This window comes from Humulus lupulus, chromosome 2 (assembly GCF_963169125.1).
Source record: "Humulus lupulus chromosome 2, drHumLupu1.1, whole genome shotgun sequence".
NCBI lineage: Eukaryota > Viridiplantae > Streptophyta > Magnoliopsida > Rosales > Cannabaceae > Humulus > Humulus lupulus.
The window spans coordinates 5,017,960-5,090,048 of record NC_084794.1 but is presented as its reverse complement, the minus strand read 5'-3'; the positions used below and the strand labels follow the sequence as shown (position 1 = coordinate 5,090,048).

At 35.6% G+C, this 72,089-nt stretch overlaps 2 protein-coding genes and 1 pseudogene across 3 annotated transcripts in view; 1 reads left to right on the top strand and 2 right to left on the bottom strand.

Moving 5' to 3' along the window:
- Positions 1 to 47,180: 47,180 nt before the first annotated feature.
- Positions 47,181 to 50,072, bottom strand: LOC133817012 (disease resistance protein SUMM2-like; annotated as a pseudogene).
- A 1,621-nt stretch (positions 50,073 to 51,693) lies between these two features.
- LOC133817010 (probable disease resistance protein At5g63020) lies at positions 51,694 to 55,245 on the bottom strand. Of its 2 annotated transcripts, XR_009885486.1 has the most exons (3): positions 52,330 to 55,245; positions 52,068 to 52,218; positions 51,694 to 51,972 (listed from the first exon to the last, which is right to left on the bottom strand). XR_009885486.1 is itself a non-coding variant. In XM_062249390.1 (2 exons), exon 1 carries the CDS (start codon positions 55,067 to 55,069, stop codon positions 52,337 to 52,339), a length of 2,733 nt encoding a protein of 910 aa, XP_062105374.1. In that variant the 5' UTR covers positions 55,070 to 55,245; the 3' UTR covers positions 51,694 to 52,218; positions 52,330 to 52,336. The 2 variants fall into 2 exon arrangements, 1 of the variants encoding a protein (XP_062105374.1); XM_062249390.1 differs by having other exon boundaries at positions 51,694 to 52,218.
- Positions 55,246 to 70,208: 14,963 nt separating this feature from the next.
- Positions 70,209 to 72,089, top strand: part of LOC133820033 (uncharacterized) — a 2,022-nt gene continuing 141 nt past the window's right edge. The window contains exon 1 of the mRNA XM_062253431.1: positions 70,209 to 72,089. This exon is cut by the window's right edge and continues 141 nt beyond it. Within this exon, the coding sequence (XP_062109415.1) occupies positions 70,209 to 72,089 (1,881 nt within the window).

The following is a 72,089-nucleotide window of genomic DNA, read 5'->3' as shown; positions in this document are numbered from 1 at the left end:
AGAAAGCATAGGCATGTAGTTGATATTGGCCTTACTCTTCTAGCCAAGGCCAATATGCCTTTGAAATTCTGGTGGGAAGCCTTTCTTTCAGCCGCTTTTCTAATTAATAGACTCCCTACTCCCACACTCAAACTTATCTCACCATACCAGAAATTATTCAATCAACTTCCTGACTATAATCTTCTCAAGGTTTTTGGTTGTTCTTGCTTTCCCTTATTAAGACCTTATCATACTCACAAAGTTGCTTTCAGGTCTTCTAAGTGCATCTTCCTTGGCTACAGTCTTCATCATAAGGGTTACAAGTGCATGCATCCCAGTGGTCGCATATATGTTGCTAGGAGTGTAACTTTCAATATGAATGAGTTTCCTTATCCCAATCTCTTTTTAACCACTACTTCCACCTCTCACAACAATACATATATTTTAGACACTAGTGCCTATCGGGTTCCCAATACCAATCACTCTCCCATACCCAATCCATCACCATCCAACCCTCCCCACATCACGCCTATTCAGAATGCTTTACATACTCAAGGTCCAACAAGTAATCACTCTATATCTATGAGCTCACCATCAGACCCCATTTCACACACGTCCTCACTTGCTCATGACTCCAATGAGTCTCCTGAATATATTCCCATATCTGACCTTCCCATCAACTTACCTATTCCACCTACACCTCATAATACCCATGCAATGGTCACAAGATCTAAGGTTGGCATATTTAAACCCAAAGCATATTTTACCTCTCCATTAACTGAATTAGAATATATTTCTATCAAAAGTGCTCTTGCTAACCCATGTTGGAAACAAGCAATGCAGCAAGAATTTCAAGCTTTGCAAAATAATCGCACTTGGGCATTAGTTCCTGCCAAACCATAAATGACTATTGTTAGCAACAGATGGATTTTTCGAATTAAATATAATGTTGATGGCAGTGTGGAGAGATACAAGGCATGCCTTGTTGCAAAAGGCTTCCAACAAATAGCTGGTTTGGATTTCTTTGAGACTTATAGCCCAGTGATAAAGCCATGCACTATAAGAGTAATTTTCACTCTTGCTGTCACTTTTGGATGGGATGTTCAACAAATAGATGTCAACAATACTTTCTTGAATGGAGAGTTACAAGAAACATTGTATATGCACCAACCACAAGGATTTGTTAGTACTCAATACCCTACTCATGTTTACAAGCTCAACAAGTCGCTGTATGGCTTAAAGCAAGACCTTCGAGCTTGGTTTGATAAACTAAAATGCTCTTTGTTGAGGTACGGTTTCAGTAATTCCAAGTCTGATACCAGTTTGTTTTTTACTAGACAACGTGGCAAGCTAATTCTCATTTTAGTCTATGTTGATGATATCTTGATCACTGGTGAAGACCCTGCGATTATTCATAGGGTTATCTCAGACTTGAATTTGGAATTTGCTTTGAAAACTCTTGGATCTGTCAACTATTTCCTAGGATTTGAAGTGTTTCGAAACTCTACTGGACTGTATTTGAATCAAAGGAAATATATTCATGATCTCTTGCACAAGACTAATATGGTTGCTGCCAAACCTCAGTTGACACCTATGTGTCCTAGCACCAAACTCACTCTTCTCTCGGGCACACCTTTGGAGGAACCTAAGCTCTATCGAAGTGTTATTGGTGCTCTACAGTATCTCACTATGACTAGGCCAGATATTGCATTTGATGTGAATCGTCTCAGTCAGTTCTTGAAAGCTCCAACAACAACACATTGGGCAGCTTGCAAAAGAGTTCTTCGATATCTTGCTGGCACGCCAACTCTTGGTCTTTGTTTCACTCCATCTTCTCATTTAACTTTGCAAGGGTATACTGATGCTGACTGGGTAGGATGCATTGATGACCGCAAGTCCACATCTGGCTACTGTGTATTTCTTGGAGGTAACTTGATCAGTTGGTCTTCTAAAAAGCAAAATGTTGTTGCTAGATCTAGCACTGAGTCAGAATATAGGTCATTGGATTTAGCTACAACAGAGATTATTTTGTTACAATCTCTGCTAACTGAACTAGATATCTCATTTCCTCACTGTCCGATCTTGTGGTGTGATAATATGGGGGCTGGTTTCTTAGCTTCGAATCATGTTTTTCATGCCTGAACAAACATATCGAAATTGACATTCATTTTGTCAGAGATAAAGTTCTAGCTAAGCAACTTGATGTTCGTTATGTTGATTCCTCACACCAGATTGCAGACATTCTCACTAAGCCTCTGCCTATATCTCAGTTTGCTGCTCTTAGTAACAAGTTGACACTCAAGAACCCTCCGTGTCACTTGAGGGGGATATTAGACATCACCAAACTGATGATATTGAGCACAGTGACTAACTACTATTTCGGTTTTATTTGTAACAGATTTATGTTATTTTAGTTAATTATAATAAAAGTTGTGTAACCAATTCTGTTGTAACAGCTCATCGAGCTTGTACTCTCAGTTTCAATATATAATATTCTAGTCTCAACATTTCAGTGTTGAGCCATTCATTCTCTCAATTCAGTACTTCTTTCATCTATTTTTTATGTTTTGCAAAGCTCTTTGTTTAACTCTTGTATAAAGACATATATAATCATGGTGGCGAGAGAGAAAGATTGAGTCACTGATTGTTTTTTCAGTGTCTTAAACTTCTATTATTAAAAAGGCCAAAATGATTTTTGGTACGCAAAGTATAATAAATACAACACCAAATGGAGGCATCCAAAGAAAGCAGGAAAAGACAACTTTTTTTTAATTTTTTTTTTATTTTAGTTTACACATCTCATAATGCTATAAAGGAGCATTACTTTATTAATTTATCTAATTATTAAAATCTAATCATGTCTAATTGAAAAGAATAGAGAGATCTTTTGTAGGTGGGCACATGAAGTATTAGAATACAAAGATGCAAAGTGGGTTTTTTTTTTAAAAGATGGAACACCATGTGGGGTGACTGGCATATCAATACATGAACTTTAATATAAAATAAAATAAAATGAAATGAAATTTTTTATTCATTTCATTTCATTTTTACTATGTCGAATCTTGTAGACTTTATTGTGTTTCTTCCATTAAAAAAAATAACAAAGATTCTTCAGTCCTAGTTTCCAACTATACATATATATATATATATATATATATATATTGATAGGATTGTTGTGGTTATTTAATGCAATTCTCACGGTTTTACCTAAAGAATGGTGCTGGTTGTCTTAGGGAAAAGAACAAGGCACCACTAATGATAATAAATATAAGTTATTATATATATATATATTTAGGGAATTTTTTTGATGCAACTCATGCAACTTTTTTGTGTTTGCACCTTTTGGATAATTTTTGGAGTGATTTCTTTTTATGATTGATTATATTATAGTTATTTTGAGTATCTTGCAAATTTTCAAAAAATTCTGAATAACTTAGAGTACCGAAAACAATGTTCAAGCATATTGTTTTACACGCCTATAAAAAAGTAGTTATGCGTGCAATAATCTGTTTGAATCTTGTTTTCAGTATTTTAAATTATTCTAAATTTTTTTAAAAATTTTAGAATGCTCTAAATAACTAAAATATACACAATCATAAAAAAATTTAGTACCGAAAACTGTTCAAAGTGTAAACAAAAAAAGTGCACCATTACAATCTTTTTGGGAGTTGCACCATAGAAATACCTTATATATTTATTACATTTTCTAAGCACTTGGGTTGGCACTTGGCAGAGACTTCCATTACTCAAATCCCCTTCTCCTCCTCCTCATGGGGCCTTGGGAATAAGATTCTTCATGTCAACCAATGAAGAGACATGCATATGGTTTTTTATTTACTATTTTTCATACAAATTCGTGTATGACTATTTGACCTTAAATTTTTTTATTCTACCAAATGGGAAAAATCTACAAAAAGTTGTGTACGCATATTATTGAGCCAATAACTCCACAAGAGCCCAGAAGAATGATTATATACATGGAAATTTTAATGTAAATATAGGGAGATTTTAATGTAAAGGGGATAGGGGGTTCTTATTTTAGGGACATACAAAAATTATAACTTAAATTTTTTATATGATAATCTATATTGTAATTATAACAGATATACTACTAATTTTTGAGAAGATAATACAATTAAACTTTAAAATAATCTATTTTTCATTCATATAAAAAAAAAAAAAAAAGTACGTGTGTAATTAACTGTTTTAACGTTGATTTTTGTGCAGTAAATTATTCAATTTTTTTTTAAAAAAAATTAATTGGATACCTACTATAATTACAATGTACACCATCATATAAAAAAATTTGGTTTATAATTACTCTAGGCAATGAAAATAGGAATACCCTTTTCGATAGGAACAAAAGTAATATCTTGTATAAGAATTTTCTTAAAAATATATAATGTAGAAAAGAAAATAGAAAATAAACACACAAATTTTACTTAAAAATTATTTCAGAGAGAAAATTTAGTTTCTCAAAATCAACAATATACAAATGAGAGTATTACAACACCAATATTCATATAGCTGTACAACATACATAATAAAAGCCCAATTTATTTGCTACTTCCAAAGATTTCAATTTTATGGATCAAATAGAATTCGGATCACAAGCACAAAATTTAAAATATATATTTAAATATTTATAGAGGGAGAGACACTCACATATATAGAGAGAGAATATATGAATGAATGATTTTTCAATATTCAATATATACATATATCCGATTTGTTTTTCTTTCTCTCTTTTTGGCTTTTTTTGTTAGCCAGTTTTTGTTGGCCGGAACATATTCTCGGCATTGAATTAGACAATGCACCAAATTTTCTATATATACTATGATCTAATAAATGCTTACTTACTAAGGAAGAAAACCCATATTTAAGAATCATATGCTGATAAAACTAGTGAGAATAGAATTCATGTGTATTACTTAGTTACCTAATCTTTATTGAAAGTATCACTTAGGTTTGTAAACTTACTAAATGCATATTGTATATATTTTTTTTGTTTGAAAATAATTTCAGAATGCTTAACGAAAAGATATTTACGATAAAATAGAGAGCGATTTATGAACCAGTTAGTTAGTTTTTTTTGTTTGTAATTAACTGAGTTATAAATTATTTTCTGCTACGCATTCTATAAATCATTTTCCAAGAGAAATAACTTTTGTGATATAAAATAAAGTTTGGGGACCTAAGTGGTATCAAATAAAGTTGAGACCTAAATAATACATTTAAGAAAGATTAGGGATCCCTACTGATATAAACCCTTTATTAAAATACATGTTTGGTGTGGAATAAAATCTTATATAAATATTGATAGTACAATAATTCTTGAAATAGAAATATATACAACTCATGCATATCTATAGTAATAGAATTTGTAAAAAAAAATAAAAGACTATTTTTTGAGCAAAAAATAATCTTAAGGTAACTAGGAATAATTCACCACCATTATATATATTTATAGGGTTGGTAATTATTTGGTGCCCTGTATTTTTGCAAAATATTGTTTTGATATCTTGTTGTAACGTCCCAAATTACCCAATAAGACTTAGGACCTTGATTAGGGGGTCAGGATGACAAATTTTGGAAATTATGTGTTTATATGGTATATATATATGTATATATGTATATCATTATATGATTATGTGAGTTATATTATAATATGACTTGATATGCATGTTTAAGTGTATTAAATATGCATGTCGACACATTTCTGATTAAAATGACAATTTTCGTAATTTGGCATGTTATGGGTATATTTGACTTATATGTCATATATGTGTGAGATTACATCATTATGTGGATATATTTGGATTATTCGGCACGAAACGATCCTAGTGAGCAAACTAGTGGTTTAGTCATAACGGGGTCAAATACCGAGCTCGGGATGAGCCTATGGGTAATTTGGTAATTTACTACATTATCGGGATCGGGTAATGGAGAAATTATTTAGTAATTATTTGAAGATATTGGAAGTAACGAGAATTATAAGGCGTTGATTATGATTAACGGAGTATGTGGCAAATGACAAAATTGCCCTTGAATGCTTTTGAGTGAGTGATTTGGCATAGGGGCAATTAGGTCTTTTGGTACCAAAAGTAGTGACTTAGTCACTCTTTCCCTTGGCTGAAGGAAACCTCAAAACAAGGTTTATCAAACAGAGCAGCTTTCTCTTTCTCTCTCTCTCGATTATTCTCTTCATTTCTCTCTAAGATTGGTGTTTGATTTTTGAGAAAGAACTAAATGAATTCAAGGCTTGGGAATTGAAAGCTTGAGGTCTAGGACTGATTTTCTGCAGCTAGGGGATTAGATTCATAGCTAAGGTATGTTATAAACTCTGTTTTCATTTGAATTATGTTTTGGTTTTTGGTTGTTCTTGAGCTTCAAAGCTCAAGTATGGATTTTTGTGTTCTGATGGGTTATAGATCAAGTTTAAGGGAGGGTTTTGATGAGGTTGGTGTATTGATGAGGTTTTGAGGTTAAATTGTGAGTTTGGATGGTGTTTAGATGAGGTTTTGGTGACTTAAACTTGGGGGAAAACCAGAGAAAATATGGGTTGTAGGGATGGCGCCCTAGCGTTGTCCTTGGCGCCCCAGCGCTAGGAAAAGGAAGTCAAATGGTGGCTCTCTGACTTGGGTAGCGCCCCATCGCTATCCTTGGCGCCCCAACGCTATACCTATTTCAGCAAAGCCCATTTTTATGGCTTGGGAGGACTTTGGGGGCTCGGGGGATGGTTCCACCACCCCGTTGGGTGGGATTGGAAGTCCCGAGAGCTTGGGAGTGGTCCCAGAGTTTTTTTTTTTTTAAGGATTGAATCTTATGAGATTATTATTTATGGTTGTGACTAGGTTACCACTAGGGATCGGGACAGAATTGTGATCAATGGTCGTTTATATTTAACTTGTACTCGGACCAAAGGTAAGAAAATGCACCCAGTATGTGATACATGTGATTATGGCTTGGCCCGAATTATTGAATAGGAATATGAATAGGGCATGAATGTTTGAGAATGTTCATGATTATGATTATGCTTGTGATTCTCGAATTATTGAACATGAACGTCTGAAAATGTGCATGATTATGATTATGCTTATGATTATTGATTAAGAATGTTGAATGCTTTGTATTTGGATATTTGGTATATGATATATGTCTGCCTGCATTATCTGATTGAGAAAGGCTTGACTTATGAGTCAAGGATGAAAATAGCGCGCTGAGCGTTGGTCGAAAAGCATTGACTTATGAGTCAAGGGCGGCAATAGCGCGTTGAGTGCTTGTAATGACCCAACTACTCTAGACTTTTGGACCATTAATGAAACTATACATACAAATCCTTAATAAAGCTTACATTGCGAAAATACCATAATTTTATTAGGTAACTTGTAAAAATAAGAGTTACTTACAAAAATATCAAGAAGGATATGGGATCCCATTGTCTTAAAAACAAAACATAATTTAAAATAAAGGAGTTACATAGAAAGTGCGGAAAAATTACACATAAACCCATAAATAAAAGACTACATCCTCGAAATCGAACTCTCGACTCCTTGAATCCATTCACCATCGATACACAATCTCCAAGCATCCACAAACCTTACCGCCACTAATAGCTATTTTCCTGCACATTTAAACAAAAAGGAATGAGCCTAATGCCCAACAAGGAAAATCTAACACATACTTCATATACATAAATTTCATAATAAACATAAAGACATAACATAACACTTATTACATACACATACTATAATGGCCATTATTACTTGGGGTCCCATAAACTAAACAAGTCATATGCCCATCAAATTAGTGGGGTCCTGCTAGCTAAGCAAGTCATATGCCCATAATCTAGTTGGGGTCTTGCTAGCTAAGCAGGTCATATGCCCATAATCTATCCGGGGCTTGTTAGTTGTATGGGTCATATGCCCAAGTCTACAAACATACATAACATAGCACTTTTCATAACACATATTCATAACATAAAAATCATAAGATAACATATCAAACATATAGCACATAAATCCTATCCTATTTTCCTTACCAAAGTTACCGGGATAAGAGGACAGCGTTGGGACTTTTGGAACACTCCTAAAACCATTATGAAAGGGTGAGTTTAATGAAGAAAAGGAGATGAAAGAAATGGAAGGAATGGAAGGACTAAACCATTGAGAAACATACTTACCAAAAAACTTATGTGCAAGTTCTTAGATTTCCTAACCAAAATAAAGATTAAGGTTAGAGGCTGAGTAGAAGACTATGAGAACTTGAAAGAAAAGTACAGAATTGAACTAGAGTTTTGGGTTACCTTGAAGAATTGTAAGACCAATCTACACCACAAACCGAAATACTATAAAACCTTACTTCCCAAAGTGTTTGATAAGCTTATGGTGATCAAGCTTATGATTCCCCAACCCTGGTGTTTACACTCTCACACTCACTTAGCACTTGCAGCCTCTGCACTTAGAGCAAAAGATGAATAATGGCTGGGTACTAGGTCCTATTTATAGAGTTTAGGAATGAAAGGATCTAAATTTTACTTGAATAAAAATAATAGCTTTTTAGGTGAAAATAATTTGAATAATCGTTCAGCAGAGGCTGAAGACTCGTTCAAAAAGGTGATGGACTTATCAAGAGGTTGAATGGCTGAAAGGAAAAAGAATTCAAAAACTTTTGAAATATACTGAAGGAGGCGATATATCGCCCCCTGTAGGCGATATATCGCCTGGGCCAGTATGCCCGAGGCTGTCGTGCATCGTCTCGTGTTTTCCGTATCTACGTGCTGCGATATATCGCCCCCTATAGCTGCGATATATTGGCACGCGCTGATTAATTAAACACAAAATTACACATTTTTAGCTAAGTTTGAATGGAGTAAACAGCCTTGACTAAGCCCTCAACGTATTCAAAGCTGCTGACTGACCTTATAGCATTCAAACTTTTACCCTTATTAAATTTAATCCTCAAAATACTTAATCCTTAATCATCCATACATAACATGTGCTTAAAATCCTATTGGTTCTTATCTAAACCTTATAGTATAATAAATATTATCCTTAATATCAGCCATATAAATCAAACCTTAGGTTAACATTAATATTCTTAAGCTATAGGTTAAACTTAGAAAATCTACAAGTACTACTATGAGTGTCCAAATAATTCCCGGTCTGAACCAAAAATCCACAGTCATAAAGATAATACTATAAATACTATAATACTACTATCTAACTAGCTAAGTAAAGTTCTTGGACTTTACAGTGCTGGTCGTTTTGGTTAAGCTAACTAGGAGTGCATCATACGCTTGTCCGACCTAATGGTCGTGGAAAACTCAGGGCCAGGTACGATGGGCTAGCTCCAAGGCTGGTTATATAGAGGATAGGGAAACTGGCCCTAGGGTGACTAATTAGTCCCATATCCTAGGGCTGGGCCCCAAACTTGACTTATGAGTCAAGAACGACATTAGAACACTGAGTGCCGGTCGAAAGCATTGACTTATGAGTCCAGGATGACATTAGCACGTTCAGTGCTGGTTGAAAAGCATTGACTTATGAGTCAAGGACGGCAATAGCGTTGAGCGCTTGTCGAAAATTGTTGACTTATAAGTCAATGGCGGCAATGGCGCGCTGAGCGCTGGTCGATATGGTTATGCCTAATCAAGAGCGTGACCTACGCTTGACCGACCTATTGGCTGTGGAAAACTAAGGCGTCAGGTACGCTGGGCCTACTCCAAGACTGGTTATACAGATGATAGGGAAAATGGCCTCAAGTTGACTCATTAGTCCCATATCCTAGGGCACTGGGCCCTAGTATGATTTATTAATCATGTATTAGGGCATTGTGCCACAATATGATATATTAATCATGCATTTTGGGCATTAGGCCCGGTATGCTTTATTAATCATGTATCTTGGGCTACTGGCCCCATATGATGTTGTAGTCATTTATATGAATGGTATGCATGCATGAGTATGGTTATTACTATTAGACATGCTTATTATGATTTAGTAACATGTTATTAATTACTTATGAACATGTTTAAGTTTTCTTGCCGAGCCTTGACTCACGGGAGCTATATGGTGGAGGTAAGGGGAAAAGAAAGCTGGACTATCCTTGAGTTGGAGAGCTTTGGTGACGAAGTGTACATATACGGTTGCTTGACTACCACGACTGAGGTTTTAATGAGGAACTAGAGTCAAACCCTATTTTGCCGTGTAGGTTGGTTAATTGTAACTTTTTCTATTGTAAATAACATTTTTAAATGTATTTTGGGATCCTATGTATAAAGTAAACGTTTTAGTAAAAAAATTGTACCTTTGATCAAATTTTCTAACCCTAAATCGTTAATCACGTTTAGTTACACACTTATGGCCAAATGTCTCGTTTAGTGAGTTTAACACTATTTAAAACAGTGTAACGTTCCCTGGGTAGTAGGGTGTTACACTTGTGTTTACAATAATGCTCATTTGGTACCTTGTATTTTGAATTTGTACATATTTGATACCTTGTATTTTAAAATCGTACATATTTTGTTCCCTAAACTCAAATTTAATTAATAAAATTTTACCAATTTAATAAAACTGCTCTCAATTATATGAGTTCTAAATTCAGATTTAATTACTTATATAACATAACTGGTGGCAGTTTAGTCATATTGACAAAAAAATATTTATCAAATCTGAGTCGAGAGTACCAAATCTGATTTTAAAATACAAATTATCATATGAGTATTATTGGAAAAAGAGACTACTAAAACGATATTTTGTAAAAATTCAAAATACAAAATGTGTGAATTCCCAAATTTATATAACTCTTTCTAGTTTATACGCGTTTTAACTATGATTTACTATATTAGGAGATTGCAAAAAAGTTAAGTTGGAGAGATTTGGATAGAGTTTTGTGATGTTTAGGAGGCTGAGGCATAGTAAAGTAGCCGACCATGTAGACTGGCTGTACATCCCTCCACACTCATAATCTAATCCTCGGGAGGAACCACCTTGTGAATTCTCTCACCATTGTGGCAGGGGTTACTACCTATGCACAAGTGGTTGAGAAGACACTCACAGCTGAGAGTGCAGAGATCAAGATCTGGCGTGATAGTGCAGCCATAAAGGATTTCAGGAGGCCAGGTTCTCCATTTGTGGGTTCTAGTAGGGGTGGAGGCCCCAGTGATCAAAAGAGGAAGGTTCCTGACACTTTCCCAGTTCCAGGTCCTAAGAGACGGCCCTGTGGTATTTCTATGGGTCGTCCAGGTGGTAATGAAGCCTGGAGGTCTTATCCTAAGTGCCCTAGATGTAAGAGGCATCACTTGGGAGAGTGTAGGGCAAGGGCCTGCTTCTCATGTGGAGCAGTGGGTCATCTTAAAAAGGAAGGAAGAACCTAGGAAGGCAGACAGCTCGGCCCCAGCTCGAGTGTTTGCATTAACTCAAGCAGAAGCTGAGGCTTCTCCCTCAGTTGTTACAGGTCAGCTTCTTAGTGCTGGAACCGCTTATAATGTATTGATGGATTCTGGTGCTACACATTCTAAGGGCAAACACATACATTTAGGCTTTTCCCGTCATGTACCACTCCTCGGTTGTGGCAGCCGATCAGCTGACTATGTACATTCAGGCTCAAAGCTCTCCCACTCAAGACTAGTTCACTTTATCCTTGCCTTTACCTGCACCACGTAGCACCCGTGAGCCAAGGCCCAACAAGAAAACACAATAACAGAGCACAATCATCAATCAAACAATCAGATAATTCATACAGTATAGCCATATACTTAATAGTCCAGAACATCCATATAATTAGGCATTCTGCATACCAAGCTTATCAATTAACATTAATAACCAATTCACAAATAATAACCAGGGTCGACGCCCTTAGGTCGCACCCCTATTTATCCCACTGACTCCGGCCCGCTTAAACTGAGCTTAGTGAATATTAAGCTGTCCTCAGCTACTAGTGGCCGAGCCGTGCCCTGTGCGCAAATATTGATTCTGGCACCCTTAGGTCGTTTATCACATGTCCCATGGCATAATACCATCTATAACATCATACAGATATAGGGAGCTCTTAGTCCCAACATAATCACATAATTGAGTGCAATTTTCTTACCTTTGGATTCCGGTAGCTTTGATCAATGATGACAACCCTCAAGCACGATCCTTTCCGAGCCCTAGCATACACCTAGTCAAGGTCTTAAGTTAGAACCATTACCAAACTTCAATCCCAAAACCTAACCTCAGACCAATCCCGAGCCCTCGGGAAGCCCTAATTCCACCAAACCGGGTGGTGGAATCAAACCCCGAGCCCCCAGGCAAAAACCCTAACAAATAACCCAAAAATCCCCTTATGGAAACAAGGTAGCGCTACAGTGCCCTAAAGTGGGCGCTATAGCGCTACAAACAGAAGCAAAAATGTCCAAATCAGCCAAGCCTGGTGCTGTAGCGCCCAAAGGCTAGTGCTACAGCGCTAGTTACAACACTTCAACACTCTGGTTTTTCTCATTCGATTTTCCCCGAGCCAAACCTCAACCATACACCAATTTTAGCCCATCATCATCTTCATCTCACCACACATGACCCAACAACCTCAATTCTAACCACATGCATCATCAAACAAAGAAAGTAAGCATTGAACTCAGGATTCAAGAACTCAACCAAAAACTCAAAACTAACCCAGCAACCAAGTTGATCAAACTCAGAATTTTCTTACCTTTGATGGGGAAATCAACTTTAGGTTATCCTCCAAACCTTTCCAGCTTTTAACTCCTTAATTCCCAAAGCTAATTCTCCTAAGTTCCATCAAAATCAAGTTTCATAAATCTTTTCTAACACAGTTTAGAAAACTCAACAAAACCTTGAGACCTTACCTCAATTAAGTGACAAATCCCTGCTAAAACCTCTAGCTTCACCAAGGTCTCTAGCCCCAACCTCCAGCCTAAGTTTTCCTGAGTTAAATCTTCAAAATTCCTCAATAGGTGGTGAAAGATGACCAAACCGATTAGAGGAGAAGAGAGTAAGTCTAAGTGTTCTGTTTTCTCTTTTTTCTTTCTTCTTTCTAACAATTCCACTAAGTCCTCAACGCTGAATCTAACTCATCCCTTTAAATTCAAATGACCATATTGCCCTCCCAATTATAACTAAACATTTAAGTCCTTCTAAGGGAATTTGGTCATTATTCCCAATTCCCGCTAATTCTTCGAGTGTCTCTAATAATTACCGCTTAAATCCTGAAACCTAACTAATCACCAATTACTTTCTTCAATATCAAATAATCTCTAATATATTTCCCAGATTCCCAGAAATACCCCAGGCTTTCCCGAGCCGGGTATAAATTCCCGCCGTGACTTTTCCGCTAAACCGCTCACCAGGATCACCTTGAGTCACAAGATGCAGATATATCCACATAATAATGTGGTCTCAACAATTTATCACAAATATTTACATTTATGCCCTCAACGGGCCAAAATTATGAATATACCCTTATAACCTAAACAAGGCCTACATGCATACTAATACTCAAAATCATGCATCTCGTATATTCATATAATCATATAGGCATGCTTATCACATAATCATGCATTTAATCATTTAAATCATATATAATCCAGTTATTCCCTCCCGACACACTAATCAAGGCCCTTAAGCCTTATTAGTAAATTTGGGTCGTTACACATGCATACACATAGCACATAGCACATAACACATAAATCTAACTTATTTTCCTTACTAAAAACTGGGGTATTGGAGACAAGTGCGAGATTAGTAACTCCTAAAACCAAACGGTAAAACCATAAGTTTCCTAAAGAAAAGAAGATTTAAACCATCAAGATAAGAACTTATCGAAAACCTTAAGTTTCAAAAAAAATAAAACACCTAACCAAAAGTTACTATAACGAGTTAGGAATTGAAGTAAAAGAAAAGAATAAGAGGAATATCAATGGACTAAACCTGAGGATTAAAAGTACCTTAGATAGCTTAGAGCATTGATCTATACCTCAACACCAAAATCACACTATAGCTTACTTACCAAATGTTTAGAAAAACTTGGATTTGAAAGATTTTAACCCCAAAGCATCACATTGGTAAGTATAATTTTAAATATGTTTAAAATTTCTACAAATAAACTGAGAGATTGGATTGACATTAGTCCAATTTTTTTGTCACAATGATCACTATAATTTTAAAAAAGAAAACATTGAGGATAGTAAGTAAAATCATCCATTTAATCTTATTTATTAGGATAACACAATCATGTAGACAGAAAAGTCCTCACAAATAGAAAAACAAGAAATAAGGAAGAAGAATGAAGCTGGTCATTGTTTCACATACAATTGACAATAAAGAACATGGATAACAGGAATAGCTGAAATTCAAATGGCCAAAATGACAAAGGGAATAAGGTTGGGCCAGCACATACAATACAACCCAGCTTTGACAACATAGGCAATTCAAGGAACCTGGTCAATATTACAACTTGTCAAATTTAAACAATGATATATCACAAGAGATTTCAAAGTACAGATTAGACCAAATACAAATGATAATGATGAGTGGGTACCTTTATTATGTGGAGATGCCTTAAATTACAAAACGTTCAATTGGCTGAATAAATTGAAATCTTGAGCAGCAAAATTACAGATTTAAGTTATGTTTCCCAGCCAGCCCAAAAACAATTGAAGCAAAAGAACCGCCACGTTGCAATACAAATTCTGTACAACATTAAATCATAAAATGCAGACTTAATAATAAAAAATAATATTATATATATATGGAAGGAAGATTTTATTGCATCAAAACAGGGGAGTAAGGCATCTCGAGTGGTCTCATCCTCCCATTCTAACTCATTCCACCAAGATTCCCTTCCCCTAATCGGGTCGCATTTTAGTCACAGTAGAACTCACTGGAAGTTTCTTCAGCTCTTCACAACGACTTACTTCGATAAACTTTAGACAAGCAAAGGGCAGAGGTTTTGGGTAAATATTCTTTAATTTCGGTAAGCCCCGCAATCTTAGATATTCAAGTTTAAGAAAAGGCTGTAAACATTTCACCTCCTCTGGAGCATCTCCTAGTTTCTCCAATCTTATTATTTCTTCCATTGCACGACAATTCCAGACACGAAGATGATGCAGGTTTGGAGCAAAAACTAGCACAGTCAATTCCTTCAAATTAGAACAAAAAACACATACTTCACGAAGGCTTGGGAACAAGTCGTTAGTTGGGCATTAAGGAGGCCAACAATCTATCTTTAACTCTTCTAACCTTGAACATTTAAAAAGATAAAGTCTCTCTAACCGTTCCATCCTCAAAAGAGTGGATAGATTAAGAAAGGTGCTTTCAAATTGGAGACATAGACTTTGAGTGGGGTTCACTAGCATTTGGGAGGCCAACAATCTATCAAGGGCAGTGACATATTTTATGGAGACACCCAATGTCATTATGTGTTTCAAACTCTCAAAATCTATCAAGGCCAAATTTAATACTACTTTATTGATTAACTCCGGACCTTTGATTTTTATTACTATATCTACAAACTTTTTTTTTTTAGAGATTAGTTAAAGGCCTCTTGTTTTCATCCTTTAATCTTAATGAAAACTGATTAACAAAATTTCTAAATGTTTACCGAATTTTTCAGAAACTAGAAATATAATGAGAAATAAAAGCTAGAAAGAAATTATCAAAGATAAACAAACAAAGTTTTTACGTGCTTGGGGCGTTAATAAGCCTTAATCCACGAGTCTCTTGTATTAGATTTTAGAGAGCTTTTGACAATGGAGATTTCTGCAAGTTTGAGCAGAGTAATTGCTTACAAGAGAAAATCTAGGATCCCCGCTATAGTGCACAACTGGTCTTATTTATAGGCAGTCAGGTACAATGGGCTGGGCCAGACTAATATGGGCCCAATAGGGATGTAATCATGGTTGCTTACTAATGGAGACATAATACACAGAATGTTGCTTAATAAATCATAGTAATCAGGGCCCATTGGGCCGGCTTGGGCATGCCAAGCCTTACAGCTGCCAATAGTACGTAAGTTCATTCTGGTTCGCGTGAGCTTCTAAGGGGATCTTGGGGAGAAGATCTATCAGGGTAGCGACAGTACTGTTTCCTAGGAGCAGCATACATTCCGTGTGTAACCTCTTCTGCAGGTTAGTTGAGGAGACCAACTTCCGAGTTTCTTGGGGACATGACAGCGTCAGGGAAGATCAAACTTGCCTATCTAGACGTCTGGTCTGAGTTCCTTTACTAATGTCCCAGATCATTTACCGGAGTCCTGGTTCGCTCACCAGGACAGGTTCATTCTTGACAAGGTCTATTCCCAGATTAGTGAGCCTGCCACCTCTATTGGCATCCCAGAGGATATGGGTCGGTTAGAACCGGGAAGATGAGTTGGGCCTGCGTCTTGGTCCCGGTTCACTTGTTATGGTCGCGCCCATCGAACGTTGCTGGGCTTTTTGACGATTGAGCTATTAAGACTTCTCATTCCCTATTCATCGGATTCAGGATGGGCCTGAATCTATTTAAGGGAGCCCATGGACCCATTGCGTCATGCCTAGTGTCCCGAGGGGAAAACATGGGTAGCACTAATAAATGAAGATTGTTTTGAAATTTCATCAACCAATCACATGTTTTATAAAACAATTAACACACAATGAAATCAATCATATTTTCATAAACATGTTTTCACATATTAAATTAAGATTTTTAATTCATAATCACACTTTTCAAAAATACATTTTTATACTCGCAAACCAATCATGTCCTAAATAAGTTTAACTCATTTGCCATTTTTTTTCTTTGGGTGGAGGGCAAGTAATTTGTTTTTTATTAATCTTATTTGTTTTACTGATTAATTTTAAAATCTATTAAATTATATACATATATAATAGTAGTAATTAAAAATAATAAAACTAGTTTAAATGGTTTTAAATCTATAAATATTCAATTTTTTCAAATAAAAAAAATTAATCAAACATATTTTTTGTTGTTCTAAATCAACTCTTATCTCAAACATTATAAATGAAAGCAATACATAAAGATTTTAATAAAAGAAAATTATAAGTAAAAAGATAAAAAAAATCCGGCTTACCCATTCGGAAAATTGTCCCTATTATAGGTCCTATGTCGCAGCAAAAGGTGATTAGGAAAGTTTTAAATGAATAAAAAAATTATAAAAAATAATTATTTTCGAAATCAAATTTTTATTATTTAGGTTTTAATTTTAAATTTTAAGTTTTAATTTAAGAATTGAAGTGATGCATTCAAAAACAATTTAATTTAATCTAAACTAATACTTATATTATTTAAGTCAAAAGCTATGATCAACGCCACCCCGAAGTAGTAGCTTATGAAAACCTTAGCTAATTATAGAGTATTTTGAACCTAATTAACTATCGAATTTCAATTTGTGGTGCTCTAAGATCAACAATCACATTTATAAATAGTTTTCTTGTTGGCTTTTGTGGTCAAAAGGCTCCGATTAGTATTGATTGACGCCAATCAATTAACGCCCTAAACTCCAGGGACCGTTACGGTGTGCATTTTAAACAATGTTAAACTCGCTAATCGAGTCATTTGGCCATAATCGTGTAACTAAGTATGATTAGTGGTTTAGGTTAAAATTTTTGGTTAAGATATAACATATCATTAAAACGTTTACCATATACATTGGGATCCAAAAAATATAATTTAAAGATTAATTACAACAAAATATTACAACCGGCCGACCTAAGCGGTAAAATAGGGTTTAACCCTAGTTCCTCTTTAAACCCTCGGCCGTGGCGGTCGATCAACCGCATATGTACACATCGTCACCTAAGCTCTCCAACTCAAGGAGTGTTCAGCTTTCTCTTGCCTTTACTTGCACCATACTGCACCCGTGAGCCGAAGCCCAGCAGGAAAACTCAATATGCTCATGAACAAGTAATAATGTGTTACTCAGTCATAATAGGCATGCCTAGCAGTAATAACCCTACTCATGCATGCAAGCAGATACAAATACATGTTTGTGAAGTCCTGCACTCTGAGTAGATGATTAATAAGTCTCTCGCTCTGAGGTAGATGACTAATAAGTCTCTCTGAGGTAGATGACTAATAAGTCATTCCTTGATCAGTTGACTAATAAGTCACTCTCTAAATAGATGACTGATAAGTCCATCTCGGTCAGATGACTGATAAGTCTATCACGGTCAGGTGACCGATAAGTCCATCCCGGTCAGATGACTGATAAGTCTATCACGGTCAGATGATTGATAAGTCCATCCCAGTCAGATGACTGATAAGTCCATCTCAGTCAGATGACTAATAAGTCCGTCTCGGTCAGATGACTAATAAGTAAGTCTATCTCGGAGGTCCCATACCCTCCTAGCCATGTGACGTGTAGGTCACCTTAGCCTTTCTGGCTTTGGCTCTAAGTAATTAGCCTTTAGACTAGACAAGCGCTTTTAGTTTTCATCGAACTTGAGGTCGGTCCGGCATTAATGATCATGATGAGTCATTCAATGCAGATGTCGATTAGATCTGATCTTTCATTGGCTCTGCATTCATGATGCTTATGCCGCTCCTGACTCTTAGGTTAGTAACATACAACCAGTGCTCAAAACTACTGTCGAACTTGACTAGTAAGTCACAACTTCACAGCTAGTTTTGACATCATTGTTGATTATGACTAGTAAGTCAGTGCCATTCACAAGTAAGCAAGATTTGCTAAGCATTTTATATGCAATCCATATCCACATTTAAACACTCAACATGCCTCAATAATAACCATGCATGTCACATATGTTGATCCCAAAAGAGGGTGTTTTAATATTTAAACTCGCAAGTGCACGAATCGTTTCGGAATATAATGTTCATGTAAGTACGAGGTCGAACCCATGGGAGTTGACTAACATCAACAGAAACTATTTCAAACAAAGCAATAATATTCTAACCTAGTTCCAAATATTTGATGAGATTTTGTTTTAGAAAAATAAAAGACAAGTAATAAAAATATTAATGATAAAAATGGTTTTCAAATGAGATATGTAAAGTAAGATTATTATGATATTAGAATCCACAAAATGCAAGTTCAATAGTATTTATAAGTATATTGATTCCCAAGTTTTGATATAGTTGAAATAAATCACACTATATATTTTTTTTTCAAAATATATTTTCTATTCAAGCACAAGTTACTCTTTCAAAAATGTAGGATTTTTCTTCACTTATATAATATATAATTTCTAAGCATTAGTTGTGTTACAACCTAATGAAACTACAAGAAATCAAAGAGATTATGTTTAGGCAAAATATGATACTTATGCTCTAAGAATTAGATGTGAACAATTTAATGAAAAACATTTAATCAAAGAATATCATATTTTTGCATAATGAAGAACTAAGTGTAATATGCTTTAACACTCAATAATAGATGAAAAATGCATATCTTTGATAGAAAAATCCATAAACAATGTTGTACAAATGGGAAATCAACATACAACAAAAAATACTATCTAGTTACATTTTGCTTCATCATCATCTTAATAACCTTTGAAAAAGATTAGAAGCTCATAACTAGATAAAAATTACAAAATAACATACTTGACATGCTCTTCAAAAGATGAAAATGGTAGAGAGAAAATAGTGAAAAGAAGAGAGAAAAATATGAAATGTAGAAGAGGTTGAAAAGATGAAGAAGAAGAGCCCCCCAAATGGTCTTACAAGACTCTATATATAGGCAAAATATGAAGATTAAATTAATCAAATTAAAATAAATAAATTGATTAATTTAATTGTGTTGGGAAGTGGTAGGATAAATAGAGTAAGTGTAAGAGTATTGGAAAGATGAAATGTTTGGTTGGGTAAAATGTTAGTGAAAAGCTAGGGTAAAAAAATGAATTAGGAATGTTTATTTAGGTAAGAAAAATAGGGAATAGTGAATTGATATTTGAGTGAAAAATATTGGGAATAAAAATGTGAGTTTTTGGTCTTATTTTTGTGGCTTTGGCATGGTTGACTTGGGCTAGGCAGATGGTGCTTGAGCCGAAGTGAGGACTTGCTGAAGTTGAGGAGCATGCGGCTGGGAAGCTTCAGATTGGGCCAGGGAGAAGGATGATGGGCCGTGGTTGGCGCAGGCCCACGATGGGAGTAGGCTGATGTATGCTGGAGTAATTCAGCTATTTAGAGCATAAAGGCTGGTGCAACATGTGAGGAGGCTGGCTCCTTGCTGAAGACTTTGTGTGTGATGGAGCATGTGGACAGCTGGCGGCTGATGAAGAGGGAGTGCTTGGGATTGGGCCAGGCGCAGAGGCAGGTGGGAGCTGGGCTCGGGCCGTGGGCCTGGAAGGAGATGGCTTTTGGGCCTTTGAAAAATGCTACTTTCCTTGCTTTCCCTTTACAGAAATGCCATTTTTTTTTACCATTCTTCTTGTTTTTCAAGAGCAAATAACATACAAAAAATTCCCTATAAAACAAACATAAATTAAATTAAAACTAAATATTTTCAATAATGAAATATACAATAAAAGTTCAATGAAAATATTAATTAAAATTTAATTTACTTAAACATTTAAGCTCAAAATTGCATCTTTTTACTCCTAACTTAACAATATTAATTTTAAATAATTAAGCCATAACATTTTACAATAATATAACAATAAAAATACACAAAAATCTATAGAATTATAATACAGCTAATAAATTCAAAAAGTAATTAAAACTTAATAATTTAATTAAAAAACTCAAGAACTAAGCAACAATTAACACATAAAAAGTGGTAAAATAACTCTATTTTGTAGAGTTATCAACATATGAGGTGCAGTTTTCTTACATTTGGTCCAAGCACAGGTTACCAATAAACGAGCCACAAGCACGATCTTGATTCCAAGCCCCTAGTGAAAACCTAGTCACAACCATAATATAAAATCTCATCAAAATAAGTAATAAAAGGTTCCCGGACCAAGACCTAGTCTTCAAGACATCGAATCCTACTAAACCGGGTAGTAGGAACGATCCCGAGGCCTAAGGTTTGAGTTCCCATGATCAAAACATCACTTCGGCCACAAATGACCTCAAGCGTCATGGCCTCCCCTTCCAAGCGTCGCGGCCCTCAGGCCCATCAACAACACCACCCACCTGCAATAAACTTGGGCCGCGGCGCCCAAGAACAGGGTCGCGGCCCCACCTCGAAACCCAGCCAAAACCTCGATTTCTCTCTTAAAAACCTTCCAAAAACCTACCCAAACATCTCCAAATCCAAAAATCAAAGTTCCCAAACATCCCCATGATCCAAAACCAACAAAACCCAAGCTTCAATTCAATAAAAAAACTCATCAAAACACAAAGTCCAATTCAAGCTTAAAAACTTTAAAAACTTAGAACTTAAAACTTGAATTACCTCCGATTGAGTTGTTTCCCAACTAAATCCTCCGGCTAATAAGCTTATAATCTTTCCTAGGATCGATATGCCTCTATCCTCGCTTGAATCCGAGTCCTAGAACTCAAGTTTCCTTCGAAAATGCGATCGCGAGACGAAAATGGAACTTTGAGGGAGAGAGAACGTTTTTTTTATTTCTTAACAGATTACTTCAAACTTAAGTAGCTTCAAACAAATCCTAATGCTCGAGGTCCCGAAAACGTCCCCGGGGCAAAATAGTCAAAACCTCCAAAATTTCCCTTGATCTTACTAACTCCTAATTTATCATCAAACACTCATTCCCATTACCCAATAACCCGGTAATGTGCGAAATACCCCTCGACTTACTCCGAGTCAAAAATAAATCCCGTTGTGACTTTTTCACTAGCTTACCTCCTAGGATCGTCTCATGCTGAGTAACCCTAGCATAACCAAATAATAATGAAGCACCACACACATATCACATATATGCCAAATATGCCCGAAATGGCCAAAATATGAAAATTCCCCAAATTAATCATAAATGGGTTCACATGCATATTTAATACACCTAAATATGCATATAATTATTTAATAACATAATAAATCAATTATGGCCCTCCTGGCCTCCTAATCAAGGTCCTAAACCTTATTATGAATTTTGGGGCATTACAAATCACATCTCAATTTAGTATTTAATGGCAAGCTTAGCTAATTGCGGAGTATTTGGATCTAATCAAAGGTGGAACTACCACCCACAATGTTCTAGGATGCACCATGTTGAAGTGGTTGAAAGGCTCCAATCAGTGTTGATCGTCACCGATCTCACAAAAAGTAGTAGTTTATAGCATTTTTAACTAATTATAGGGTATTTTAGACCTAATCAACATTCAAATGTCGCTTATGAAAATATGTCATCACCCATGACTTTAGTATGCATTTAACATACAAGCTAACAAGTACTATCATATTGACAAGTAGTATGTTTGTATAAAAATATATATCAATCACAAGAAAACTATAAATAATTAATGCTAAACATTCATCCATCTAATTAATCTTATTTTTCAAATACATTAGCAAAAATAATTAATGGCAAACACTAAACCACTAACTAATTTGATAGTCAAATACATTGACAAAAATAATTAATGCTAAACACCCTACCATCAATTTTAAAAATATATATATATAATTAGTGATATTATCAAATACATTACCAAATTTAATTAATGTTAAATATTCTACCATTTTTAAAAATCAATAAACACCTAACTAATCTTATTGTCAATAATATATCATCAAAATTTAATTATTATTCTACCATTTTTAAAAATTGATAAACATCTAATTAATCTTATCTACAAAGATTTTTTTAAATCTAATGGTTGGGTTCTATAACTAGTATTAGAGGGGTTTTGAATTCTATTCTCACTTGTATTTATGATGTTATCTCTGCTGAGACTATTTGATAATACTAATCCCTTAAGGAACCTTTTCAAATTTTTTAAAATCTAATTAATATTATTATCAAACACCTTGGCAAAACTAATTAATGCTAAACATTTTATCATCTACTTTTTTCTTTTATTAAAATCTAATTTGTCTTATAGTCAAACACATTGGCAAACTTAATTAATGCTAATTATTTTGTCATTTATTAATTTTTAGGTTAAAAAAACATCTAATCAATTTTATTGTCAAATATATAAAAAAAAATAATTGATGTCAAACATTCTACCATCTACAATAATTGATGCTAAACATTCTATCATCTACAATTTTTTTTATTTTATAAAAAGAACACTTAAAATACACAATTCATATGGCTCTACACTAAAGTATATTCTTAAACATAAGTAATGTTAATTCAATCATCTCAAAATTAAAAAATATGACTGACAAAAAAAACTTGTCAAAAAAAAAATTAATGCAAAACAATCATAATATATATATATATCAATTTTTATTACGTTCTATTTGTTTTGCGTTATGCAAACACAAGTTTTAAATTACATAGCCCTAGACATATGTTTACGTAACTATTACGGTAAATATGTCAAACTTCATAATAGATTTACCATACAACCCTCAACAAAATACATTTTTGGATACAAAATGATACATATGCCCTCATATTTTACCGCCACATCAAAAACTTTTAGTCAACCGGTTCTCATAACTGATTAGAGTATGTTACCAAAGTATTGTTTTATCTCTCTTAATATGACACATAGCCTGAAGCTAGGACCACCTCTGAAGGACTAAGTCCTCCGAGTGATGCTAGAATTTGCCTACTCAAAACTAGGAAAAAGAAAATTTTGTTACGTTTTTTTTTTTAATTTTGTTTGTGCTATGTAATTTTATTGTAACTTTAAATGGGGCGGGTTCAAGGGGAGACCCTACCCCACTTTAAATGGAATCTGTCTTTACATGTTTACTTAGGGACAAATGGCAAAAGCATAAAATAAGCGAGAACAATTCTATAGAAAAAGAAAAGCAAATGAAATTTTGAAATGATCCCACATAAAAAGACGGGTTTATTCTAATTTGGTCTCTTCAATTTTAACTAAATACAACAATTGACTCCAAGTTTCCATAAATTAAAAAAAGAATCCTTGGTTTTACAAAATGGTAAAAAAAAAAAAGTCATCTAAATTCAATTTTAGTCCATTTTTTCCAAATAAGACCAAAATATCATTTTTATGATTTATTGCATTTTAACTTATTAATAGAGCATTAATTTAAATTTGAAATATAAAACATTAATTTAAATCCAGAATATAAATTAATAATCTAAAAAAAATTTAATTTAATTTATGAATATAAAAAAATTGAAATAATTTTACATAAATTAATAAAAGTTAAACTAAAATATATCATAAATGAAAAACAAAAATAAAATTAAAACAAAATTTTGGTTTTAAGCTTATATTCTATTTTTAAATTAGTAAAATTATTTAAATATTAAAATAAAACTTATTAACTCAAAACTTCTATTAATAAATTAAAATGCAAAAAAAGAGGGTATTTTGGTCTCATTTGATTTTTTTTTTCTTTTTTGTTAAAATCGAACTCATGGGACTATTTTTTTTTTTTACCATTTTGCAAAACAAAAAGTTTTTTATTGAATTTTTGTGGAACCTAGGGTTCGTTGTTGTAATTTAACTAAAATTAAGGAGAAGATAATGGAATAAATCCTAAAAAGAAAAAAAGGCCAATTTTTTTTTTAAGGAAACATGGCGAAATTTAATTCTACTTTATTGCTTGACTTGGGACCTTTGATTTTTATTACTACATGTACAAACTTTTTTTTAGAGATTAGTTAAGGCCTCTTGTTCTCATCCTTAAGGTTATAGGAAAGAAGATAATTAATCTAGATGAAAATTAATTATCTATACATGCTTGTGATACAATGACTGTTTTTTTTTTATAAAAAAAATAATTATTTCCAATATATATGTGAAAGAAAATTTGATAATGATGACAAAGAATAGAATCTAATGACCTAGTTTTAACAGCTTCTATTGCACATAAAAATTTCTCCTTAGAGAGCCACGCCTTTGATTGCATTTTCAGAAGATTATCCTCTTTTATTATTTTGAAGGTAATTAGACGACATAAAAAGCTAATATTAAATTCTTAATCAACACAATTGTATTTTGTCTTATAGAGATGGATAAGAAAATTACAAATTTAAAGCAAGTTGCATATCTCCTTACTCTGAAGCAGTACCAACTTACCTGCAAAGACCAATCTCTCCTAGTCCCAAGTACATTGAGAAATCGTCTACAGAAAAAAATAAAAAAGGTGAAAATATATTAATGGAATCCATTTGAGTATTTATGTTAACTATAAGATATCTCACTCAATTTTGTAATCAATTAATTTATTCAAATTTCCCAACAAATTTTTTTTTTTTGAAATGGAAGTTCTTCACTAAACACAAAAGAGATTACATAAAATAGCTATGTCTGCTAATAAATTAAGGGTGTGTTTTGACTAATTACTTGTTTGGACCCTGTGTTTTGACAAATTACTTTTTGGACCCTGTATTTTCTAAAATAGTTCAAATAGACACTTAAACCCGATTTTGATCAAAGTTTTTTGAACTAAAATCACAAATAATTCATCAAACTAACAACTCAAAACAAAAATACAGTCATTCTGCCTAAGAACTGTGTTGTTATATTCAATTTTTTGTTCATTAAAATCATATTTAAGGGCTTATTTGAACCATTTTACAAAACGCAGGGTCCAAAAAATAATTTGTCAAAACATATGGTACAAACAGGTAATAAGGCAAAACACAGGGTCTAAAAAAGTATAAACCCATAAATTAATAATGTTGGCCACACAATAAGGGGAGTATCCCGTTCCAAATGGAAGAGGCTTTGTTAGATAAAGTCATATGTGCTAATCTATGAGCTACACCGTTAGAACTCCTAGGAGAGAAGAAAAAGCACAAAAAATTCGATCAAGAGATCAGAGTATGTTACGAGATCTGTGGGTTGGTTGCCGGCACCGATGCGCCATCACATCCACCTCAAAAAACTGATAAAATATAAATAAATTCTCATTTTTTTCTTGGTCCTCAAGATCGTCCTGGGGACTTCATCACTCCCGCTCGTTTTACCGGAGAGAACTACGATGATTGGGCAGGCGAGATCGAAACCGCTCTTCAAGTGAGACGTAAATTTGGTTTTCTTGATGGCACAATCACCTCGCCAGAACCTCTTTGTACACAGGCAGATTGGCTCACAATTCATGCTATGCTTATTTCATGGATTATGAACACCATTACTCCAGAGGTAAAAATTACTCTCGCCAAATATAAAGATGCCAAAAGTTTGTGGGACACACTCAGAGAAAGATTTGCTCTTGTTAATGGTCCACGAATTCAACAATTAAAAACAGCCTTTGCCAACTGCCGACAAACTAAAACGATGACCGTAGCTACCTATTACGGAAAATTAATAGCTTTGTGGGAAGATTGCATACACATGAGCCTTTGATTACTTGTTCTTGCTACACGCGATGCACCGCGGGACGGGATCATGAACTTCGCTGTCAAAAAGATATGCTTCACCAATTTTTAATGGGATTATACGTCGAGTATTACGGTCGGTTGCGATCAACTATTCTTACCCAAGACCCGCTGCCCTCTCTTAATCGTGCTTACCAATTGACGATTCAAGATGAACGTGCTCGTATGGCATTAGAAGTACCAGATGATACGGCGGAAGTCGTGGGTTTCGCTGTTCGTACAAGTGGGCGCGGACAGGGCAGATTCGAAAGGCCTGATAAATCTCATCTTTCTTGCACCCATTGTAAGAAAACAGGTCACGAAGTAGCACAATGCTTTGAGAAAATTGGCTACCCCGATTGGTGGGGGGATCGTGCGAAGAATGATGTAGGCCGTGGAAAGTCATCGGCTCTAGGAGGTCGTGGTCGGGGGGGGGAGGGGGGGCAGCGGCGTTCGTGCTAATGCAGCAGCCACTGAACCTCTTGGAGCATCATCTTCCCAAGTGTTTACTGCAGATCAATGGAAAGCACTTGCAAGTGTTTTCGGTAATATGACTATTTCTAATGATCGTTTAAGTGGTAAGTTTAATGGTGATTTGTGGATTATTGACACTGGTGCATCCAATCATATCACTGGCAATATTTCTCTCTTATTTGATGTGAAAAATATCTTATGCCCTGTTGGTCTTCCGGATGGCAAAAAGGTTGTAGCAACCAAGGAGGGTTCAGTACGATTGTCACCTACTGTAACTCTTCAACATGTTCTTTATGCTCCTCAATTAAATTGCAACTTACTCTCTATGCCTCAATTGTGTAAAGACTTGAACAGTGTTGTCATTTTTTATTCTTATATGTGTGCTATACATGACCAAACGAGGGAGCTGATTGGAACGGGAAGTAAGCAAGATGGACTCTACTACTTCAAGGAACCTAGTTCAATTCAGGCAGTCACAGTTGATGGAGAAAACTCTGCTTTGACACTATGGCATAACAGAATGGGGCATCCTTCCGAGAAAGTAGTAAAGTTGCTTCCACCCATTCGTAATTTCAAGGGCAGTTTGAATAAAGCATGTGAAGTGTGTTTTCGTGCCAAACATCCTAGAGATAAATTTCCTTTGAGTGAAAATAAAGCTAGTCGCATTTTTGAATTTATCCATGTTGATTTGTGGGGTTCTTAGAGACATAAATCTTCTTGTGGTGCTAGATATTTTTTAACTGTTGTGGATGACTTTTCTAGAGCTGTGTGGGTTTACTTAATGATTGATAAAACAGAGGTTTTTCGAATGTTTTTATCCTTTGTTGCCATGGTTGAACGTCAATTTTCTCAAACTATCAAAACAGTACGGAGTGATAACGGAACAGAATTTAATTGTTTGCTTGATTATTTTTCTGCTTCTGGCATATTGTTTCAAACATCATGTGTTGGAACTCCTCAACAAAATGGGAGAGTAGAGCGAAAACACAAACGCCTCTTAAATGTTGCCCGTGCCTTAAGATTTCAAGCTAATTTACCAATTTATTTTTGGGGGGAGAGTGTTTTTTCAGCCGCACACCTAATAAATCGAACCCCATCCACCGTTATTGATAATTTAACTCCTTTTGAAAAAAAATTTGGTCACACCCCGTGTTATGGTGCAATTCACGTGTTTGGTTCCTTATGTTTCGCTCACAATCAAAAATCCAAGGGAGATCAATTTGAAAGTCGTAGTCGCAAGTGTATCTTTGTTGGGTATCCTTTTGGCAAGAAGGGTTGGAGACTTTATGATCTTGAAAAGAATGAGATTTTTTTATCACGCGATGTAAAAAAATTTGAAGATACTTTCCCCTTCAGTGATAGGGAGGCTCATAATACGTTTGAATTAGATATGGATGTTGATACAGATTTTGCAGAATTGCCTTATGAAGTCTCCAACCACAAAGATACTACAATAGCTCCACCAATAGCCAACCCCACTCATGTTGAACCTGTCACTACCGAGTTTCCTGTGGTTGAGCCAGTGGACGCCGGGCAGGAAGCATCCGACACCATGACTCATCATTTATTCAATTCGGATCCTGTTTCGGTCGAAGTTTCTAGTTCTAATGGAAATCTCCCTGCTACTGTTGATTCAATTGATCATGGTTCCGAGGAAGTTCTAGGTCGTGGCATGAGAACTAAAACTCCCTCTGTGCTTCTACGGGATTATGTTACTCACAATATTGTCAAAGAGAGTCCATCTACTATTGCTACTTCCCATCCACAGCATACCTCAGGTACTTCCTTTCCTATAGCACATTATATAAATTGTGACAAATTTTCTACGCCATATCTGAAATTTCTTGCAGCTATTATTGCCGGAGATGAACCCCGGTCTTTTAAAGAGGCCATAAAGGATGAAGGGTGGAAGCGTGCTATGCAAGAGGAGATCAAAGCTTTAGAAGATAATGGTACTTGGACTCTCGAACAACTCCCTCTTGGCAAACGTGCATTGGGTAATCAATGGGTGTATAAAAGAAAATATCACTCAAATGGTGATCTTGAGTGATTGAAAGCTCGACTGGTTGTTTTTGGTAATCATCAAGTTAAAGGTTTGGATTACAATGAGACTTTTGCTCCTGTTGCAAAGATGGCCACGGTTCGTGTTTTTCTTGCCATTGCCGCTTCGAAAAATTGGGAAGTCCATCAAATGGATGTACACAATGCCTTCCTTCATGGTGATCTTGATGAAGAGGTCTACATGAAATTGCCTCCTGGGTTCGAGTGCTCGGATCCTAACTTGGTTTGTCGTCTTAGAAAATCCTTGTATGGATTGAAGCAAGCACCTCGTTGCTGGTTTGCAAAACTCGTTACGGCTTTTCAAGAGTATGGTTTTCTCCAGTCTTATTCTGATTATTCCTTATTTACTTACATCAAGACTGGAGTACACCTTAATGTGCTGGTGTATGTTGATGATTTGATTATTTCTGGCAACAATTCTGCTGCGTTGCAAGCTTTTAAGGCCTACTTAAGTGATTGGTTTCGTATGAAAGATCTTGGCACGCTTAAGTACTTTCTTGGTATCGAGGTAGCTCGTAGTTCCTCTGGTTTGTTTCTGTGTCAACGCAAGTATACTCTTGACATCATTACTGAGGCTGGCCTTTTAGGGGCCAAACTGACAGAGTTTCCTATCGAGCAGAATCATAAGCTAGGCCTTGCTACAGGTGCTCGAATTTCTGATCGAGAGTCATATCGGCGTCTTGTCTACTTGTCAGCCACGCGGCCCGACTTGGCTTATTCAGTGCATATTTTATCTCAATTTATGCAAGATCCTCGACACGAACACTGGGAAGCAGCTCTACGCATTGTGAGATATTTGAAAGGCACTCCAGGTCAAGGCATTCTATTGCGAGTAGACAGTGACTTATCATTACAAGGGTAGTGCGATTCGGACTGGGCCGCATGTCCTATCACACGCCGGTCCTTGACAGGTTGGCTTGTCTTTCTCGGACAGTCGCCTATCTCATGGAAAATGAAAAAACAACACACTGTTTCCAAGTCTTCCGCTGAGGCAGAATATCGTTCAATGGAAGCCATCACATGTGAGCTTAAGTGGCTCAAAGGTGTGTTATTAAGCTTAGGAGTACACCATCCTAAAGTTATTCCATTATTCTGTGATAGCCAGTCAGCTTTGCATATTGCCCAGAATCCTGTTTATCATGAACGAATGAAACATATTGAAGTTGATTGTCATTTCGTTCGTGATGCTATCAAGGAAGGATTAATTGATCCCTCGTATGTTCCAACGACTGTTCAATTAGCGGATATCTTTACCAAGGCTCTCGGCAAGAAACACCTTGATTTTTTTCTGAACAAGTTGGGCATCTTGAACCCGCACGCTCCAACTTAAGGGGGGGTGTTACGAGATCTGTGGGATTCAGTTACTGATTTGTGGGATACATTTGTGGGATTCATTCTATGTCCTTTAATAGCATTTCTTAAATTAGAAGATATGCATCACTGTAACGTTTGGGGTATAGATTGTATATAAACAATGTTTTGTAGTAATACAAACACAACCTATTTTTGCTGTCTGCTTTAATCTTTCCAGAGTAATAATGTGATATTCTAGTGTGTTATGACAATTTCTTCATAACGGTCACCCAAGCACCTTTGGCATAGGCATAGGTGGTTGGTAGGCATATAAATGGGGCGGGTCCGCCCTGCCCCGATTAGTTTCTTGGAGCAGAGCGAGTCGCCCTGCCCCACCTTAATCGGGGTGTGTCTATCCCGCCCCATTTAACATTTTTTTGAAAGAAACATTAAATTAATATTTTAGATTTTCCCTATACTTAATTTTTTTTATTGCAATCCTTATATTTTACACTTTGAATCAACTACGCCCTCAAATATTATATTTGTTTTTTTATTTTAAAATTTACAAAAATAAATACAAGAATAATGATAAATTATATAAAAGTAGTTGTGGAATAAAAAAAATATATAAATCTTACACCTAAAGTCTATTTAGAATTAATGATATTATAAACCATATATAAAATGTCAATTTTACGTACTATGCATGTATATAAGTAGCATGCGAGAATTGAGTTAGAGTATAGAAAAAAAAAAGTTTTCGATGCGGAGTGGTCTCGCCCCACTTGAATTAATAGTAGGGCAGGACAGTCCCACCTCAAATTCCGCCTCGTTTTTACCGAGACAAAGATGCCCCGTCAGAGCGGGGTGGGTCATTTTTCCATGCCTAGTGGTTGGACCTCATAGATTTGTAACTATGAGCTCAAGGTTCAAACAGAACCCTTTCCCATTTGTTGTATATATATATATATATATAATTTGTTCTATTTATGGTGGTATCAAATCTCATTTTGTGTATAAGAAGAACACAATTAATTACAGAGTCTCCTAAAGTAAGTATATAAGCTAGAGGACAATACTCGACTTGAGGAGTACTTTGGTGGAATAAGCGGTTCCACTTAACATATTTTGTACTATAATTGAGATGAATCTAGTTGTCTAAAAAAAATTCTCTTCATAATGGTTGATGTCCTATCTTTGTAGCTTTGTTGTTGAAATTGTTAGACATTCAAGAAGAGAGAAAAGAAGGTTGTGTATAATTCTCTGTATATTGAATGAAAGGCTTGAATGCCTTATATACAAGGTGCCAATTGGTATACAGTAGTAACTAAAGTTAGTTACAAGTTGTTAGTACAGTAAAACAGAATTAAGCAAAACTAACTAACTAATTATGTGTCCCTAACAGCCCCCCTCAAACTCAGCGTGTTTAAGGGAACAACACTGAGTTTGTCACGCAGAACAGAAAAGCGATTGATGGACAGCGGCTTGGTAAGGCAGTCAGCAACTTGAGAGAAGGCAGGAACATGACAAACACTGAGTTGTCCTTGAAGCACCTTGTCATGAACAAAGTAAAGGTCAATTTCTATATGTTTGGTCCGAGCATGAAGAATGGGATTGGCAGCAAGCATCACCGAACTCAAATTGTCACACCAAACTAGGGGAGTAGACAAAGTGTGAATGTGAAGATCACGAAGCAAGGATTGGATCCAAGTGATCTCGGTCACAACAGATGCAAGGCTGCGGAACTCTGCTTCAGTGGAAGACCTTGAGATTGTATGTTGTTTCTTGGATTGCCAAGCAACTAGATTACCTCCAAAATAGACACAGAAACCAGTTGTAGAGCGACGATCATCAGGATCACTAGCCCAATCAACATCAGTAAAGGCTTCAAGAGCAAACTGTGTTGGCCGTTGAAGATGTATACCATAATCAAGCGTACCAGCTAGATACCACAGAATTCGTTTAACAACAATCCAGTGAGACTCAAGAGGGTTGTGCATGAATTGTGAGACCTTGTTCACACTATATGCAATTTCTGGGCGTGTGACTATAGCATATTGCAAAGCACCAACAACAGAGTGATATAGGGAGGGATCACTTACGAAATCACTGCCATAGTTAGACAGTTTGAGTCTTGCATTCATTGGTGTGCCTTGAGACTTTGCTTCTTGCATCTTGGTCTTGCAAAGAAGATCTTGAACATACTTGCGTTGGGACAAATGAAAACCAGCGGCTGTGTGAGTTACTTGAATGCCCAGAAAGTAGTTTATACTACCCAAATCCTTTAAAGAAAAATCGTTATGAAGATCATAAACCAGTTGAGATATTAAAGTTGATGAACTCCCCATGACAAGTATGTCATCTACATAAACAAGGACATAGGTACAATGAGTAGCTGTAGCACAAACAAATAGAGAGGAATCAGGTTTGGAAGAAATAAACCCTTTGACAGATAAAGCAGTAGAAAGTTTGTCAAACCAAGCCTGTGGTGCTTGTTTAAGACCATAGAGAGCCTTATGAAGTTTACAAACTTTTTGGGGCATATGAGGATCTTCAAATCCTTGCGGCTGAACCATGTATACCTCCTCCTTCAACTCACCATTGAGAAAGGCATTGTTGACGTCCAATTGCCTAATTTGCCATCCTTTTGCGAAAGCAATAGTCAAAACTACCCTGATTGTAACTGGTTTCACTACTGGACTGAATGTCTCGTTATAGTCAAAACCATATTGTTGATGAAAGCCCTTTGCTACCTGCCGAGCCTTATACTTTTCAACAGTCCCATTGGGTTTCTCTTTAACTTTGAAAATCCATTTGTAGCCGATAGGGGTTCGATCATGTGGTAGATCAACAAGAGACCAAGTGTTGTTCCTGTGCAACGCCTCAAACTTAAGTGCCATTGCATCTTTCCAATGCGGCGTACACAATGCATCTTTGATTGACCGTGGCTCCTTAGTAGCAATGAAGACTTTGGGCTTGTGAATACCTGCCTTAGAACGAGTCACCATAGGATGGTCATTAGTTCCTGCAATATTATTGTTAGGGGCAGCATGAGAAATCACAAGTGGTACATTATTAGAAATATTTAACAATTGGACAGAATTGGTAGTATTATGTGGTGAGCTGGAAGATGTTTGGGGTGAAGTGTGGCTGTCAAAATGAGGTGATGCAGGGGGCGAATGTTGGGCAGGGAACTGACATGAAGAAAAAGCAGTGGTAGAGTCTATTTGGTGTGGAAGCTTGTGAGAGATAGGAGGATTAGCTGAAGGCATATTTGGGACAGAATGGCGAGGAGATGTAGTCGGAATATTATTAATTGGACAGTAAGGAGAAGAATCCTCTTGAAACACAACATCACGGGATAGATACAATCTACCATCTTTGGAAAGGCATTTATAACCTTTATGAGAAAGGCTATATCCAAGAAATGTACATGGGACAGACCGGTATTGGAGTTTATTTCTGTTATAAGGTCTAAGATTCGGGAAGCATAGACAACCAAACACTTTAAGAGATAAGTAGTCAGGCTTAATCTGATATAGAACTTCAAGAGGAGACTTATTGCCCAAAACAGCAGTAGGAATCCTATTTATCATGAAAACTGCAGTCCTAAATGATTCATCCCATAATTTTAAGGGAAGGGAAGCATGAGAAAGTAGAGTGAGACCGGTTTCGACTATATGACGGTGCTTGCGCTCAGCTACACCATTTTGTTCATGGGTATGTGGACAAGAAATTTTGTGAATGATGCCATGAGACTCTAAAAATGAAGTGAAAGATTTTTACTCCCCACCCCAATCCAACTGTATAGATTTTATTTGTAAGCCAAGTTGTAACTTAGCTTGTGCCTTAAATTTAATAAAAGTTGGTAGTGCTTCATCTTTTGTTCTAAGAAGATACAACCAAGTATGTCTAGAATAGGCATCAATAAAACTAATGTAATATCTATACCCATTAGAAGAAACATTAGGGGCTGGACCCCAGAGATCGGAATGGATGAGTTGTAAAGGAGCATCATAAACAGTAGTAGAGAATGAAAAGGAAGTTTATGATGTTTACCAAGACAACAAGATGTACACAAATGAGAAGCATTTTTATTATGATAAGGAATAATACAATGATTGAGTACATTTTTGACAATTCCCATTGAGGGATGACCCAAACGATTATGCCACAAACTAAGACTATTAGAAGACATTTCAGAGTTTAGACATGTAGCAGTAGGAATCTTAGAACAATTAGACCGAATACTAGGGACCGCAGGTGGCTGTGTAAAATACTTGGACACTATGTCAAGGTGAGTGGAATCAAACTTATAAAGTCCCTTGTGGCGCTTCCCAACCAGTAAAGTCCTCCCTGTACCCAGCTCCTTCACATAACAAAAATGAGAGTGAAACTCAAAGTAAACATTATTATCTTCAGCAAATTGTGATACACTAAGAAGATTTTTAGTTATATGAGGGACATGTAATAAATTGCGTAAAGCAAGGGGTGTAGAGGAAAAAGGTGTATGAAATGAGGTCTGTCCAATATGTTTTATTTCCAAACTTGTACCATTACCCATGTGGATTTGTTCATCTCCAAAATACTCAGAGGTCTGCACAAGATTGGCATAATCTGGAGTAAGGTGATGTGTTGCCCCGGAATCTGGATACCAATTGCTGTCACAGACTGTTTTAGGAGTTGCAAGCATGACCTGCATATCACCGCTGGAACTTGGCGAAGGTTGAAATGAATCTGGGCCGTGGAAAGACTTATCAAACCGATAAAAACAAGTTTTTATAGAGTGACCTTGTTTATGGCAAAGTTGACACTGTGTTTTGGTACCCCAAGGAGAAAAGAAGGACTTGCCCGTAGACATAGCAGGTTTTTTATTTCCATGAGGATGAGACATTCCACAATGAGCTGTAGAAAAAGAAGATCTTAGAGCAACATTCGGGTAATAATTATGTGTACCAAACTGAGTAGATGAAGGCCCAGAATTTGATAGATAGCCCCGAGAAGACCCATGCCGAGATCCACCATTGTTGAACACGCCTCTGGAATTGTAGGGTCGGGAATGAGATGCCAAATTGACTTCAGCAGTAGACACATCAAGTTCTTTGAATCCTTTATCAATACGTGCCTCTTGCGCCATTAGTAACGCTTCTATTTCAGCTACAGTTTAGGGTTCAGATCTTGTATTTACAGAGGTAATAAAGACTTCGTAGTTTTTGGTTAAACCATTGAAGATGGCTTCAACATGATCCTGTTCAGAAATATTGTGACCGATAGAGGCAAGTGTATCAACAATATTCTTGATTTTCAACAGATACTCATTTAAAGAACTAAGCATTCGAGTATTACGAAGAAGAGTTTTAAATTGACTTATCTTTGCCCTATTCTGGGCAGTGTAGTAATCATTGAGGGCTTATCAGATCTGGGATGTGGTGTCTCGACCGATCATCCTATTGGTGAGCTTTTCATACATGGAGGACAGAAGCCAAGAAATAAGAAGACTGTCTTGCTTCTCCCAATCTTGAAAATCTGGGTTGAGCCAATTGGAGAGGCGATCTTCATCGGTGAGGAATCTTGAAGGAGCATTCGAATCATCAAGAAATTGATGCAGAACATTACCTCGAATGGCATTAAAAACTTGGTGTTTCCAAGGTAAGAAATTATGTTCATTAAGTCTGATGGAAAGAGAGTGAGCAAAATGAACTGGATTTGTGCGTGGAAGGCTAGTTGTAGAAGAGGCATTGTTGGAAGCTGGTGTTAGATTAGCTTATACAAGATCTTTATTTATTTTCATGTATATCTAATATTAAACAAATTAATACGAGATAGCCTGAAACATGTTTCTAAAATTGAATTCAAAGAGAAACAAGGAATAGAATACTTACAGTATACGCAGCGGAATTAAATAGTCATTCTTTCAGTTTCTCTAACTCTTGTATCCTCTCTGTCGCAGAGTATTATCAAGAAACTGAACCGATCTTCTATTTTCTTCACAATCTGCCAATGTATCCTTAGAACCACCTAGACTAGTGTGGGCAATTCTCAACACATGAGATAGATATAGAGAGAAGAAGAGAAAATAACAAAGAGGCTTAGAAAATGACTTGTGTTTAGAGAGAATCTAAAACTATAAGAAAATCTGACTTGTGACTTATCAAACTTATGCTTTGACTTCTCTCTAAGCACTCCTTTTATAGACTCAATTAGGCCATTTAATTTAATTAAAAATCAATAAAATAATAGTCATTTTGAAGCCCTAGGTCGAAATTATCATGGGCTATAGGCCCGTGAAATTTCCTGTTTGATTATAAGTCCATTGGACTTAAAATCAAGGCATGTATTATTTTCTATTGATTTAATTAATTAAATAATTATTTAAATCCTTTATCAAATTAATTATTTATAATTTGAACATTGATTTAAATTTATTTATTAATTTAGATACCAATTTATCTTAATTAATAAATCTGCCATAAATTCTCTTTTCTTCTCAAAATTACACAACTCTGTGAAACTATCCAAAATTGACTTGGTCAACTTTGATAATTCTAATTAATGATTAAATCAATTAATTGAGACTATCTAGATGATTTTATCCAAGGTACAATGGGGACCATGGGCCTATGAAATCAAGCTTCAATAAGTTATCATAAATCTAACAAATATTTTATTAACTTATTAATTCCTCGTGACTCCACTATAGACTCGGAATTGCACTCTTGAATTCATAGAATGCTCTATAACAAATATAGATACGCTATTAATTATCCATTGTTACAACCATAATTGTCACTCAATCCTCTATAGACAGTCTACAATGAGATAGGACTAAAATACCGTTTTACCCCTCATTGTATTTTATCCTTAAAACACTTAGTTCCTTGTAAATGATATTTCAGTAAACTAATTTAATTACTAAAATGAGATCTCTATCATTTAACACCTTGAACCAAACCAAAAGGAAACCATCGTTTCACTTCTTCATCAGAAGCTATAGATGCTCATATCTATGATTAACACTCCCACTCAATTATACTACCGAGTTCCCAAGATGTAAGTATGGGCTAGTCCGTAGGGTAAGCTGGTAATGAACAAGTCAAAGAACTCAAATAATACAACCAGTTAGAATACTAACCACTCAGAATTGAGATTGAATTGACCTATGGTAAACTATATGATATGACTAGAATAGATAATAACGGTATGTTTACTTATCTTATCAACTGTCAATATCAGTCCAGTCCGATGTAACAAATACATCCGGTCTTATCTACTTTGCTAATGTTCTGGAAAGAACATAACACTATAATGTGTAAGTAGATCATATCGTAGATTGGCAAGTTAGTGTAAATCCGGTGCACTGACTAATCTTAGGACTAACTTATTTTGAACATATAATTATATTTATATTCCACTGTAATTACGTCACTATAAATAAGATTAGCTATATGCTCGGGATTTAATAGAAGTTTATATTAAACAAATAATCATGAAAATAAAACATGTGAGCAAAGTGATTGACCAAGTCAAAAAATGATTTCTATTCTTGTATTGATAATAAAATGAGATTACAAAGAATTTGAGTTTTAATTAGGGCATAAAACCCCAACAAACTCTCACTTGCACTAATTGAAACTAATGCCTTAATTCTACTAATCCCATCTCCTTGATATGCTTATCAAATGTAGCTTCTGGTAGTGTCTTTGTAAATGGATCCGCAAGATTGTCTTCAGTTGCAATCTTCATAACCTTCACATCTCCCCTGGCCACATATTCTCGAATAATGTGACACTTCTTTTCTATATGCTTACTCTTCTTGTGACTTCGAGGTTCTTTCGAGTTGGCTATCACTCCTGTATTGTCACAAAACAACACAAGCGGTTTATCCATTTCTGGAATAACACCAAGATCCGAATAAAACTTCTTTATCCAGACTATTTCCTTAGCTGCTTCTGACGTGGCTATGTACTCAGCCTCCATGGTGGAATCTGAGATTGCAGACTGCTTTACGCTTCTCCAAATCACAGCTCCACCCTCAAGAGTAAACACCATTCCAGAAGTAGACATCCTGTCATCGACATCAGTCTGAAAATCTAAATCGGTGTAGCCTACAAGGTTCAGAACACCACCCTTGTAGACTAAAATATAATCCCTAGTCCGTCTCAAATACTTCAGGATATGCTTAGCTGCTATCCAATGTTCTGGTCCTGGGTTTGACTGATACCTGCTCACTACTCCCACTGCATAGCAGATGTCTGGTCTAGTACACAACATGGCATACATCAGACTTCCAACTGCAGATGCGTAAGGAACTTTTCTCATTGCATCTTCCTCTTTAGGAGTCTGGGGAAACTGCTTCTTTGAAAGATGAATTCCATGGCGGGACAGTAGATGCCCTTTCTTGGAATTTGTCATTGAGAAATGCTCAAGCACTTTATCAATGTAAGCTGCTTGAGATAGAGCTAAAAGTTTGTTCTTTCTATCCTTGATGATCTGGATACCTAGAACATAACTTGCTTCACCCAAATCCTTCATCTGGAATTGAGTGCTCAGCCAATTATTCACATCTGATAATTTCTTAACATTGTTTCCAATGAGTAAGATATCATCTACATAAAGAACCAGGAATACCACTATTTGATTTGCCTTCAGTTGGTAAACACAGGGCTCATCAATATTTTGTTCAAAGCCATAGGTTTGATTATTTCATCAAACCTAAGATTCCAGGAACGAGAAGCTTGCTTAAGTCCATAGATGGACCTATTTAACTTACAAACTTTTCCTTCTTGTCCAAATACTTTAAATCCTTCTGGCTGGTCCATATAAATGACTTCGTCAAGCTTTCCATTAAGAAAAGCTGTCTTGACGTCCATTTGCCAGATCTCATAGTCGAGAGCGGCTGCTATGGATAGGAGGATGCGAATGGATTTGAGCATGGCTACCGGACTAAAAGTTTCCTCATAGTCCATGCCTTCTCTTCGGGTATAACCCTTTGCCACTAATCGAGCTTTATAAGTCTCGATATTTCCATCAACACCTCGTTTCTTCTTGTAGATCCACTTGCACCCAATGGCCCTAAAGTCACTAGGTGCTTCCACAAGATCCCAGACGGAATTTAAGTACATGGACTCCATTTCCTGTTTCATGGCTTCGAGCCATAGATTCCTTTTCAGGGCTAGCCATTGCCTGTTTGAAAGACAACGGATCATCATCACTAGTGTCACCAACAACCATATTGGTTTCACCATCCAAACCATAGCGAACTGGGTTCCTAGAAACCCTCCCACTACGGCGAGGCTCCGTGACTGTTTGCTCAGGAACAGTGGTACTTTCATCATTTAAACTGACTTGCATCGGTTGGACGTGAAGAATGGGAATTTCATCATCAACTCACGTTGATGACGATGGAACATTGGTTAGAGTAAATTCTTTAACCATCTCCTCTAAAACTACTTTGCTGCGAGGTTTAAAGTTTTGGACATAGTCATTTTCCAGAAAAGTAGCATTTGTAGAAGTAAACACTTTCTTTTCTGAATGACTATAGAAAAGTCCACCCCGAGTACCTTTAGGATAGCCAACAAACATGCAAACTTCAGTTCGCGATTCTAGCTTTCCCTCCTTTTTCCTCAGGACGTGGGCGGGACACCCCCAGATTCTATAATGGCGTAAACTAGGTTCACGACCATTCCAGTGTTCTAAAGGTGTTTTGGGGACTGATTTTGACGGCACCACATTGAGAATGTCATTCGCAGTTTCAATTGCATGTCCCCAGAACGAAGTTGGTAGAGTTGAGTAACTAAGCATGCATCTAACCATTTCCAATAAAGTTCTGTTTCGGCGTTCCGCTACACCATTTTGTTGCGGAGTACCTGGGGGCAGTAAGTTGTGATAAAATCCCAAGTTCAGTTAAATGATCTTGGAACTGCATATCCAAATATTCTCCACCCCTATTAGATCTTGGAACTGCATATCCAAATATTCTCCACCCCTATCAGATCGCAAGATCTTTAACGTTTTACCTAATTGGTTCTGAGCCATTGCTAGGAATTCCTAAAACTTTGAAAATGTTTCTGATTTCCTATGCATTAGGTAAAGACATGAGTATCTAGAGTAATCGTCAATGAAAGTGGCAAAATACTCAAAACCACCCTTGGTGTGTACATTCAAAAGTCCACAAACATCTTAATGCACAAGAACAAGTGGTTCTTTGGCCCTATCACCCTTTGCAGAGAATGGACGCTTGGTCAGTTTGCCTTCTAGACAAGATTCACAGATAGGTAATTCACCTAAGGTGAGTTCCCTCAAAGGTCTGTCCTTTGTAAGTCTTTGAATCCTATCATAGCCAATGTGACCTAGTCTAAAGTGCCATAAATACGCATATTATTGTTATCGGTCTTTTGACGTTTATTAGTCCTAGGTTTAGCTACTTTGAATAAATCATTGTTAAGAGCGAGGGGTTCGTTAGGTCGTAGAATATAAAGCCCGTTTTCCAAACATGCAATACACAATTGTGATCCATTGAAAGAAATAGATATATTAAAACTTGTGAAAGTCATAACAAATCGTTCTAATTGCAACATGGAAACTGAAATTAAATTTCTACTAAAATCCGGAATAAAAAATACATCTTTTAAAATTAAGTATTTATTTCCGAACTTCAGACGATCTATTCCTCTAGCTTGGACCTTAACGAACGCTCCGTTCCCAACTCTAAGCTTTAAGCCACCTTCGTTCACTTCCTCCCACTATTCAAGAAGCTGTAAAGAGTTACAAACATGGTTAGTAGTTCCAGAATCATTAATCCAAACGGATTTATCATTCTCTAAAACACATGTTTCCAAGATAAATGAACTATAATCATTACCTTTGTTTTTCGCTGCTAGAAACTTAGGGCAATCTCGTTTCCAATGCCCATTCTCTTTGCAGTGAAAGCACTTATCTTTATCTTTCTTGTTTTTCTTGTTCTTCCCCTTAGGCGTCTGTGCACTTGGTTGTGCACTCGTCTTTGCAGCCTTTGCAGGCTTGGGGTTGTTTATTTGTCCACCTTTTCTCTTGTTTCCAGCTTTCGAAGACGAAGCTTGGTTAGCTTCAGCCTTAGCTAGATGAGCAGCAACATCAATAGTCTTATTTTCACCTTCTTTACTAGGTCCACCCATGACAGGTTCAATAATCTGAAGCTCCTTCATGAGCTGTGTCAGACCATAGTTGAGTTGACCATGAACGTGCAGAGACGGTACCATCCGAGAATTTACGGTGCCATCACGAACGTGCAGAGACGGTGCTATCCAAGCATTTATGGTACCATCACGAGCATATTGATGATGCCATCACTAATGTGCGGACACGGTGCTCGTTCTGCGGATTCCTTAATCATGACGAATTCAGAGTTGTCACCAATCAACTCTATGTTGATATTCTGCTTCCAATTAAGGAAGTTTTCTCCAGTGAGTTTCTCCATCGAAAGTTGAGAAATGATGGGAGTAGACACAGACACTACTTAGCTTAAAACTACAAATTATCAATAAAATAGAAATCAATCACATTTTCTCAATAAAACTTCTATTCACACAAATTTCAAGAAATAGCACAACATATACCAAAAATATGTAAGATATGAGAAAAAATACCAAAAACAATCATATCTCTATTTCTTTAGGTTTTTAACTAATCTATAATACCCTTGTCCCGGTTGGCGATAGTCAAAAATACTACTAGTTAAATAGAGTTGTAAACTCATTTAATAATGGACACCACTATTAACAACCTATTATTCAATCAAAATAAGAAAACAAAATCTCTTATTTTATGAGCTAGACCCACAGTTTCAATAATTATAGATTTAGTTCTAGTAGTCACTGTAGGGGTGAGCCTAGTAGAATTTGACTTATAATTATCTATCTTTCGAAATCTAACCTTGTCAAAATGACTAATGAACACCTTCCGTAGGGGGACGAATCAAAGCGCCTCGAGGCCCCATTAAGCTATTGACTATGTTAAACCAACGGTGGAGATCGAATAAAATCCTTAAAATAAGCTCATTATAAAATTAAAATTAGTATTTTCATTATTTATTTTTAGAAAATTAATGACTATGACTTTCCCAAAAAAAATTAAACAGATTAAAATTTGTAAAACCAAAGTCCTATAATTTCTTATTAATTCTAAAGTGTCACATTGAAACAAATTCAATTAATTTAGAATTAATTTGTTGCTAATCAATATTTAGGTTTAACTAATATAATGAACATATACAATTAAGTCCAACTCAGGTAAATGGGCCTTAACAATTTGGCTTGTATGGAGGAGGGTTGGGTCTAGTATATCATTCCCACTACAAAGGCCCCCTATCTTCCATACAAGGTCCAAAAGACAGGAATTTAAACCTTCGTTTTATTAATTGTTATTAATTGATTAGGCCAACTATAGTCATGCAAAGCAAATGAGCCTTCACAAGTGGAATCACCCACAAAAGAGGAATTTAAACTTTACATTTTCTAATGAGCCCAAATAAAACCTATAATTTTATGAATATTTTATTTGACAAAATACCATATATCTAACAAACATATGGGCCACTATATGCTTCTAAGCACAATTGCAAAAATACCACATATAGTGCAAACAGACATGTTATAATTGGATGAGCCTAATCATGTTACTATATGAGCAATTCTATGAATTTATGCAAAAATACCACAATTAATTATCTAGAATTTATCAAAAAAATTCAAATTAATTAAATTTTTACAAAAAATAAGTCAATTTAAATGAAATTTATCAACAATTAACAATAGTTAATTTAAATTTCATTTATCAACAATCAACTTGGTTTTAGGTTAATTTGAAAAAAATATTAATTTAATTTAAATAGGATTTATCAACAATTAACCAAAGTTAATTTAAATCTCATTTATTAAAAAAAATATATTTTATTAATTGGCTGAAAAAAATGATATTTTTCAAAATTTAACCAATTTTAAATTTTAAAATCAATATCTTAACTATTTTCCAAAATATCTTGTGTTGTTACAACTATTTGCTAATATTTTAAAAAAAATTTAAAAAATAAAATATAAATAGTTATAACAATCCTAAAATATCTCAAATTAGTTAAACAAATTCAAATATCTATAAAAATATCTAACTAACAATATTCAAATTTCAAAAAATTTAAATATTAAAAACTATAGAATAAAAAGATATTTATATTTTCAAATAAAGATTTAAAAAAAATCAAGAATTTAAATGAAAATATCTAAAATATCTGATATCATAATTCTAATATTTTAATATATTAAATGATTTAAAATTAAGTTGTTAGTCTATTTTGAAATTTGAATTTGAATTTTTGTAGAAAATATCTAATTATTTAAATCCCAACTAACAAAAATATCTTTATTTTAAAAAAAAATTAAATGATGAAACAAAAAAGATATTTTTGGTTTTGATTATAAATAATTTATTACTACAAATTTTAATTTTAAAAAAATATTTTTGAAAAAAAAAATGGATGAATAGTACCAGTGGTACTGTTCATGGGTACTGTTCACGGCTGGTGTGCGTGGCCGCGCACAGGTAGCGCGCGCGTATGGGAACCAAGCCAAATTTTTCCAAAAAAAATTTTGAGTAATTTTTCAAACCAAAACCATTTTCTAATTAATTTTTAACATGTTTTACACAAAATAATTTTCAAATAAGCTACTTTCCACGCGTATAAAAAAAAATAGTCACGCGTATAACAAATTATTTTAACTTTGTTTTTCAACAATGTAAATTATTCATAATTTTTTTTAAATTTGCAGAATGTTCTAAATAACTACAATTTACACGGCTATAAAAAAAATTTGCGCCGAAAATACTTCCCGAGCTAAAAACTAAAGAACAATGCATTGGTGTGCTCCTTTTTTACGGGTGCATTTGAGATTTTCCCCAACAAATTTACCACAAGATTTAATTATAAAGTCCCAAAACACTAGAAATAGAGCATGCATGATTGCAGAAGCAAGGCAAACTATATCTATAATTAAAACTTGTTTCATTTTACTAATGGTTTATTCCTTTAATTTTGAATTATTTGTTTTCATTTTTGTTGATCAAATAATTAATTATGACAATGTTTGTAACCTAATAGTATAATACCTAAAAGATTTACAATCAAATTCAAATATAACTATATTTGCATGCCATGGCGTAGACTAATAAAAAAATAGGAAAGTTTATACATTGCACTATAAATTAAAAAAAATATTAAAAAATACAGAATTTTATAAAAATTATAAAAAATACGAATAATAGTTTATATACATCATTTGAACTCTATTATACCTAAGGTGATAGCTCTACACGATAATGAGTGAATAACAAATATCATAATTGATTGGATTTAGAAGTCTCATTTTTTATGGGCCTCAGCCTATGACTTGTTAAAGAGCATTTTATGGGCCACACTTTTTTGGATTTAGATTTTTGTTCCAACTTGTTTTGTGTTGGAGATTTCCAACATATATATAGCAGTATTATGCCTTAAAAAAATTTCTACTTCCAGTTGTTGAGTAACACTCCATTGTATTTTATTATAGAGATGGATAAGATATTTACAAAGTTGAAGCAAATTGCATATCTCATTACTCTTTGGAACAGTTGTACTCACCTCACCTCTCAGCTTACCTGCAAAGAACAACCTCACATAGTCCCAAGTACAATGAGATACCTTCTACGGAAAAAAAATGAAGAAAAAAAAGTTTTTTTTTTTTTTACCTTGGATTTTGTCACATTACCTTTTTGAATCTCATGTTTTGACAAATTACTTTTTGGACTTTATGTTTTGTAAAATCATAAATAATTTACCAAACTAACAATTCAGGACAAAAATAAAATTATTTTGTTTAAACATTGTGTTGTTATATTAAATTTTTTCTTTATCAAAATTGAGTTTAAGAGTCTATTTGAACTATTTTACAAAATATATGGTCAAAAATGAATTTTTTAAAACACAGATCCAAATAAGTAATCGGAATAAATACAAAGTCCAAAAAAATATAATAAAAAAAATAAGGACAAAAATATATTAATGGAATCCATTTGAGTATTATGTTAATTAGAAGATATCCTACTCAATTTCCTAATCAATAATTGCTTCAAATTGCATCTTCTAGTCATTAATTTCTTAGCTTTCCATGTATTGTACATAAGTTATAATTGAGATACACAAAATTTACATGTGGCATATATAATTTGTCAGGACACATTTTTTTTAGGTGAAATTGTATTATATTTAATTATGATTAATTAGAATAGATATCACATTGATAAGTATTCTTTTATGTGTCTAGCACAATTTTAGATTGGAATGATATTACATATTAGTCCAATTTTTTGTCACAATGATCACTATAATTGTTTTATTTGTTTTTGTTAATCACAACCATTTGATTTTTTTTTTTTAAAAAAACATTGAGCGTAGCAAGTAAAATCATCCATTTGATCTTATTCTTAAAGCTAACTCTTAACAGGCAAAATGTCTTAACTAGTTTAAAGATCTGTCAATTGTCAACTATTTCTAAGTATTATCTGTTTTATATTTTGCCTCAAATTTTTTTCTCCCTGATTATTTACTTTGGAACAATTCCATTTTAAAAGATAGAAAATTAAAAAAATATATAAATAAATAAAAATTAATTAAACATCCTACAAAATATCTTAGATCCAATTTATAAGATCAAATAAGTAACATTGTCGGTCAAGTGTTATCATCAAGACTTGTTGAACTGAAAAGAAGCGTAACATGATATAAGTGCATCAGAACTGACAAATAGGAAAGCCAGTAGCAAGGTAGAAGAATGAGGCTGGGCTATTGTTTCATATACATTCATTAAATTAAGATGGGAAAATATTATTTTAGCCATTATGTTTTCTCCGAATACGCGATCGGCTCTAGTATTTTGTTAAATGACAATTTGGACCATGCGTTTTACAAAATAGTATCATAGATCCAATTTTTGTTAAAATATTTTAAATTATAAGATCAATTCTTGGATCGTTGGAGATAAGATGAATTCACAGTAACAGAGATGGTGGTCAAGGAGTTGAGAACAAAATATTATATTTTAAAATATTTTGGCCAAAATAAGATTTAGAGTATTATTTTGTTTCATTTTGTAAAACACAAAGTCTAATTTGTCATCTAACAAAATACATGAGCCAAATTAGTATTTTCCCAATTAAGATTAACAAAGAAATGAATAACAGGAATAGCTGAAATTGAAATGCAAATGGCCTAAATGACAAAGGGCCTAAGACACAAATCAATACTATGAATAGCCTCAACCACAACTTTACAATCAAGATCAGCAAGATTAAAAGCGTGTTTCAGATCCAAAGCTTCAGCCTCCTCTACTAAATTGGCTTAAATTACAAAACATTCGATTGACTGAACTAAATTGAAATCTTGAGCAACAAAATTACAGATTTAAGTTATGTTTCCCCGCCAGCCCAACAAAATTACAATTGAAGCAAAAGAATCGCCACTTTGTTATACAAATTCTGTACAGCATTAAATCATAAAATCCATACTTAATAATCAAAATAATATATTACATATATATATAAGAATTTTCTTACAGTAGCTGTACTTTAAGCTCTATCGGTGGGGTTCTCAGTGTTCTCGACATATGAACAATTTTCGGCGCGATTTTTGTTATGACCGTGTATATTGTAGCTGTTTAAAGCATTCTCCAATTTTTCAGAAAATTTTGAATAGTTTACAGTACCGAAAACTAAGTTCAAATATGTTGTTGCATACGTGACTATTTTTTTTATACGCGTGAAAGCAACATATTTTAACATAGTTTTTGGTATTGTAAAATTTTCAGAATTTTCTGAAAATTTGCAAAATGCTCTAAATAGCTACAATATACACTATCATAAAAAAAAATCGCACAGAAAATTGTTCACGAGTCGAGAAATACTGATAGCCCCAACGACAGGTCTTAAAGTGAAGCCTGTAGTAGAATTGTTGTATATATATTTATATGGAATGAAGATTATTACTCAAAATGTAAGTAGGCAATGTCTCACCTCTAGTTCAGCTATCTATTGCATCAAAACAGGGGAGAAAGGCATCTCTAGCGGTGTCATCCTCCCATTCTAACTCATTCCACCAAGATTCACTTCCCATAATCCTCAAATTGGGTCGCATTTCAGTCACACCAGAACCCATTGGAAGTTTCTTCAGCAATTCACAGCGATTTACTTCGACTGAGTTGAGACATGCAAAGGCCAGAGGTTTTGGGTAGATATTCTTTAATCTTGGTAAGCTCCTCAAGCGTGCACATTCAAGTTTAAGAAAAGGTGGTAGACATTTCACCTCCTCTGGAACATCTCCTAGTTTCTCTATTCTTATTATTTCTTCCAATGCAAGGCAATCCCAGACATAAAGAAACTGCAGTTTTGGAGCAAAAACTAGCTCAGTCAATTCCTTCAAATTAGGACAACAATAAACACAGACTTCACGAAGACTTAGGAACAAGTCGTTAGTTGAGCATTGAGTAGGACTTGGTACATGGGAAGAACATTCCTCTCTTCTTTTCCATTCCCAATCTATTTTTAACTCTTCTAACCTTGAACATTTTCTGAGAGTAAGTTTCTCTAACCGTTCCATCTTTAAAAGAATGGATAGATTTAGAAACTGTGAGGTCCTCTTACACTGGAGACATAGACTATGAGTTGAGTTGAGCAGCATTTGGGAGGTCAACAATCTTTCAAGGGCAGTGACACATTTTATGGAGATACCCAACGTAATTATGTGATTCAAACACTCTAATTCTTGTACTAGCAATTCATTACCCCCACATTCAACTCTATCCTCCACCATCACTCTAGACACTAGTCCACACCCATACATTTGTAACACTTGAAGACGTGAAAAGCTTGAGATTACTCCTTGTGGGATTATATCAAGACGCGTTACATAATTTAAGTTAAAGTATTTCAACATTTCCAACTTCTTCAACTCTCTTGGCAACTCTTCTATCCTTGTAGATTCTAGATTGAGGTATTGCAATGAGACTAATTTTGATATCTCCGTTGGCAGACAAGTCAATGATCGATTATCTGACAAATCCAAAACTGTTAATTTAGGTATGAACTCAAAAAAACTGCCACTAACATGATGCAATTTGTTTTTATGAAGAAACAAAGTTGAGAGGTTAGGGCATGTTGGACTTTCTGAGAGACTCTCAATGTAGTTTAACATCAAAGAGATCCTTTCAACCCCATTCCATCTTTCAATCATTGCTGGTTCTATCAACCCAACATTAGCTTTCACCAAAAAAGTATGATCTGCCTTTTCACACCCACAAGCTATCCATAAAGCCATGTCACGAATCACATCATGCATTTTTACATGTGTTTCACTAACCTCTTCTAATAAGCATGCATAAAGAAGTGAGTCAATGATAGTATACCCTTGGCCTTGCAGACTATCAAAATCACTACACTCATCTAGAAACTCCTCACACATCCAATAATATATCAATTCACTTCTATTGATCTCCCAATTAGCCGGAAACAATGCACAGTACAAAAAACAAGATCTAACTTTCTCAGTAGATAAATTGTCGTAACTGAATTTTAAAAGAGGAAATACCTCTTCTCCCATGCCTGAAAAATCTGAGGGTGAGTTCTTTAAGACCTGAATTGCATATCTCCACTCTTGAGGTGTTCTCTTGCAAGCCATGGAGCGACCTATAGTTGTTAGTGCAAGTGGTAAACCATCACACTTTTTCGCAACTTGTTTAGCTAAATCAAGAATATTTGGGTGAACACCGAGGGCTTCTTGGCCAACTTTTTCTTGAAATAATATCCACGATTCCTCCCATGGTTAGCACTTCACTTGAACTTGTTTATCAACTGACATGCTACTACAAACTTCCATAGAACGGGTTGTGAATACGAGCTTGGAACCATTTTGTCTGTTAGGCAAATGAATCCCAACTTTAACAAGATCAATTCTCTCCCATATGTCATCCAACAACAAAATAAACTTCTTTTTCTTCAAGACATTGGCAATGTCTAGAGATTTTTGTTGACTTGTTTTGTTCTTCCACGTGTCTCCCTCGCAAGAATGCCTAATTATTTCTCCAATATCATTTTGTATCTTCTCAATAGTATGATCTTTAGACACTACTACCCATATTACTTGATAATTATTGTGAGAATTGAGCAAATTGTTGTTTATCTTTCTTAAAAGGGTGGTTTTGTCAACCCCTGCCATTCCATACAATCCCACAATTCTCACATCTTCATCGTTGAGTTCTCTCCACACAAGATCAAAAATTGGTTCCAAGCCCACCGTCGGCTCTTCTGGTACTATAACCACAGGAGCTATTGGTCCCCTTTCAGCCACCTTCTCAAATTTCCCTTTGCTTTGCAGAGCAGTCACTTCAGCCAGCTTTCTCGACACCATTTTCCCATATACATAGCTGGACTTATAGTTCTTTGAGCAGCAACCCCAAAGGCACAGTCTGTTGCTTTCTTGAGATCCTCTTTGCAGCAGTCCTTTAGCTTCAATTTCCATGTCTTCAATCCTTGAAATCCACCTCTTGACTGTTTCCAGGCACATCAACTGGTCCTCCTCCTCAGCAATCTCGACTCTCCTCACTAAGTCATTCTTCACATCTGTTAACTCTTCTAAAGCTTTCTCTAGAGCTTTAACATTTTCTTTAAGATTATGCACGTAACTGGCTTGTGCAACAGTTGATTGATAGCAATTGGAAAATATGGCATCAAACTGAAGAGAAATTGAGAAGCAATTACCCATTGCTCGTTGGAAAATTGGCTGAGTTTTGAAACTGAGAAAGAAAGTGATATGATGATAATGGAGAATAAGGAAGCAATAAGTATATAAGATCATAATGCTGTGAAGCTGAGAAGGAGGTTTTATGCGATGGTAGAGTGTTAAAATTACATAATAAATATAACAAAGTTAACGAAGGTGAGAAGAATGTAAAGTACATATGCGTGGAAAGAAAGTCACAGAGGATATTCGTATAAAATGGTATAATTGCTTTTTTTTTTCTATGTATTATATTTAATTTTGTGGAGTTGAGAATGATGCAATGTTAGTTTCAATATTGATTTCAATTGAAAAAAAAAACAAGTTAGTGGTTGAGAAATATAATAAAATCGATGAAGGTGTTAAGAAGGTACTGTATATGTGCCAGGAAAGTAAGTGACCAAGGATCCAACGTCCGATTTAGGGATGGAAATGAGACGGTAATTGGCGGGTGCTCCCCACCTCCATCCTCGTTAACCATTTTAATTTCTATCCCTGCATATTTCCCGTAGCGGGTGAGATAGGTAATTCCCGTTGGGGCAAAAAATCTTCGCGCGAACCCAGTTATTTTGAATATAAAATAGAGAAAATGCAGAATACCTAAATATAAAAATGTAAAAAATGCATAATACTATTTTAATCACTCAAAGTATTAAATATGTCTAAAATAAAATTAAAAATCTTTACAAAGTTACTAAACTGTTACAAAGTCATATAAAGTAACATAATATATATATATAATATTAGGGAACGACTACAACGCATCTTCTTTTTTTTGCAACATTAATGCATCATTTTTTTATTTCGGCACCTGGATAGATATAATGCCAAATTTTTTTATATGACGGTGTACATTGTAGGTATTTAGAATATCCTGCAAATTTTCAAGAAATTCTGAATAGTTTACGAAGTCGAAAACAGAGTTCAAACAGCCACGAGTGCAACAGACAGTTTAGACCCTGTTTCGGTACCATAATTTTTTTCAGAATTTCTTGAAAATTTGTAGGATGTTCTAAATAGCTATAATGTACAACATCATATAAAAAAAATTTAGATTATAACTATTCTGGTGCGTAATAAAAAAATGATGCACTGGTGTTGCAAAAAAAAGATATGCATTGTAATTGCTCCCTATAATATTATATTATAAATAAAAAATTAAGCGGCCATGTTGGGGCGAGGAGTTTTATCACGTCTCCGTCCCGTTTAATATTCCGGATTAGAATATGGCCCCATTCTCCTTTTAGGCATGAAATTCTCCCAATTAGGGGTGGGTACGTGCGAGGCTGCATTCCGTGGAACAAATTTACATCCGAGTTGTAATTTATCAATAAAATGAAAACTTCAATTTAATATGAAGATTTAAAACCAAAAAAACAAAAAGTGGAACAATGCTTATTGTTCGGGGAGTAGTTGAATTCATTTAGAGGGAGATATATAATATATTACTGCTGAATTTTGACCAAATGACAATGGCAATATATAGTAACTGCTTTATTATTTTGTATTTTTTGTAGCACTCCTAACTACTTTATTGTTTTGTTTTTTTCGTAGCACTTCTTAACTGCTTTATTGTTTACACTGGGACAATTCCATTTCAAAAGATAGAAAATAAAAAAATATATTAATAAATAAAACCAACTACAAAATCTGTTAGATGCAATTTGTAAAATCAAACAAGAAACCTTGTAAGTGAAGGGTTATCATCAAGGCTTGTTGAACTGAAAAGGAGCTAACATGATAATGATACAAGTGCATGAGTCCTCACAAATAGAAAAACAACAAATAAGGAAAGAGAATGAAGTTGTTTATTGTTTCACATACAACACAATGAAGAACATGGATAACAGAAATAGCTGAAATTCAAATTCAAATGGCCAAAATGACAAAGGGAATAAGGTTGGGCCAGCACATACAACACAGCTTTGACAACATAGGCAATTCAAGGAACCTGGTCACGATTACAACATGTCAAATTTAAACAATGATATTTCACAAGAGATTTCAAAGTACAGATTAGACCAAATACAAATGATGAGTGGGTACCTTTATTATGTGGAGATATCTTAAACTACAAAACGTTCAATTGGCTGAATAAATTGAAATCTTGAGCAGCAAAATTACAGATTTAAGTTATGTTTCCCAGCCAGCCCAACAACAATTGAAGCAAAAGAACCGCCACGTTGCAATACAAATTCTGTACAACATTTAATCAGAAAATGCAGACTTAATAATAAAAAATAATATATTGTATATATATATATGGAAGGAAGATTATTACTCAAAATGTAAGTTGGCAATATCTCACCTGTAGTTCACCAGTCTTTTGCATCAAAACAGGGGAGAAAGGCATCTCGAGTGGTCTCATCCTCCCATTCTAACTCATTCCACCAAGATTCCCTTCCCCAAATCTTCAAATCGGGTCGCATTTTAGTCACAGTAGAACCCACTGGAAGTTTTTTCAGCTCTTCACAATCTCTTACTTGAAAAAAATTTAGACAAGGAAAGGGCAGAGGTTTTGGGTAGATATTCTTTAATTTCGGTAAGGCCCGCAATGCTAGAGATTCAAGTTTAAGAAAAGGCTGTAAACATTTCACCTCCTTTGGAGCATCTCCTAGTTTCTCCAATCTTATTATTTCTTCCAATGCACGACATTTATTGACATTAAGAAGCTGCAGGTTTGGAGCAAAAGCTAGCCCAGTCAATTCCTTCAAATTAGGACAATAATGAACAGAGACTTGACGAAGGATTGGGAACAAGTGGTTAGTTGAGCATCGAGAAGGACTTGGTACATGGGAAGAACATTCCTCTCTTCTTTTCCATTCCCAATCTATCTTTAACTCTTCTAACCTTGAACATTTAAAAAGATAAAGTTTCTCTAATCGTTCCATCCTCAAAAGAGTGGATAGATTAAGAAACTGCCAGGTTCTTTCAAAATGGAGAAATAGACTTTGAGTGGAGTTCAGTAGCATTTGGGAGGCCATCAATCTATCAAGGGCAGTGCCATATTTTATGGAGACACCCAATGTCATTATGTGTTTCAAACTCTCTAATTCTTGTACTAGTAATTCACTACCCCCACATTCAACTCTATCCTCCACCATCTCTCCAGACTTTGTTCCACACCGAAACATTTGTAACACTTGAAGACGAGAAAAGCTTGATATCACTCCTTCCGGAATTACATTAAGATTACGTAAATAATCTAAGTTCAAGTATTTCAACATTTTCAAGTTCTTCAACTCTCCTGGCAACTCTTTTATAGCTGTGGCTGCTAGATTGAGGTATTGCAATGAGACTAATTTTGAAATCTCCATTGGCAAACGAGTCAATGAATCATTTTTTGACAAATCCAAAACTGTTAATTTAGGTATGAACTTAAAAAAGCTACCACTAACTTGATGCAATTTGTTTTGCTGAAGAAACAAAGTTGAGAGGTTAGGACATGTTGGACTTCCTGAGAGACTCTCAATGCAGTTTTTCATCAAAGAGATCCTTTCAACCTCATTCCAACTTTCAATCATTGGTTCTTTCAACTCAACATTCGCTTTCACCAAACAAGTGTGATCTGCCTTTTCACACCCACAAGCTATCCATAAAGCCATGTCCCGGATCACATCATGCATCTTTACACGTGTTTCACCGACCTCTTCTAATAAGCATGCATAAAGAAGAGAGCCAATGATGGTATATCCTTGGCCTTGCAAACTCTCATAATCAGAACACTCATCTAGAAACCCCTCACACATCCATTTATATATCAAATCCTCTCTATTGATTCGCCAATCTTCTGGAAACAATGAGCAATACAGAAAACAAGATCTGACTTTCTCACTAGATAAATTGTCGTAACTGAACTTTAAAAGAGGAAATACCTTATCTCCCATGCCTGAAAAACTTGAGGCTGAGTTCTTTAAGATCTGAATTGCATATCTCCACTCTTGAGGTGTTCTCTTGCAAGCCATGGCTCGACCTATAGTTGTTCGTGTCAGAGGTAAACCGCCACACTCTTTCGCAACTTGTTTGGCTAAATGAAGAATATCTGGGTGGACACTGAGGGCCTCTTTGCCAACTTTTTCCTGAAATAACTTCCATGATTCCTCCCATGGTAAGCACTTCACTTCAACTTGTTTATCAACTGACATGCTACTACAAACTTCCATAGAACGAGTTGTGAATACGAGCTTGGAACCATTTTGTCTGTTAGGTGAAGGAATCCCAACTTCAACAAGATCAATTCTCTCCCATATGTCATCCAAAAACAAAATAAATTTCTTCTTCTTCAAGACATTGAAAATGTCTTTAGATTTTTGTTGACATGTTTTGTTCTTCCATGTATCTTCCTCGCAAGAAAGCCTAATTTCTTCTCCAATACTATTTTGTATATTCTCAATAGTATGATCTTTAGATACCACTACCCATATAACATGATACTCATTTTGAGAATTGAGGAAATTGTTGTTGATCTTTCTCAAAAGGGTGGTTTTGCCCACTCCTCCCATTCCATACAACCCCATAATTCTCACATTTTCTTCGTTGAGTTTTGTCCACACACGATCAAAAATTGGTTCCATTCCCACTGTCGGCTCATCTGGCACTTCAACCACAAGAGCTATTGGTCCCCTTTCAGCCACCACCTCAAATACCCCTTCGCCTTTCAGCTCAGTCACTTCAGTGATCTTCCTCGACACCTTTTTCCCATATTTATAGCTGGACTTGTAGTTCTTTGGGCAGCAACCCCAAAGGCATAGTCTGATGCTTTCTTGTGAGCCTCTTTGCAGCAGCTCTTGAGCTTCAATTTCCATGGCTTCAGCCCTTGAAATCCACCTCTGGACTGTTTCCAAGCACGTCAACTGGTCCTCCTCCTCAGCAATCTTGACTCTTCTCACTAAGCCATTCTTCACATCTGTTAACTCCTCTGAAGCTTTCTCTAGAGCCTTAAGATTTTCTTTAAGATTATGCACGTAGCTGGCTTGTGCAACAGTGGATTTATAGCAATTGGAAAATATGGCATCAAACGGAACAGAAATTGAGATGCAATTACCCATTGCTCGTTGGAAGATTGGATGAGTTTTGAAACTGAGAAAGAAAGTGAAATGATTATGGAGAATACGGAAGCAAAATGTAGAGAATGTAAGATAATTTTGGTGTGAAGAGCTGAGAAGGAGGTTTGATGCGATGGTCGACTGTTTACGTAGTAAAGTTTTCTCAAAAGAAAAAAAAATTCAAAATATCAAAAAAAAAGTTACATAATAATAACGTGGTCGAAAGATATGCCTTAATCAACTTTATATATTGGTAAACAGCTATATACGAATGATACATAGTTATCCAAATTTCCTTTTCACTTTAATCACTATGGGAAAATTCGCAGCGCCTGGCTCGGGAATAATTTTTGGTGCACTTTTTTAAATATTGTAATTGTATAAAGTTTCTTGTAAATTTTGAGAAAATTCAAATAATTTATAGTATCGAAAATGTTCAAACAAGTTAGTTATCCACGCACTTTAAAAAATTAGTCCGCTTGCAACAACTTGTTTGAATCTTGTTTTCGCCATTGTAAATTATTTGAAATTTTTTAAAAATTGACAAAAAACTCTAAATAACTAGAATATACACAATCATGAATACACATTAAAATCACTACTTTGTATTTCTAATACACATGCATGTATTCCCATCAATTATTGTTGGTTCAAGTTATTCTTTCCAATTATATTTTATGAACACACTCATAATGTGCTTACATTCTAAATATTTTTAAATAGTGATCTAAATCACTCCATCTCCTTAAACAAAAAAAGCACATAAACCAATATATATATATTAATTAATTTCTTATCTCGTTTGGATTCATATGATCAATTATTCTCAAGTAAATAGTCATTCTTTCTCAAGCTCAGGGCACATTACAACAATATCTATGAGAAAGAGATTATGTTTGAATAATATACAAAAAATGTACCAATACTTATAACCAGGACAAATAAAATTTTGTTACGTAATTTTTTAATTTTTAATTTTGTTTGTGCTATGTAATTTTATTATAACTTTAAATGGGGTGGGTTCAAGGGTGGGTACAAATGGGAAAGCATAAAATAAGTGAGAACAATTCTATAGAAAAAGGAAAGCAAAGGACATTTTGAAATGATCCCACATAAAAAGAGGGGTTTATTCTAATTTGGTCTCTTCAATTTTAACTAAATACAACATTGACTCCAAGTTTCCAGAAATTAAAAAAAGGATCCTTGGTTTTACAAAGTGGTAAAAAAAAAAAAAAAAGTCCTCTGAATTCAATTTTAGTCCATTTTTTCCAAATAAGACCAAAATATCATTTTTATGATTTCTTGCATTTTAACTTATTAATAGAGCATTAATTTAAATTTTAAATATAAAACATTAATTTAAATCTAGAATATAAATTAATAATCTAAAAAAATTAATTTAATTTAAGAATATAAAAAAATTGAAATAATTTTACATAAATTAATAAAAGTTAAACTAAAATATATCATAAATGAAAAACAAAAATAAAATTAAAACAAAATTTTGGTTTTAAGCTTATATTCTATTTTTAAATTAGTAAAATTATTTAGATATTAAAATAAAACTTATTAGTTCAAAACTTCTATTAATAAATTAAAATGAAAAAAAGGAAGTATTTTGGTCTTATTTGATTATTTTACCCAAATTAAACTTATGGTACTTTTTTTTCTATTTTGCAAAACAAAAAATCTTTTATTGAATTTTTAGAAACTCAGGGTTCGTTGTTGTATTTTAATTAAAGCTGGGGAGACCAAAATGGAATAAATCCTAAAAAGCAAAAAAAAAAAAAAAAAGCAAAATTTAATGCTACTTTATTGCTTGACTTCGAACCTTTGATTTTTATTACTATATCTACAAACTTTTTTTTTTAGAGATTAGTTAAAGGCCTCTTGTTTTCATCCTTAAATCTTAATGAAAACTGATTAACAAAATTTCTAAATGTTTATCGAATTTTTCAGAAACTATAAATATAATGAGAAATAAGAGCTAGAAAGAAATGATCAAAGATAAACAAACAAAATATTTATATGGTTGGGGCATTAGTGAGCCGTAGTCCACAAGTCTCTTGTATTAGATTTTAGAGAGCTTTTGACAATGGAGATTTCTGCAAGTTTGAGCAGAGTAATTGCTTACAAGAGAAAATTTGGGATCCCCGCTACAGTGCACAACTGGTCTTATTTATAGGAAGTCAGGTGCAATGTGCTTGGGCCAGAATAATTCGGGCCCAATAGGGATGTAATCATGGTTTGCTTGCTAATGGAGACATAATACACTTAATGTTGCTTAATAAAACATAGTAATCAGGTCCCATTAGGCCGACTTGGGCATGGCCAAGCCTTACAGCTGCCAATAGTACGTAAGTTCAGACGGGCCCGCGTGAGCTTCTAAGGGGATCTTGGGGAGAATATCTATCCGAGTAGTGGCAATACTGTTTCCTAGAAGCATCGTACATTCCGTGTGTAACCTCTTCTGCAGGTTAGTTGAGGAGACCAACTTCCGTGTTTCTTGGGGTCATGCCAGCTTCAGGGAAGATCAAACTTGCCTATCCAGACGTCTGGTCTGAGTTCCTTTTCTAATGTCCCAATTCATTTACTGGAGTCCTGGTTCGCTCACCAGGACGGGTTCATTCTTGACAAGGTCTATTCCCAGATTAGTGAACCTGCCACCTCTATTGGCATCCCGAAGGATATGGGTTGGTTAGAACTGGGAAGATGAGTTGGGCTTGCGTCTTGGTCCCAGTTCACTTGTTATGGTCGCGCCCATCAAACGTTGCTGGGCTTTCTGACAATTGAGCTATTAGGACTTATTCTTCCCTGTTCATCGAATTCAGGATGGGCCCGAATCTCTTTAAGGGAGCCCATGGACCCATTGCGTCATGCCTAGTGTCCCGGGGGGAAAAACATGGGTAACACTAATAAATGAAAATTATTTTGAAATTTGATCAACCAATCACATGTTTTATAAAACAATTAACACACAATGCAATCAATCATATTTTCATAAACATGTTTTCACATATTAAATTAAGATTTTTAATTCATAATCACACTTTTCAAAAATACAATTTTATACTCGCGAACCAATCATGTCCTAAATAAGTTTAACTCATTTGCCATTTTTTTCTTTGGGTGGAGGGCAAGTAATTTGTTTTTTTTATTAATCTTATTTGTTTTACTGATTAATTTTAAAATCTATTAAATTATATACATATATAATGGTAGTAATTAAAAATAATAAAACTAGTTTAAATGGTTTTAAATTTATAAATATTCAATTTTACAAATAAAAAAAATTAATCAAACATATTTTTTGTTGTTCTAAATCAAACTCATAACTCAAACATTATAAATGAAAGCAATACATAAAGATTTTAATAAATGAAAATTATAAGTAAAAAGATTAAAAAAATTCGGCTTACCCATTCAGACAATTGTCTCTATTATAGGTCCTATGTCGCTGCAAAAGGTGATTAGGAAAGTTTTAAATGAATAAAAAAATTATAAAAAATAATTATTTTCGAAATCAAATTTTTATTATTTTGGTTTTAATTTAAAATTTTAAGTTTTAATTTGAGAATTGAAGTGATGCATTCAAAAATAATTTAATTTAATCTAAACTAATACTTATATTATTTAAGTCAAAAGCTATGATCAACGCCACCTCGAAGTAGTAGCTTATGACAACCTTAGCTAATTATAGAGTATTTTGAACCTAATTAACTATTGAATTTCCATTTGTGGTGCTCTAAGATAAACAATCACATTTATAAATAGTTTTCTTGTTGGCTTTTGTGGTCAAAAGGCGCCGATCAGTATTGATTGACGCCAATCATGTAACGCCCTAAACTCTAGGGACCGTTACGGTGTGCATTTTAAACAATGCTAAACTCGCTAATCGAGTCATTTGACCATAATCGTGTAACTAAGTATGATTAGCGGTTTAGGGTTAAATTTTTTGGTTAAGATATAACGTTTCATTAAAACGTTTACCATATACATTGGGATCCCAAAAATATAATTTAAAGATTAATTACAACAAAATATTTACAACCGACCGATCTAAGCGGCAAAATAAGGTTTAACCCTAGTTCCTCTTTAAACCCTCAGCCGTGGTGGTCGAGCAGCCGCATATGTACACATCGTCACCTAAGCTCTCCAACTCAAGGATGGTCCAGCTTTCTCTTGCCTTTACCTGCACCACACAGCAACCGTGAGCCCAAGCCAAGCAAGAAAACTCAATATGCTCATGAACAAGTAATAACGTGTTACGCAGTCATAATAGGCATGCCTAGCAGTAATAACCCTACTCACGCATGCAAGCAGGTACAAATACATGTTTGTGAAGTCCTGCACTCGGAGTAGATGACTAATAAGTCTCTCGCTCTGAGGTAGATGACTAATAAGTCTCTATGAGGTAGATGACTAATAAGTCATTCCTTGATCAGTTGACTAATAAGTCACTCTCTAAATAGATGACTGATGTAACGACCCAAAATCGCTAATAAGGCTTAAGGGCCTTGATTAGTGTGACAGGAAGGCATTAATGGCCATAATTGTGATTTAAATGAGTAATTATCTGTTTAGTAATGTTTGTATGATAATTGATGATATTATGTGGTAATGTGATATGTATGTATATGTGATAACTGTGAGAACCACATTATTATGTGGTAGGTTTGCAGGGCACGACTCAAGACGATCCTAGGGTCAGGTAGCGGGGAAAAGTCACAACGGGGCTTAAGATATGACTTTGGACAAGTCAGGGGTATTTTAGGAATTGGGTTGTGATTTGGACTATCGGGACATGAAAATAAATATATGGAGATATATTTGAGGTTAGGATGTCTAGGCGGGAATATTGGGGGATTTTACCATTTTGGCCTCGGGGACGGTTCCGGCACCCCGAGCCTCGAGATTAACTTAACGAGTAAGATAGACGTAAGGAAGTCTTTATAAAACATAAACCGACCTTATTTTCTCAGCCTTATCTCTCTATTTTCTCTTAAGGAAAACAAGGGGAAAACACAGAAATCTAAGGAGAATTTGCTAGAATTCAGCTGGAGTTTAGAGGATTGAAGGATGGTGATTTGGAGGCTTAGCTCAGGGATTTATCAAGAACTAAAACAGGGTTACGGTAAGCTTTTAATTTTCTTCTCTGTGGTTAGAATTCTGGGTTTTGGTTAAGTGTTGAAGCAAATGTGGTTTTGATGTTTTAAGGCAGAATTAAGGAGGAAACTTGGGGACTTAGCTTGGCTTTGGCTTGGTGAAGTGATTCAACAGAAAATGTAAGTTTTAATTCATGGTTTAGAGGTTTTAAATTGGGTTTGAATGGCTGGTTTGAGTGTTTATAGTTCTTGGATTTTAGAAATTGAAAAGAGAAGATTAGTGTGTGCTAGGCTGTGTTTTCTGTGGAATTAAGTTGTTTAAGTCATGTTAAAGGTGTTGGATTTGTTAGGTGTTGAAGTAGGGAGCTTATGGATGGTTGTGGCTGAGGTTTTGAGCTTTGAAATGGTGTAAATTCTGGGTTCGAAGGGGAGGGCCGCGGCTCTGTTCTAGAGCGCTGCGGCCCTAGCATGCAAAAGGGCCAAGAAGGCTCGGCCAAGGGAGGGCGCCGCGGCGCCCAAAGCAAGGGCCGCGGCGCGTGTGTGGTTCAGCGTGGGTGTGGTTCTGTTTTGAGGCTAGGGCCGCGGCTAGGCTTCAGGGGCCGCAGCCCTTGGTTGCACACATGAGTTTTTGAGGGTTTTAGGCACGGGAAAGTGGTCTAGCGTGCTCGGGATTGGTTTCAGTCGGGAAAGTGATCAAACCTATGAACTCGATCATCTACCCAAGTCCATATATAGAAATGGTCCCTATCGTCCTCGCATAATACTAACATATCGGGTTTGTGTTTTAACAGGGTGGGGGACCACATTTTCGAGCTTAGGATGACTGTACCTTGATCATTCGAGCTCGAGCTCGAGCTCGAGGCTTCGTCGTTGGCCTCGTTCCCCGACTGCGGGCTCCGTCGGCGAACCGGAGGCGGGGACCTCACCTCTCTCCTTGGAGGGAGGATGCCTGTTGGCAAAGGCACGAGCTCCCAGAGGTCGTACTTTTTGTTGGACCAATCCGAGGTGGACTGGCCATCTCCCAAAAGCCCGCAAGCTCGGAGCTTACTCTCATGCAAAAGATATGAGAGAGACCTCCTGCCATAGGGGAGTTGGAGCAGAGCCTCTTTATGCTCCTTCATCACGTCATCGGGAGTAGGACGGTGAAAGTTGGCTGGAAAACAAAACACATTTCAACTAAGTACAACCTACAGACAAAAGTCCAAGCACAGAGCTAAAGAAGGTTGGGGTACTTACGAATCCGTCTGAATGAGTAGTATCGAGACGGGGACAGGCCATATGTCCAGAAGAAGGCCTTCTTAAAGTCAGGTGGATGGTTAGGAAGGTCCTTGAACACCTTTTTCTCTTTGGGGAAGCTCGAGAGATAGTAGAAGTCGTCTCCTCCCTGAGCTCGGGAGGGATTGCTTTTCAGACAGAAGAGATACATAATCTCCTTTGGTGAAGGTCCTTCCCACTTTAACTCGTGGTATAACGACCTCAGGGCAGACAGAACCCTGTAAGAGTTAGTGTTGAGCTGGAATGGAGCCAACCCAACAAAGTCTGTGAAGTCCTTGAAGAAAGACTTCAAAGGCAGTGGCGCTCCTGCCTTCATATGCTCCTGAATCCAAGCCGCATACCTCAGCCTGTTGTCAGGGTTTCCATTCTCTGGAGCATAGCAGCTTCGTTCACTGGAGGTTGGAGCTCGACACCTTATGGAGCTTGACAACTTGAGACCATGGAAGGCCAGGATATCAGTTATCTGGTTTATCGAGGCAACTGAGCTCCAGTAGTGCTCGGCCTCAAAGAATTCCCTCCTCGATTGCGAGGTAGAAGGCTCCCCCATCAGTGAGAATTGGAGCTCTCCCGGACTGTACGCAACGGTCACTTTTAACCTAGGGTCGAGGGGGATCGGCCTGGGCCCTGAATTAGATTCTGGATAAAGAGCCTCTCGAAGGGTTCTCCTCTTCTTTTCTATGACCTCGACGATTTGGCGACGATAGTGAGCTCGGGTTTCTTCCTGTTCGCGAGCGAGATCGTATTCACGAATCAGACGTTGGTTCCGAGCAAACAACGATTCTGGGCTCGGGGATTTTGGCGAATACGGAATTGCCAGCAACGACCCCCACCGTCTTTCCAGATTCTGTGACATCTAGCGAGAAAGAAAAAATTGTGAGGGCCATGCATGCAAGGATTCAAGAATTGCGAGCTTGACAAGACAAACTTGGGTTCTTGGGAACGAAACGAGCTCGATACTAGAAACCCGATTAAGAGTCGGAACGTGTATTCTATGAGAAAAAGGAGGGGAGTGGATAAATTTTTTTGAAAATCCCGAAATATCAGGGAAAAAGGGTGACGGTTATTCAGAAATTGTAATCTTGGGTATCGTGCGTTCTTTAAAACCAAGATTTTGTACCCGATATCTTGGTGTGCAAGATATCTTTTAAATTTTGAAAACCTAGAAAAAAGAGACCTTGTTCTACATCAAGACCGGATTTGGAACCAGTGACTTAAACCTAGCATGGAGACTTAAACGTGAAAGCCTATCGGTCAGAACTTCCTAGCGTGTCAAACTAAGAAAACAAACCAGTGCATTCCCAAAAAAAAAAAGAACAACACAGACAGAAACCGGCATAAAGGAAAACAAAAAGATCATCAGATACTTACACAATGATGGCGATTGCAGAGAAATCGTTGATTGAAGGAGAGGCTGTAGGTATAACCTTACGGTCTCGAACAAACTGGCGGTCTTTTTTTTCTTCGGCTGGAAGAACATGCACAAGCAAAAAGCTCTCGGAGATCGCTTCTAGTTTTGCCTCTTTTCTTTTTTCTTTTCTGATGAGTGTAAAATAAGAGGAAAACGATGACTAGGGTCTTATATATAGATGGTAAAAAGTGGTAAAAAAGGGACTAATCTGAGCCATTGGCCAGAATCCTTATAAAATTCGACGGTCAGGGACTAATGACATGATGGCACCAAAAAGGTGGCAAGCGAACGATCGTGGGCGGATTTCCAAGGTACTCGAGTACCTTGAATGAGCAATACCCAACTGACACGTGTCCATTCTCAAGTGTGTGACGGTGCGGTTCCCGAAGAAAGTAGTTCAAAAGTTTCCTTCTCATAGGATTCGAACAAATACTTTTGAGGGGGCAAAATGTTACACCCAGATTTCTAGCCTTAAGAATTGTGATCTCGAAAGCTGGATTCGTTAGGAATGGGCTCGTAATGTCTGGAACACGTGTCCACAACCTAGGCACCGGACCTACAAGCAGCGGGCAGCCTCGAAGATGGTAGCCTCGAAACCATTACAAGCTCGAAAGACAGACATCAAAGCATGTCTGTTCTCTGATGGCCTCGGATCAGGGGGCTCCGAGCCTGACATAAGTATGAGCTCAAAGTAGCGTGATCTCTGGGAGATGTCATAGCTCGAAATTCAGTAAGAGACCTGGGTGGGAACAGCACTGACAATGGAGATTGATAACTTTGAATATCCCAGTGAGTCATTTTGGAGAGACGCGATCTACATTGATTATTGTAAATCCCCTATAATAAAGGGATATTTATTATTCAGTTATACGCCCCCTGATCTTCAGGGGACGTTTCCTTGTATATAGGATTACAGGCTTTTAATGCCATTAAATTTATTTGCATATACAGAATAACTTCCCGAAATGTGTGGGATAGTATACTGAAAACCTCCTCTGTAAATAGAGAGGTCATACACCATTGTAAAGGACCGAATTTTTGTGATCTTGAGAGAAACTTTGGAGAATTTACTCTTAAAGAATTTCCAGAGATCATCTTAAGTTTTAATAACAAAGACTTGTGAACTAGGCAGAGTTAACTGCTGAACCACGTAAAAAATCCCATTTGTTTTATCGTATATTTCTTGGCCATAACCAATTATTGTTTTCGTGCTCTTATTTCACTGTTGACGAAAAATGGCGTCAACAATAGTGTTATGTTCTTTCGATAACATTAGCAAAGTAGATAAGATCGGATGTATTTGTTACATCGGACAGGACTGACATTGACAATTGATAAGATAAGTAAACATACCGTTATTATCTATTCTAGTCATATCATATAGTTGACCATAGGTCAATTCAATCTCAATTCTGAGTGGTTAGTATTCTAACTGATTGTATTATTTGAGTTCTTTGACTTGTTCGTTACCAGCTTACCCTACGGACTAGTCCATACTTACATCTTGGGAACTCGGTAGTATAATTGAGTGGGAGTGTTAATCATAGATATGAACATCTATAACTTTTGATGAAGACGTGAAATGATGGTTTCCTTTTAGTTTGGTTCAATGTGTTAAATGATAGAGATCTCATTTCAGTAATTTAATTAGTTTACTGAAATATCATTTACAAGGAACTAAGTGTTTTAAGGATAAAATACAATGATGGGTAAAACGGTATTTCAGTCTTATCTCATTGTAGACCGTCTATAGAGGATTGAGTGACAATTATGGTTATAACAATGGATAATTAATAGTGTATCTATATTTGTTATAGAGCGTTCTATGAATTCAAGAGTACAATTCCGAGTCTATAGTGGAGTCACGAGGAATTAATATGTTGGTAAATTTATTTGTTAGATTTATGATAACTTATTGGAGCTTGATTTCATAGGCCCATGGTCCCCATTGTACCTTGGATTAAATCATCTAGAAAGTCTCAATTAATTGATTTAATTATCAATTAGAATTATCAAAGTTGATCAGGTCAATTTTTGATAGTTTCACAAAGTTATGTAATTTTGAGAAGAAAAGAGAAATTATGGCAGATTTATTAATTAAGATAAATTAGTATCTAAATTAATAAATAAGTTTAAATCAAGGTTCAAATTATAAATAATTAATTTGATAAAGGATTTAAATAATTATTTAATTAATTAAATCAATAGAAAATAATACAGGTCTTGATTTTAAGTCCAATGAGCTTATAATCAAATGAAAAATTTCACGGGCCTAAAGCCCATGATAATTTTGACCTAGGGCTTTAAAATGACTATTGTTTTATTAATTTTTTTATTAAATTAAATGGTCTAATTGAGTCTATAAAATGAGTGCTTAGAGAGAAGTCATAAGTTGAGATTTCAGAGATGATAGATAAGTTTATTCACTGGTTTTCTGATAGTTTTAGATTCTCTCTAAACACAAGTCCTTTTCTAAGCCTCTTTGATTATTTTCTCTTCTTCTTCTTTGTATTTATCTCATGTGTTGAGAATTGCCCACACTAGTCTAGGTGATTCTAAGGATACATTGGAAGGTTGTGAAGAAAATAGAAGATCGGTTCAAGTTCTTGATAATACTTTGCGACAGAGAGGATACAAGAGTTAGAGAAACTGAAGGAAGGACTGTTCCATTCCGCTGCATATACTGTAAGTATTCTATTCTTTGTTTCTCTTTGAATTCAATTTTAGAAACATGTTTTAGGCTATCTCGTATTAATTTTTTTAATATTAGATATACATGAAAATAAATAAAGATCTTGTATAAGTTTTACCAACAATAAGTCTATCACAATCTGGTGACTGATAAGTCCATCCCGGTCAGATGACTAATAAGTCCATCTCGGCCAGATGACTAATAAGTCCATCTCGGCCAGATGACTAATAAGTCTATCTCGGTCAGATGACTGATAAGTCCATCTCGGTCAGATGACTGATAAGTTCATCTCGGTCAGATGATTAATAAGTCCATCTCGGTCAGATGATTAATAAGTCCATCTCGGTTAGATGACTAATAAGTCCATCTCGGTCAGATGACTAATAAGTCCATCTAGATTAGATGACTAATAATTCTATCTCGAAGGTCCCATACCCTCCTAGCCACGTGACATGTAGGTCACCTTAGCCTTTCCGACTTTGGCTCTAAGTAACTAGCCTTTAGACTAGACAAGAGCTTTTAGTTTTCATCGAACTTGAGGTCGGTCTGGCATTAATGCTCATGATGAGTCATTCAATGTAGAAGTCAATTAGATCTAATCTTTCATCGGCTCTGCGTTCATGATGCTTATGTCGCTCCTGACTCTTAGGTCAGTAACATACGACTAGTGGTCAAAACTACTGTCAAACTTGACTAGTAAGTCACAGCTTCAAAGCTAGTTCTGACACCATTGCCGATTCTGAGTAGTAAGTTAGTGCCATTCACAAGTAAGCAAGATTTTCCAACCATTTGATATGCAATCCATATCCACATTTAAACAATCAACATGCCTCAATAATAACCATGCATGTCACATATGGGGTGCAGTTTTCTTACCTTTGGTCCAAGCATAGGTTACCAATAAACGAGCCACAAGCACGATCCTGATTCCAAGCCCCTAGTGAAAACCTAGTCACAACCATAATATAAAACCTCATCAAAATGAGTAATAAAAGGTTTCTAGACCAAGACCTAGCCTCCGAGACATCAAATCCTACTAAACCGGGTAGTAGGAACGATCCTGAGGCCTAAGGTTTGAGTTCCCATGATCAAAACATCACTTCGGCCACAAATGACCTCAAGTGTCGCGGCCCCCCTTCCAAGTGCCGCGGCCGTCAGGCCCATCAGCACCACCACCCACTTGCAATAAGCTCGGGTCGCGGCCCCACCTCGAAACCCAGCCAAAACCTCGATTTCTCCTTTTAAAAACCTTCCAAAAACATACCCAAACATCTCCAAATCTAAAAATCAAAGTTCCCAAACATGCCCATGATCCAAAACCAACAAAACCCAAGCTTCAATTCAATCAAAAACTCATCAAAACACAAAGTCCAATTCAAGCTTAAAAACTTTAAAAACTTAGAACTTAAAACTTGAATTACCTTTGTTTGAGTTGTTTCCCAACTAAATCCTCCGGCTAATAAGCTTCTAATCTTTCCTAGGATCGCTATGCCTCGATCCTCACTTGATGCATATTTAATACCTGCATATAATTATTTAATACACCTAAATATGCATATAATTATTTAATAACATAATAAATCAATTATGGCCCTCCCGACCTCCTAATCAATGTCCTAAACCTTATTAGGGATTTTGGGGCATTACAAATCACATCTCAATTTAGTATTTAATGGCAACCTTAGCTAATTGCAGAGTATTTGGATCTAATCAATGGTGGAACTACCACCCACAATGTTCTAGGATGCACCGTGTTAAAGTGGTTGAAAGGCTCCAATCAGTGTTGATCGTCACCGATCTCACCAAAAGTGGTAGTTTATAGCATCCTTAACTAATTACAGGGTATTTCAGACCTAATCAACATTCAAATTTCACTTATGAAAATATGTCATCACCCATGGTTCACAGTATGCATTTAACATACAATCTAACAAGTATTATCATATTGACAAGTAGTATGTTTGTATAAAAATATATATCAATCACAAGAAAACTATAAATAATTAATGCTAACCATTCATCCATCTAATTAATCTTATTTTTCAAATACATTAGCAAAAATAATTAATGGCAAACACTAAACCACTAACTAATTTGATAGTCAAATACATTGACAAAAATAATTAATGCTAAACATCCTACCATCAATTTTTTTTTAAAAAAATTATAATTAGTGTTATTATCAAATACATTACCAAATTTAATTAATGTTAAATATTCTACCATTTTTAAAAATCAATAAACACCTAATTAATCTTATTGTCAATAATATATCATCAAAATTTAATTATTATTCTACCATTTTTAAAAATTGATAAACATCTAATGAATTTTATCTACAAAGATTTTTTTAAATCTAATGGTTGGGTTCTATTACTAGTATTAGAGGGGTTTTGAATTCTATTCCCACTTGTATTTATGATGTTATCTCTTCTGCGACTATTTGATAATACTAATCCCTTAAGGAACCTTTTCAATTTTTTTTAAATCTAATTAATATTATTATCAAACACATTGGCAAAAATAATTAATGCTAAACATTTTATCATCTTCTTTTTTCTTTAAAAAAATTCTAATTTGTCTTATAGTCAAACACATTGGCAAACTTAATTAATGCTAATTATTTTGTCATTTATTAATTTTTCGGTTAAAAAACATCTAATTAATTTTATTGTCAAATATGTAAACAAAAATAATTGATGTCAAACATTCTACCATCTACAATAATTGATGTTAAACATTCTATCATCTACAATTTTTTTTTTATTTTATAAAAAGAACACTTAAAATACACAATTCATATGGCTCTACACTAAAGTATATTCTAAAACCTAATAATGTTAACTCAATCATCTCAAAATTAAAAAATAAGATTGACAAAAAAAACTTGTCCAAAAAAAAAATTAATACCAAACAATCATAATATATATATCAATTTTTATTACGTTCTATTTGTTTTGCATTATGCAAACACAAGATTTAAATTACATTACCCTAGACATATGTTTACGTAACTACTACGATAAATATGTCAAACTTCATAATAGATTTACCATACAACTCTCAACAAAATACATTTTTGGATATAAAATGACACATATGCCCTCATATTTTACCACCACATCAAAGACTTTTAGTCAACCGATTCTCATAACTGATTAGAGTATATTACCAAAATATTGTTTTATCTCTTTTAATATGACACATATCCTGAAGTTAGGACCACCTCTGGAGGACTAAGTCCTCCGAGTGATGCTAGAATTTGCCTACTCAAAACTAGGAAAAAGAAATTTTTGTCATGTTTTTTTTATAATTTTGTTTGTGCTATGTAATTTTATTGTAACTTTAAATGAGGTGGGTTCAAGGGGAGACCCTACCACACTTAAAATGAAATCTGTCTTTACATGTTTACTTAGGGACAAATGGGAAAGCATAAAATTAGTGAGAACAATTATATAGAAAAAGCAAAGCAAAGAACATTTTGAAATGATCCCACGTAAAAAAGAGAGGTTATTCTAATTTGGTTTCTTCAACTTTAACTAAATACAACCTATTGACTCCAAGTTTCCAGAAATTAAAAAGAAGATCCTTGGTTTTACAAAATGGTAAAAAAAAAAAAGTCCTCTGAATTCAATTTTAGTCCATTTTTTTTCCAAATAAGACCAAAATATCATTTTTATGATTTCTTGCATTTTAACTTATTAATAGAGCATTAATTTAAATTTGAAAGATAAAACATTAATTAAAATCTAGAATATAAATTAATAATCTAAAAAAATTAAAATTTAATTTAAGAATATAAAAAAATTGAAATAAGTTTACATAAATTAATAAAAGCTAAACTAAAATATATCATAAATGAAAAACAAAAATAAAATTAAAACAAAATTTTGGTTTTAAGATTATATTCTATTTTTAAATTAGTAAAATTATTTAGATATTAAAATAAAACTTATTAACTCGAAACTTCTATTAATAAATTAAAATGCAAAAACAAAGGTATTTTGGTCTTATTTGATTTTTTTTTTGCCAAAATCGAACTCATGGGACTTTTTTTTTTAACCATTTTGCAAAACAAAAAGTTTTTTATTGAATTTTTGGAAACTTAGGGGTCGTTGTTGTATTTTAACTAAAACTGAGGAGAGTATTGTTGGGCCCAAAATGTTCGGCCCGAAAACACTTGCCTCATTTATCAAATATTCAAAACGGAGCGTTTATACAAATGGATGATCCGAAGGCAGAAGCTGTAGGTCAGAGGCAATCTGCGCCTCTGACCTCTGAGCGAGACATTTTAAAAGTTGGTATTTTTGGAGGGAAATTTAGTTATTCTCCTCCCTCCTTTTCAGGGTCCACTTGAACCAACTAACTGTTTTGTACATTTCATCCTATAAGTATGAGATTTTGAGAGGAGAAAAGGGATCGAACTTTGAACTGACTTAAGCATCGGAGTGTCTTTCTTGCAAGAAATCCCGACAAGTCAAAGGCAGATTTCATCACCGGAGAAGAAGCAAGTCGCCAAACGTTGACGGGTCTTTACTTCCATATATAGAAAGACAAATTGTTGCCCCAACAATTGGCGCCGTCTGTGGGAAACGATAAACGTATCGGCCTTGGCCACGTCGTCGAACCAAGAAATCAAGATCCACTGCGAACCCAGAAGTTATGCCACCCAAAGGCAACGGAGTTTCGGGCCCAGTTGCACAAAGCGTCCCTCCGACGGACATGAGCGACCAGATCGAAAGAATGTGTCGTCTATTGGAGGCAAGCCAGCAGCGGTCCGACGAGGCAATCAAGACATTAACCGAAGCCCAAGCTAGGCTCGAAGCAAAGATTGCTGAGCTGCGCAGGTCCGCTGACACAACTCGCAACACCCAAGCCCACGAGAATCTTGATACTAACAGATCGGACGTTCTAGTCGACCGTGTTAATTCCCCACCTCACAATATGAACCCGGGTAACGGGCAATCCCAAGCCATCCCCCCATCCTCTGGGACCGACGGGCGACAAGCCCCAACCTCTGGCACGCATGGGCGGGCCGAAGCAGAACCCACTAGACCTGCTCAGCCAACAACCGACGTCCGGCCTCAACACACCGTACCTCAAGTCGCACACGATTCTCCCTCTGAAGGTCGCGTTCCCTCGATCTGTTTCTTGGACAGTTGGAAAGAAGATATGATGAGGGAAATGATGCAGAAGTTCTCAGATGGGCGATCCGCCTACGCCACCGAACATTTGGATCTTGTATCAAGAACCACTGAAAAATCGCCTTTCTCGGAATGGATTCTGAATGAGCCAAAGCCTCGGGACTTCATCATCCCTTCCCTGCCTGCATTCAATGGAAAGGGAGACCCGTTAAACCACCTATTTCAATTTCAACAAAAGATGGCGTTAGAAGCTAATAACGAAGCCATACAATGCAAAGTCTTTTCAACAACTTTCTCCGGGCTGGCTCTATTATGGTTCCGACAATTAAAGGCCGGATCACTCAACAGTTTTAGTGATCTCCGACGGTCCTTCTTACAGCAGTACAGCGCGAACCGAGAGGCTCCCAGAACAATGGCCGATCTCTATCGAATTGAACAAGGGGAGAATGAACATCCAAAGGCATACTTACACCGTTTCATTGACCTCGTGCATCAAATCCACGACGTCGACCCACTCACCGCAGCAAATCTCTTCGTCAAAAGCTTACAGGTGGGGTCACTCTTGCATGAGAATCTCATTATGACACCACCATACGACATGGCAGACGTGCAGACCCGAGCCGAGGGCGTCTTCAGGGTATTAGAATTTCGAGAGCGCGCACAGAAGAAGACTGCACTCATCTCTGCTCCCCCAGCAAATAATCCTCCACCACCTGCCAGGGATGACAAGAGGAAGCGGAACCAAACAGATCATACGAAGGAAGGAAAAAGGCCAAGACAGGATCGACAGCCATCGCGATACCCATCCTTCGAATACACCGTCCCGCAAGAAGTCATTTATGAAGAAAATAAAGATAGGCCTATCTGGCGAGAGCCCTACAAAATTAACACTCCATCTGACAGAATGGATAAAAGCAGATACTGTCTCTTCCACAAAGATCACGGTCATACGATCGCTGAATGCCACAATCTGAACAATCAGATCCAAGCCCTCATGAGGAGTGGGCGGCTTACCCAATACATCAAGGAGACAGGCAGACCAGGCGCCTCGCGGCAGAACACAGCTTCTGCCCCCACTCCGCAGGCGTCAGACCTCGTACACACAACCTCTGACAGCACCCTGGAGCCTCTTAAACAAGTCCCTATGATCCACGGGATCGTAGAACCCACCGATAATCAGGAGCACGCGACTAAAATCCAAAAGAGGATGGAAGAACGAGTGAAGCGGTACAAATCATTAGGCCACGTGGTCAATCTCGTCACTTCAGAAGAAAGAAGCTACATAGCCTCTACTATCACCTTCACTGACGAAGACCTGAAGGGCGTCCACCTGCCTCATGACGATCCACTCGTCATTTCCTTACAAGTTGACCACTGCCAGCTGGGCAGAGTTCTGATC

Excerpts from the sequence above, each read along its gene's own strand:
- LOC133817010 (XM_062249390.1), bottom strand. The coding sequence starts at position 55,069 with ATGGGTAATTGCATCTCAATTTCTGTTCCGTTTGATGCCATATTTTCC.